The 51940-nt window shown below is 47.0% G+C and overlaps 1 protein-coding gene and 1 non-coding gene across 5 annotated transcripts; one reads left to right on the top strand and one right to left on the bottom strand.

Moving 5' to 3' along the window:
- Positions 1 to 15219: 15219 nt before the first annotated feature.
- Positions 15220 to 33395, bottom strand: TOR4A (torsin family 4 member A). Of its 4 annotated transcripts, none has more exons than XM_035112848.2 (2): positions 33147 to 33395; positions 15220 to 18514 (listed from the first exon to the last, which is right to left on the bottom strand). In XM_035112848.2, exons 1-2 carry the CDS (start codon positions 33151 to 33153, stop codon positions 17232 to 17234), a joined length of 1290 nt encoding a protein of 429 aa, XP_034968739.1. In that variant the 5' UTR covers positions 33154 to 33395; the 3' UTR covers positions 15220 to 17231. The 4 variants fall into 4 exon arrangements, with proteins under 4 accessions (XP_034968739.1, XP_060126171.1, XP_034968741.1 ...); XM_060270188.1 differs by lacking the exon at positions 33147 to 33395 and adding an exon at positions 22731 to 25913 and having other exon boundaries at positions 15220 to 18509; XM_035112850.2 differs by lacking the exon at positions 33147 to 33395 and adding an exon at positions 22731 to 22795.
- TRNAA-CGC (transfer RNA alanine (anticodon CGC)) lies at positions 30515 to 30589 on the top strand. The gene has a single exon. It is a non-coding gene; the product is annotated as a tRNA-Ala (tRNA).
- Positions 33396 to 51940: the final 18545 nt, after the last annotated feature.

Genomic DNA, 51940 nt, shown 5'->3' with positions numbered 1-51940 from the left:
AAAATTCTTATAACATTCTGGAAAGGCAACCTTGCCTGGTGGCGTGTCCTCCCCAAGCAAATAGGATTAACCAGGAGGGACAGCCCAGCAGCCTTCAGCCTTGCTGGGAACAGCATGTACAACAGTGTGAAACCTCACACCCCTCAGGGCTTGAGGCCTCTGAGCTGCAAAGCAAATGCAGAGAGGAGGAGCACTGGGTGGGGGGGCTTGCAGGCCAGGCACCCTCCACGCAGATCAGGAGACAATGAAACCTCCATGGTGAGGGGCAGTCTGCCTCTGAATACCAGTTGCTGGGTCAGGTGTCAGGTCCTGTTTGCAAGATTCCAAGAGGCCTCTTGTTGGCTACTGTGCTGTATGCTGGACTGGACGGGCCTTTTTCCTGACCCAGCAAGGCCCTTCTTACGTTCATAAGAGGGTTAAGGGAAGGACCATAGCTAAGTGGTAGAGCATTTGCTTTGCATGCATAAGTCCCAGGTTCATTTTTGGGTAGCGCTATGACTCCCTCTCCAAAATCCCAGAGAGCTGTCCCAGCCACTGCAGGCAGTACTGAGCTAGATGGGCTTTCTCTATTCCTCTGCCTAAGGGAGGAGCTGTAGTAGCTCAGCGTTAAGAGCATCTGCTTTGCATGTAGAAGGTGCCAAGTTCAATCTACCCCTCCTGCTGCATAGACAACCCCAGGTATAGCTAGGGTGCACTGAGATGGGTGGACCAATGGCCTGGCTCAGTATAAGCATAGCTTCCTGGGCTAGCTGAAAATGTTGGAAAACAGGTAAAAAGAAGCTGAACAGAGGTGGACCCCAGCACCCCAAAGTTCTCATCCCTTCTTTCTGCGCAGTCCCTCCATAGCTACACATCAATGACTAGACAAAGAAAAGAAGGGGCATTCTCTAACCAGGAAGCTGGCAGCCTTTGGTGCATCATTAGCTGGGTAACTTTTGTCTCTAGGCCTCAAATTAGGCTCATTAGGTGGCTAATTTGGGGAGGCAGAAATAGCTCTTGCTAAAGAGCTCTTTGGAGGAAACACCTGGAGACAGAGTCCGTGCGTGCAAAGAAAGTTCCCTTCCCACGCAGGCACGGGCAAAGCCTTCCACCCTGGCGGGACAGGGACTTTATGAGAGGTTGCTCAAACTCTGGTTGGCCAGCACTTGGCACACAGCCACAGAAGAAGGGGGGGCTGCTCATAACATCCCCAATTACAGGGAACATAGGGATCTGCTCTCTTCTTCCAAGTCAGACTACTGGGTCCATCAAGTTCATTGTTGTCTACTCCAGGGACTGAGCAGAAAGCAGGGGCGTAGGAAGATGGGGCCGTGGGGGCGGTCCGCCGCGAGCGCTGCGATCCCAGGGGCGCCATCGCCGCTGCCCGCCCCACTCCCAAAATGTGTGGCACGCCACTGCACGTGGCGCGTCCTGCCCCCAAAACGCGCAGCGTGCCTCACCCCCAAAACGTGCGCCACGTCACTGGGGGCAGCGCATGAAGCTCTGCCACTGGCAGAAAGTAGATCTGGATTTACTGGGAGACAGGAGTAGAGGGAGGTGATTTATACTGAAACAGACCATTGGTCCATCTGGCTCAGTATTACCTACTCTGACTGGCAGCGTCTTTCCGAGACTTTCTCAGCCCTACCTGTAGGTGCTGGAGATTGAATCTAGGACTGAGCTATAGCCCTTCAGAATATTTCAGATTAGCTACTTTGAGCTGCACCGGGGGGGGGGGAGACACACATCATATCATAGCTGCCAAGTTTTCCCTTTTCTCGCGAGGAAGCCTATTCAGCATAAGGGAAAATCCCTTTAAAAAGGGGATAACTTGGCAGCTATGCATCATATATTCACACACAAAATATTTAGAAGGTGTGTGTTCTTTTTAAAGTTTTGCTTACAAAATATTAGACAAACATGTCTAAACCAGATACCAACTGATTTAGAGCATCAGATCTCCACACTAGCCAAAATGTGTTTTGATTAACGATTTCCAGAAGACCAACATCACTGGCTGTCAACCCATAGAAAGGTTACCCAGAGGCCCAGACCATTGCTCAGAAGTACAAAGCCCTCAGAGCACTGTGTACCTACTGGACAACTGCTTAGGCCTGATGGAGGAGGTTGCTTTTGCAAGTACAGATTCACACTGCATCCATGGAGTTTCAGGCAGTGCTGGGTGTAATCTCTGGCACTTTTTAAAGACCCACCACCCACCCCCAAAATTGAGATTATTCAACTGGTCTTAATATTTAACCAATTTAAGGCTCTTTGGGCATTCACCAATAGAACACAATGTCCTCTGTTCATTAAAGGTAAAGGGACCCCTGACCGTTAGGTCCAGTTGCGGACGACTCTGGGGTTGCAGCCGATGAGTTTACTGGCCGATGGAGCTGGTGTTTGTCTGTAGACAGCTTCCAGGTCATGTGGCCAGCATGACTAAGTCGTTTATCTACTCGCACTTTGAAGTGCTTTCGAACTGCTAGGTTGGCGGGAGCAGGGACCGAGCAACAGGAGCTCACTCGTCACAGGGATTCAAACCGCCAACCTTCTGATCGGCAAGTCCTAGGCTCTGTAGTTTAGACCACAGCGTCACCCGCATCTCCCTCTTTTTTTGCTTTACTAAAGAAATTAACCAGCATTTTAAGTGCACATTACATGCTTTTTGGTAGGCATTTTTGCCTAACATGCACATTTTCACAAAGTTTTCTTTAATGTAATTTTTTCTGTATTGTTTTAACAAATGCATGCATTTTTATGCACACTTTATTGTGGCACATGTTCACTTGGTTGGAGAGCTGTATAGCAAAACCCAGAGAAGCATGGATTTCAAAGGATAGCTGCATTTCATTTTGGGAGCTGTTTTGAGATGTGTAGATTGATCAGGGCTTTTTTTTATAGAAAAGGAGGTGTCAGAGGTTGTTGAGCTATTGAGCTTTTTTTAAAGGAACACCCACCTTCTCTTCTTTGCACTAACACCACTTTTGGCACTAATCGTCGCACCTACATACATGCTTGCCGCATGATCACTGAAGAAGTGCCAGAATTCAGAACAAATTCATCCCCCATCCCTACTGTCCGTTGACATGGGTATTGATGACGATGCCCACTGGGTGTGGAACCTGCATGTACCACAAAGGATCTGGGTCACGTTTCATACATATTCTGTGAGTTCCATAGGACTGGGAGCTTGTCAAAGACTGCATTCCCTCAAAGCCAATCTATATGGAGCTACATGCCAGGAGTGGATAAGGCAAGGTCTAAAAGGGTTGGGTGCCCTTTTCTCTCTGCCACCTGCTTTTCTCTCTTTCTCTTTTGGTGCCCTGTTTCCCCCCCCTCTGCTACCCCCTTTATCTCTCTCTCTCTCTCTCCACCCCATTTTATATTTTTCTCTTTTGACACTCCCGTACTTTCTCTCTCCCTCTCTCTCCCTCTGCAGTGCCAACCACTTTTGTCCCCATTTTTTCCACCCTTAAGGGGCACAGGTGGTGCTGTGGTCTAAACCACTGATTTAGGGCTTGCTGATCGGAAGTCCGATGGTTCAAAACTCTTGCCACGGGGTGAGCTCCCGTTGTTCTGTCCCAGCTTATGCCAACCTAGCAGTTCAAAAGCACACCACTGCAAGTAGATAAATAGGTACCGCTGTAGCAAGAAGGTAAACAGCGTTTCCATGCATTCTGGCTTCCGTCACAGTGTTCCATTGCACCAAAAGGAGTTTAGACATGCTGGCCACACATGACCCGGAACGCTGTCTTTGGACAAACGCTGGCTCCTCGGCCTGAAAGTGAGATGAGCACCACACCCCATAGTCACCATTGACTGAACTTAACCACCCAGGGGTCCTTTACATTTTATACATTTACCATCTTTACCACCTATCCAGATCCACATATAGCAACAGGGCTGCATGTTGCCTACTCCTGGCACAAGTCATTAGCAGTGGTGAGAGAACAATGATGTGTGGTGGACTGGTGTGAGGTTTTGAAGTGCTGCAAACATACCTCTACAAACTTTAGGATTATCCCTCTAAAACTGAACTGCAATGTCAGAAACTGCCTAGGAATCCTATGGCTGTATTCAGTGCTTTTTTCCTTTAAAAATGTTTAGGGCTACTCTCATTTTTCTCAAGAAAATCACCATTTTATAGTTCAAATCGGGGGGGGGGGGGAATAAAAACAGCAAATGGACAAAAGTACAAAGATTCACAAAATGTTTAGGGGTATGCGTACCCATGCATACCCCCAGAAAAAAAGCACTGGCTGTATTTATATGTTGTGTTTTCAGTCCTCCAAATCCTACTACTACTCCTGTGTCCCCCACTTCTTATTTATTTATATTTATAAAAGTATTTCTATACCGCTTTATTGTCAAATATCAGGGTGATGTACAGCTTAATTCTGTACAGCTTGATGGGATTGTTCTAAGTAAAATAAAAAAATTCCTTCAGTAGCACCTTAAAGACCAACTAAGTTTTTATTTTGGTATGAGCTTTCGTGTGCATGCACACTTCTTCAGATAAAAACTTAGTTGGTCTTTAAGGTGCTACTGAAGGAATTTTTTTATTTTACTTCGATCCAGACCAACACGGCTACCTACCTGTAACCGGGATTGTTCTGGTTTGATCAGACCATAGTATGCTGCTACGTCCAAACTGGCAAACTGTGTGATTTGAGTGTACCCTGCTAACCAGGATTGCTAAGCAGGACTGCAAACTATGGGTTTTTTTAATAAAAAAAGATGTCAAGAGCATCCAGTAATATTTGTTAGGCTTTATTAAGCACCTAAACTACTCAGTACTGTCCTGCCAATCAACAACTTCAGACTTCCCCAGCCTGGTGCCCTCAATACGTTTTGGGTCACAACTCTCAGGAGTCCCAGCCAGCATTGTCCAAAACACCTGGAGGGCACCAGGTTGGGAAAAGCTGAAATACAATAATGCATAACTTTGGCTACCGCATTACAATTGGAAGGAGAAGCCAGGAAAAGACAAGAGACTTCCGAAGTTGCTCAGGTAATACCAAAGTATTTATTTATTTATTTTAAAAAACTTAACGTTCTGTTCATAAAGATATCCAAGACTCTTCACAGAAGCAAATACAAAGTTTTTTTTTTTAAATTACCAGTGCATAATTTTGTGAAAGTATATTCCAACTATGGATAGGTGTGTGTGTGTGTGTGTGTGTGTGTGTGTGTGTGTGTGTGTAGAAGAGAGGCTGTCCCTTGAAACGCAGGCAACACAGGTGGTAGTAGAAGATGCCACTGTTCACTCAGCTTGGCACCATCACTGCAGGACTTTGAGACACATGCCCAGGGTCCATTCAGCAGAATGAGCAGGAGGGTCTCAAAAAAAAACCAGCAGAGCTGGCTTATCACATTTTGAAATGAAACCATGTGTATTACCATCTAAAGAGGAGGTTATAAGATCATTAAGTGTCTGGAATGGCTAGGGGATGGATGACTGTCAATTTCACTTTCTCACATTTCCAATCTTAGCTTAGTTCAGTTTGCAACATTTCTGCACAGGTTGCTTTTTTTTTTTTAAGTCATTGTGAAAATTCATCATAAAGCAAATTTCTTCTAGTATACACATTTTGGTATGCAATTTCCCCTGATATACACATTTTTCCAAAGCATTTTTTTCCTAGTAGAATGCATTTTTGTATGTTATTTTTGTGAGTATAAGCATCTTAATGCACAATTTCCCCCCCAATATACACATTTTGCAGATGTGACGTGGTCTGTAAACTGCGTTGCAAAATCCAAAGAAATGTGCATGTCAAAGGATAGACACGTTTTGCACATTATTCTGGGAACTGTGAATTAGAGAGTTGCTCTTTAAACTGTGAAACAAACTGAATTTTTCTCCCATCCCAAGACTGCACCACTGCAGCCCTAAAACAAGTATAGATTCCACCCTGACGTACTTAAAAGCTTGGTCTATCCGGCTCAGTACTGTCTGCACTGACTGGGAGCAGCTCCTACTGTCTTTCCCAGCCCTACCTGAAGACTTTTGGGGATTGAACCTGGGATCTTAAGAATCATAGAACTGTAGAGTTAGAAGGAACCATGAAGATCATCTAGCCAAACCTCTGCAATTAAGGTATATTTTTTGCCCAATGTGGGGTTCGAGACCACAAGCCTGAGACTAAGAGCCTCAGGCTCTACCCACTGAACTACCCCTCCTGCATGCAAAGCGGTGCTCTACCAGTGAGCTACCGTAGGTGGAATTGGTTTGTACCCTGTTTCTCCTAAAATAAGATATAAAATAAGCCGTAGCAGGATTTCTAAGCATTTGCGCAATATAAACCATACCCCGAAAATAAGACCTAGTGATAGGCGCAGTTCTGGAGGGCCCCAAGGAAGAGGCTAGGCTGGACATGTAGTAAAAAGTAAGACATCCCCTGAAAATAAGCCACAGTGTCTTATTTTTGGAGAAACACGGCACTATTCCACCGGAGCTTTTTTGTTGCAGCTCTGGAGAAACCCATTACTGTATGAGTTAGTGATCCAATAAAAAAGCATGGGACTGAGTGTTTTTCCTCTTGCCTCATTTTTCCCCAAGGGAAAACCGTCTCTTTAGCAATACACCAGAACAAATGGCAGTCTTAGAAAACCCAATTTGCCATTTGCTCTGACTGAGCACTAAAGAGCAGCTTTCCCTGGGGGAAGGCACTGGGACAAGAGGGATTGCGGATACATCCAAAGACACGCAGCGCTCCCCTTGGGCATTTGCTAGGCTTTCTCCACATAACACCAGGTACAGAACCGTGAGCATTGGCATCTACTTGTGTGGTGGTGAATTTTGAAGTTCAGGAGCTCCTTGTGGCAATCCCTATAACCCTGCCCCTCAGGAGAATCCAAAAAATGCAACAAGAGCTATTGATTCTATATTGTAGATCATTAGAGAGACACATATACAAAGAACAATTATACAAAGTATATACAAAGTATATACAAAGAGTAATTTCGTTGTTCCCGCAAGGGGACAATGACAATAAAGATATCTTATCTTACAGCGTACTGCCCAACTTACAAGTATCAGACAGCAATCCTACACATACTTTTCTAGGAGTAAGCTCCATTAAAAGCAGTGCTGACTGCATAAGTTCACCTTGCAAAGCACTTCTAACCAAAGATCTTCAGCCTTTTAATTAGAAGTGCAGTGGGTTCCTATTTAAACTGCCAGTGAGAAGAACTCTATCTGAGAAAAGGGGGGGAAAGTGTCCAAGCCTCTGCCTGAATGTTGGCTTCATTTGCTGACTTCCTCAGATTTGTCACAAACTCGAAAGACTCGTTATCACCTTCATTCACCTGCCAGAGGAAGAAGAGTTCATCAGTTCCCCTGGTGCACCAACAGATGGTTTCATCACTCTTGCTCTGGGATGGGGGGTGGGGGAGTTCTGAAGCTGAGTTCGCAATGTGTCCCCCGTTCACTACACCATTGTCAACATCTCTTCCTGTTCCCTGGATTTCTTCCAGGCCAGCTCTGTGAGCGTGAATGGTCTAGGACCCTCTTCCCCTCCAGAGTCCAGGGGCCACCCAGCACATTTGCTGGCACTGTCCTGTCTCTCAAGCTGGGCTCTCCCTTGAGGTCTGGTGCGAAGGTCACTGGGTGTGCTGTCCCTCTCTGCACACCTTCACCTCCTGAGGAATTTGACAGAATCTTGAAGTGATGGGTGCCTGAAGACGCACCAAGCAGCAAGTCCTCAGTGAGGCCCTCCCTCTCGTGAGCAGGCTCCTCCATCAGAACTTGCAGGAGAACAAATCCAACAAAAAACAGAAGCCACCTTTTGGCAGGGTCCGTCTTCTCCCGCAGGCTGCGTCTTCTCACAAGAGGTGGGTACAGTATTCGGCTAGGCTTTCTTCCCCTCCGGGCTGGGTGGCCAGGAGACCTCTCTGATGATAATGCTGGAGAGCTCACCAAAGTACCAACTGCCGAAAGCTCTCCAGCAACAGGTGCGCCTGCAGCAATGGGCATTGTCTGACTGGCCAACATGGTTCCTGTAAAAAAAAAAACCACCTCCCAGGAACAGAACAGATACGGCCGCACCTGCTCTCGGTTCAAAAGTGTGGTGTTTAGGGTAGTAAATCCCTACCCGGTCTCCCTTCCCAGCTTGTCAAGGCACAAACTGCAGAGGTGGGTGGGGTGAGGTTCTTGCTGTGATTTTTAGCCTCTCCAAGGCCTCCTTATCTGCTTTTTATTTGCCCTTTTTTGCCAACCCTTCTTAGGCTATAAATACTTTATTTGCCAGGGAGGAGCCATTCTGACTCATAGGTGACTCTGCCCCAAACCACACCCATAGGTGGGGATGGCTAGTGAGGCCAAGGGGTTCCTACCTCTCTGAGATAACTCAACCTCAGAGAGCTCTGTTGGAGATGATGGGTGGACTTGGTCCCAAGCTGGAAAAACAACAGAAACTCTTACCTAGGGACAGCCAAATCAGTCAGTTTTATTTTCTCTCTCGTTTTGCCAGTCTTAAATTCAGTTCTACATGTCAGCTTGCATAAAAAATAAAGAATCCTTGTGAAAATTCACCAAGTTTCTCTTAATGCAAATAATTTTTGCAAAGCAATTTCCCCTAATATAATGCATATCTGTACATAATTTCCACTAATATATATGCATTTCAATGCACACCTTACTCTATTATATGTCTTTTTAAATACATTTATTAGGCTGAAGACCTGTAAATGAATCTAGAGAAGCATGAATTTCTGAAGGATAGCTGTGTTTCACTTCACATGTTGTTTCCGAAAGCGAAAATTTGCAGATTCATCTTTAAATGCAAATTAAATTGCATCCCCCATCGGCAGCCCTACCCACATATATCCTGCATCGTTTTATTGCAAGGGCAGTGGTACCACTGCTGCTGCTCCCCCTTGGAAACTGATACCTGGGGTATTACAAGGTTCCTTTGTGGCCCCAGTTCTCTTTAACATCTATATACCTTCTCCGAGGAGACTGCCTGTTTCCGTCAGTGTGTGGCACCACCAAACTGTGATACTATACTATCATTCAGTAGTGGTAAAATCTGAATACAGTGGAACCTCGGTTTATGAACACCTCGGTTTATGAACGCCACAGACCCATCTGGAACGGATTAATTCACTTTCCATTACTTTTAATGGGAAAGTTCGCTTCAGTTTATGAACGCTTCAGTTTATGAACAGACTTCCGGAACCAATTACACCCATGTTTCAGTTTATGAACGCTTCAGTTTAAGTACTTTGCGGACCTGTCTGGAACGGATTAATCCACTTTCCATTACTTTCAATGGAAAAGTTCACTTCAGTTTATGAACGGTTACTCCGCGGACCGTCTGGAACGGATTAATCCACTTTCCATTACTTTCAATGGGAAAGTTCGCTTCAGTTTATGAACGCTTCAGTTTATGAACAGACTTCCGGAACCAATTGTGTTCATAAACCGAGGTACCACTGTATTTTAAACATACCAGCATGGTACACAATTTGGATGTTAGCAGTAACAAAGAAAACTACACATGAAATCTGGGATATGCAAAGAAAAGAAAACCTGTACTGTAATCATTTTACACCACCTGGCAGAATTCGATCACCTATAATTCCAGCAAAGACTTACACAAACACACAGCGATGGCAGTCATGGACATTTGACAACTTTAATAAATGCATCAAGAACTCTGTAACCTTTTATTCCTTGAGGAGTGGTAACCCTTCAAGTATTTGAAGGCCATTACTATCACATAAGGGACGCGGTGGCGCTGTGGTCTAAACCACAGAGCCTAGGGCTTGCCGATCTGAAGGTCGGCGGTTCGAATCCCCGCGACAGGGTGAGCTCCCTTGCTTGGTCCCTGCTCCTGCCAACCTAGCAGTTTGAAAGCACCTCAAAGTGCAAGTAGATAAATAGATACTGCTGCAGCGGGAAGGTAAACAGTGTTTCCGTGCTCTGCTCTGGTTCGCCAGAAGTGGCTTAGTCATGCTGGCCACATGACCTGGAAAAACTGTCTGCGGACAAACACTGGCTCCCTTGGCCTATAGAGCAAGATGAGCGCACAACCCCAGAGTCTGTGACTGGACTTATCTGTCAGGGGTCCTTTACCTTTACTATCACGTCATTTGAGTCTTCCAAAGCTAGGCAAGTGCAACCGTTTTATGCATTCCTCTCCTCACAGAACTTGTGGTGGTGCATAAAGTTCATGTGTTCATCAGGAGCATCCATTGCTCAATGAAAGAGCACATGTTTTGCATGCAAAAATGTCCCAGTGCCAGTCTTCAGCATGTCCAGTTAAAACCTTATCTGATAGGTGAGGGGAAACATTATTTCCTGTCTAAGATCCTAGAGAACTGCTGTGATGCAGTGGTGACTGGTGACTTGGACTGGTAGGATGGAAGGCAGGGAGACCAACAGTAGATGGCGCCAGAGAGACAACAACAGGCAGGTCCAGAGCACATAACATGCAGCGTCAACTTATTCTAGTTTTGTCCCCATTCTCCGCCCCCCCTGCTGAGTTCTACAAAGGCAACACTGAGGCTAAGGAGAAGGAGGAAGCTGACAGTTTGTGCCACCCCCAGACTGTTGTAATTAAGAAGGCAGGCAGGTGGGGGCTGTCTAGGGGCAGAATGAGTTTGGTAGAGCAGCACCCCATTTGCCAGCCTCCAGTGCCTGTGCTTTTATATATGCTGCTTTTCATTTGTCTAAATAAAATTCTGTGTTTTCTTAACATAATGTGAATTATTGTTGCGAAGATTTGCATAAAAGTTGCTGGGTTTCACATCTCTCAAACAAGCCAATAAGTCAATAAATAAACAATCAGCCATTTGGTTTTTTAAAAAACAAAACAAAACAAAACCAACCACCCCACGTTGTCAAAAGGCACAGGAGCCCTGCTGGAGAAAAGGATTTGGCAACCTGAGTCGTACAACAGTGCTCCAGCATTCCCACAGGCTCCTCTTTATTATCCAATTATTCTTCAACGTGCTAGTTATGCCTATATATGTATATTCTAACAGGGACTTGATTTTGTTGGGTATCTATGTTTTTTCCTGTTTTGTCTTGTTATCATTTTTGCCGAGCCTCAGGGGCGGGGGTGGGTTTTCAGTTTTGGAATAAATAAGAGCAACAGCTATCTCTCAGGCCTGCGGCCAAGGTGGGGGCGCGGTAGAGCAGATGTGAAGGACTCAGATGTTGTTGCTAACAACGCTTGTGTGTTAACAACGCTGCTAGTGTGGGTCGCGGGAGGAGGGAGAGCATGTTCGGCCTGCTATGACCTGCTGAGGCCCCAGGGCGTTTTGAGGCACTCCACCCGTCCCATTCCAAGCTCCAGCAAGGTCTCAGTGGTGAAATTTAATTTAGCAGAACACCTCTGAGCCATTAAACCATTAAACAGATCTCTTTCTTCTCTTTTGTCTGATGCCAGCTATTATCAAACAGGGGCAGACCGGGTGATTCCCCAACTGTGACTGATACATACCAACAGGTGTCTGGCTTTTGTTGACAACCCTTCATTGCAGCCGCTCACTTGGGTTCCCCTTCCTCTCAGCCCAATCCCAAACAAGGATGGGGGAGAAATCTGATTCACTGCATAATTTAAGGAAGATTCTACCAAAATGATTGAGGGGATAGAGCAACACCTTTATGGAGAAAGTTTGCAACATTTTCAGTTTAGAGAAAAGGCAAAGAGGAGGTACAATAAAAGTTTATAAAATAATGAAAGTGGGTAGAAAAAAGTTTATCTCCCTCTCTCATTAACATTAAAACTTTGGGGCATCCAGTGTTGGAAGGCTCAGGACAGATAAAAGATACTTGCATGCATTTGTGAAAATAAGAGACATAAATGCTCTATATTAGGAGAAATTGCTTTGCAAAAATGTGCACGTTAGACAAAACTGCATGCAATAATGTGTATATTAGGAGAAATGTGCGCAAAGATGTTCATGAATTTTAGGAGGAATCTATCATCTATCTATCTATTAAAAGTAAAGTGATTTGGGACTGAATTCAAGATCAGTGGGGGGTGGGTCCAAAACCCATTTAAAGAGAATAAAATTACATTGTTATCTAGTAATACAGGGAGTCAGACCATTGTTCCATAAAGCTCAGTATTATACACTGACTGGCAGTGGCTCTTCAGGGTTTCAGACAAGCACGTTTCCCAGTTCTACCTGGAGAAGCTGCTGGAGATTGAACCTGTGACCTGCAGGCAAGGCAGATGCTGTACCACTGAGTTAGGGCATGCACCTTAAGACACAGGAAGTTGAGTTATAGTCAGACCATTGGTCCATCTAACTCAGTGACTTCAATACTGGCTCTGCAGTGTTTTAGACAAGGGTCTCTTCCAGTCCTATGTTGCCAGGGATTAAACTTGGGACATTCTACAGGCAAGACCAGGGGTCGGCAAGGCTTACCGGGCATGGGTTGAATCACTCCCGCGGAAATCGCTTCTGCACATGCCCAGATGCCAAAAATCGCACCTGTGCAGAAGCGATTTTCAGCATCTAGGCATGCACAGAAGTGATTTCCGGCACCGTGGACATGTGCAGGCACAATTTCCAGCATCCGGGCATGTGCAGAAGCGATTTCCAGAGCCGTGGAAGAGAACCCCCACACTGCACTGTGCTGGTTTAGCAGTGTGTGGGGACTCGCAGAGCAGGTGGCTTGGTTTGGGGCTGGCTCATGGGCCAGTTAAGCGACCCTCATGGGCCACTTCTGGCCCATGGGCCTTAGGTTGCCAACCTCTGGGCATGACAGATACTCTACCAGTGAGCTACAGCCCTATCCCATGAAGACCACCACCACCTTGCACAAGACCAGAATATAAAATTACTTAACTGTATCACAGATTCCTGTTTTAAAAGAAAGGTGGGAGGAGTATTTACTCCAGGTCCAGCCAATCATAGGCCTCCCATTGCTGATGGGCAGAGTGAGCAGTGACCAACCTGGCAGCTATCATGTGACACTGTGGGCCAAATCATGTTCGGCCTTATTGATGGCCTGGCTTTTTCATCTACAGTAAATGACAAGCCTAAGCTGATCCAACCCCATTGCCTTATCTCCAAGCCATCCGCCAAGGCTGCTAGATTGCATGAGGTCCCCATCATTTTTTTCCTTGCCATGAAGCCGGAAATTATTTGTAAGGTGAGTTAACAGTAAGAAAAATCAACACACACACACATACACACACACACACAAACACACTGCTTGGCAAAATCCCTTTGCCTCTTCTGACTCATTTGTTTGATAATTATTGCCATTAATTGCAAAAGATGGATGCCCTCCCGTAGGATATAAACTGTTGTGCTTGACCAGACAAATACCTTGTGCATGTTCTTAAAACACACGCATTGCTATTTTTAGGGAGAAGTTATTAATAGACCACTGCTGGTTGAGCAGAAAACTCAGCACATTAGAAATTATATATATATGTGAATGAAATGAATGAGTCAACACCACACCTGCTCTATCATGCCAACTGTCCCAGTGCCCAAGATTATTTTTGTATGTATGTGTAGGTTTGAAATAAGGTAGGGGGGGTAGGCTGTGTATGTGAGATCTTTCTAACCCCTGGATCCAGCAACTGTTAAAATATAAGGCAGGCTAGCTTCCTGTGTGAAGGTGATTGCCTGTGTGATGGGCCATTAAGAGAACGAAGGAAAGGGGCGGAGAGATGGCAAATGGGTGAGGCTCCCCCAGCTCGTGGTTAGAAGGAAAAGGCAGAGATGAGTAAGAGTGATGTGACCTAGAGCAAGCTGGAGAGAGTCAGAACAATGTTTGAATCCAAGGCGAAAGCTATGAGGGAAACAAGACCCTTTTGGGGTGTTGATGCTGTCGATCCTTCCATCATAGGCTCCGGTTGTTATATATGTGTGTAAATATCATAAAGACACCACTGTCTCCACTGTGCCTCATTCCAAAAGGAAACACAGACCTTGGGTAAGCGCCTGGAACCCCTGGAATATTGGCCTGCCCAGAGATTGGGGTGGCGGGAAACATTTCTTTAAAATTGCAATGCTATGGGGCAAAGCCTGAAGCTGCTTCCTTATGCAGGGCACAGGGACAGAAATAGAAAAAGCTGACAATGTGAGATCTTGAGAACACCTGGAGAAGTGGTGGGAACTTCTTTACCCGATGCCAATTACCTGTTTTGTTCCCAGGGCTGAATTCCCACCCAGTGAAGTCGTGTGCTGTTATCTGCACATGTGCAGCAGTTGTCTGAAATGAGCACAACTCAGCTTAACCGTGGCTTCCATGGACCCTGAGTTTCAGACAGGGTTCTCTCCCTGCCCTGCTTGAAGATAATGGGGATTGAACCTAGGACCATCTGCATGCAAAGCAGCTGCTTTATTACTGAGCTATGGCACTTCCCCTAGAAATAAAGTAAGATTCTAGTCCTCATGGTTCTGAATGAACAGCCAACTTACACAGGAAGCTGCCTTATACTAAGTCAGACCATTATTCCATCAAGCTCAGTATTCACTGACTGGCAGTGGCTCTTCAGGGTTTCAGACAAGCAAGTTTCCCAGTTCTACCTGGAGAAGCTGCTGGAGATTTAACCTGTGACCTGCAGGCAAGGCAGATGCTGTACCACTGAGTTATGGCATGCACCTTAAGACACAGGAAGTTGAGTTATAGTCAGACCATTGGTCCATCTAACTCAGTGACTTCAATACTGGCTCTGCAGTGTTTTAGACAAGATCCCGTCCTACCTAGAGATGTTGCCAGGGATTAAACTTGGGACATTCTACAGGCAAGACCAGGGGTCGGCAAGGCTTACCGGGCATGGGTTGAATCACTCCTAGCTCAGTTTTGTCATCTGCTGTAAGCAGCAATGTGTACACTGCCTTAGGGCTCGTCCCACTTGTCCCATACCTAGAAAGGTTGGGTCCAAGCAGTTTTCCAGTTGACATTTACTCTGGTTCAGTGGTAAATCATAGAATCATAGAGTTGGAAGAGACCACAAGGGCCATCCAGTCCAACCCCCTGCCAAGCAGGAAACACAATCAAAGCATTCTTGACATATGCCTGTCAAGCCTATGCTTAAAGAGCTCCAAAGAAGGAGACTCCACCACACTCCTTGGTAGCAAATTCCACTGCCAAACAGCTCTTACAGTCAGGAAGTTCTCCCTAATGTTTAGGTGGAATCTTATTTCTTGTAGTTTGAATCCATTGCTCCATGTCCGCTTCTCTGGAGCAGCAGAAAACAACCTTTCTCCCTCCTCTATATGACATCCTTTGATATATTTGAACATGGCTATCATATCACCCCTTAACCTTCTCTTCTCCAGGCTAAACATACCCAGCTCCCTAAGCCGTTCCTCATAAGGCATCGTTTCCAGGCCTTTGATCATTTTGGTTGCCCTCTTCTGGACACATTCAAGCTTGTCAGTATCATTCTTGAACTGTGGTGCCCAGAACTGGACACAGTACTCCAGGTGAGGTCTGACCAGAGCAGAATACAGTGGTACCGGTACTATTACTTCCCTTGATCTAGATGCTATACTCCTATTGATGCAGCCCAGAATTGCATTGGCTTTTTTTGCTGCTGCATCAAACTGTTGGCTCATGTCAAGTTTGTGGTCTACCAAGACTCCTAGATCCTTTTCATATGTACTGCTCTCAAGCCAGGTGTCTCCCATCCTGTATTTGTGCCTTTCAATTTTTTTGCCCAAGTGTAGTACTTTACATTTCTCTTTGTTAAAATTCATCTTGTTTGCTTTGGCCCAGTTGTCTAATCTGTTAAGGTCGTTTTGAAGTGTGATCCTGTCCTCTGGGGTATTAGCCACCCCTCCCAATTTGGTGTCAATTTGGTAAAGAGTGGGTTTTCCCAGGGGAAGAGCTGGGACAAGCAGAAGTGTTAACGGGTCACATTCATGCATTTCAATGTGTCTGCTCCAAATAGCCTTGACTACAACCCATTTTTGCTGCTTCTTTATCAAAGAATACTAATAAACCAAAATAAATACAGTACTGATAATATGATTAGATTGACATTTTTTCCAACTTTTTAATTTAATTTTTGACCGTGTTTTCGAGAAAACGTCGCTGCTTTATAAATTGACAATGTTACGGAACAGCAAAGAACTTGGGGGCTTCCAGATAGGATCGGTGCTCCTCATCCATTCTGGCTTTATCTAGCATCCACATGACAACATCCGCAACAAAATGCCAGCTTGTATCCTGCCATCCCATTTAATCCAGATTTAGAGGCTGCAAATCCAGTAAGTCTTTTAAAAAAAAAATGCCGACAACTTACGGTATTCGCAATATCTGAATGACCTGTTTACAATATGAAACCTCCATCTGGAGGCAACTTTTATTTAAAACCATCAGGATTAAATGCAGTTATATTCTAATCTTTGTTTCTCCTCGTAATTGTGTAAGATTTTCTCTTTTAACCATCACTCAAAGAGGCTTTCTTCTGTTTCAACCCTTGGGAGCCACCAGTTCAAGACTGGAAACTTGCTGGTGCCCCTTCAAGGGAAAAAGCATGATTCAAAAGCATTTATAGCAGGGATGGTGAACCTCAGGGCCTGAGGACCAAATGTGGCCCTCATGTCCTCTCTACCTGGCCCTCAGAACTCTCCCCTGGCCACACCTCTCACTGGCCTTGCTTCACATTAACACCCTGAGAGTTATGCCTTTCCTTTAACTCCAGTAATGCCTCAGGCTCCATCCACATTATACACTTCAAGCAGTATCATATCACTTTAAACAGTCATGGCTTCCCCCAAAAAGTCCTGGGAGTGTCATTTGATAAGACTGTTTAAAGTGGTTGAAAAATCATCCCTCTCCCCAAAGACATATTTATTTATACATGGCATCCACACCCCACCTTTTAGAGAAAGAAAGAAAGAAAGAAAGAAAGAAAGAAAGAAAGAAAGAAAGAAAGAAAGAAAGAAAGAAAGAAAGAGGTCTCAGAGCAGTTCACAATATCAGTACTAAAGCAGTCCTTTGCTGTCAGGCTCACAATCTAAAAAGACACGACACGTGAGGTTAAAAAAAAGAAATGGGAGGGAAGAGGAAAAAAGCAAGCTCAAGTGTAAGTCCTTCGCTTCCTAGATTCCTAGTTGTACATTCTGGCGACCAAAAGCCGTGTTGCTCTCATCCCTATTCATTTGCAAACAAGTCTAGACATTGGTCAACCCAGTACATGTGAGGGATAATGGAGCCTGGAAGGCTGCTTTTGGCCCATGGGCTGAAAGTTCTCGACCCCTGCAGTTCACCCTTCCATAATGAGGCAGCACTTTTGTCAGAGGTTCCCACTTCTCCTTTACAGTAGATTCACCTTGGCTACAACTTGCTTACAACCGGTGATGGCATACTGTTGGCCCCCTTGAGTGTAATAGTTGAGCTGGCTGGCTAAGCTCTCCACGTGGCTCGGATCGGGATAAAGGCCTTCGCTCATCATCTCCTCATAGAAGCAACTCAAGATGTGGCTCTTCTCCAGCAAGACGAAGGGAACGATCTCCGCCAACATCCAAAGAGGGTGGACTTGGTCAAGGACAGGACGGAGAGCAGCCTGCAGCAACTCCACCTTCCTCTGGGGCTGCAGGAGTAGGTCGCTAGAGGCATTCTGAAGGAGAACATTGACAACCTCGTTACCCCCCAGGTTGCTTATCAGGATGTACACAGCATTGAGGAACTCGTTGGTTTGGTTTGTCTGAAAGAACCCACCCAGTGTTTCCAGCAAGGCCGTAGTCATGAACTCCACCTCGTCCAGGATAAACACGGGGATCTTCTCTTCAATTTCGGCTTGGGTGACCATCTCGCTGATCGTCTTAGATAAATCTTGCTGGCAGGCTGATGTGGAAGCGCTGTCCGGGCAGTGGTACATGGCAAAGTAATGGAGCACAGAGCTCTGCCCCATGACTGACCTGAAATGTTTGGCTAGCAGCCAACCGACGTGGCTCTTCCCAACCCCGCTTGGGCCATTGAAGGAGATGACCAGTGGTTTGTTGTGTATGTGGGTGGCCAGGTAGTCCTTGAGCAATGCCACAATGCTCTCGATGGCTAAGGCCTGCCCAAAAACCTCCCGGTGCATTGTCTTCTCCAGACCATCCAGGTCATATTTCAGGAGGTTATCGTCCAAATTCTCAATGGCATTCAGGATCTGGAAGCAGACAATTCCGACGAGCAACAGGAGGCACCTCTTGGCTTTGCTCTTGTGCTCGGCAGGGAGGTATTTCCTGGAGTTTCCTGGGTACAATACTCTGGGGTTCTTGCACCTCTTCTTCCGCTTGCTGGATCTTGTTGAGGGCTCCTGCACCGAGGTATCAAAAGTGAAGTACTGAGAACTCTCAAAGCTCGCTTGGCTCAAGAGGGAGGCGGAGGCACTGCCCAGCCTGGCCCTCCCCAAGGAGACCTGCCTCTGGAGAAGCTTCGCTTTGGAGTCCCCAGGCAGGAAGTTCTTCTTAAAGGCATGAGCTGTCCTCCGCAGGCGAATGGCAGCCCGCACTGGGGACGAGAGCAGAGAGAGCTTCTGGGGGCTTTTCAAAGCCTGCTTCCGGCCCTCCATTGTGAGCTCTTGCAGTGGGTCTCGCTTTCCTATCTTCTCTACAGGAGAAGAAAAAGAAGCATAAGAACACAGCAGGAAAGGCAGCATGGTACAGTGTTTTACTTCCCGTATCAAAATGCCACAGGGTTCTTGTGAGAGGAGAGGGAGCTGAGTCGGACACATTTGTAGAAGAGAAATCTCCTATCAGCAGAAATCTTATCTATTTTATTAGATTTCTTACTCGACCTGTACCATAAGGTCCCAGGGCACATTGTAACATTAGAATATACAGTGGTGCCTCGCAAGACAAATTTAATTCGTTCTGTGAGTCAATTCGTTTTGCGAAGAATTCGTCTAGCAAATCCCATAGGAATGCATTGATTTTTCATTTATTTATTTTTGCCCATAGGAACGCATTAATTGAATTTCAATGCATTCCTATGGGAAACCTCGATTCGCTAGACGAATTTTTCACAAAATGAATTCATCTAGCGAGGCAACCTCCGCTCGAAAAATCTCTTCGTTAAGCGAAAAATTCGTCTTACAGGGCATTCGTCTAGCGAGGCGCCACTGTACAATTATAAAACAAATACAGCAATAAGACAAGAAAACAGCTCCACGTATAAATCCAGTAAAAACAATTCCATATTTAAAAACAACACTTAGACACAATTCTACATATATAAATATAACTTAACTATACTGGCAGGCCTGGTGCCAGCCGTCGGTCTAGTTGGGCACTAGTCAAGGGCTCCAGGGGCTTGGAAGAGCTCCTAACCAGCCCAATCCAGCTGCACCATCATTCACTGGGCCCCAAATTCTTTTCATTAGTGAGCAAAGAAAAAGGCATGTGGTGGCCCTCTTAAGCAACACTGTGTCCTGCCTGTGGGTGGGTCCAGGTGGCACTGTGCCAAGCCCCCTTCCCCAAAAGAGTGTGGCACTGACCCTGCGTGACAGTAATTGGAACCTCCAGGTCCAGGGACAGTCTACTTCCAAATGTCAGGTGGGGGAGGGGCACGACTTGTTGGTTTACCAGAGGAATTTGAGAAAATGCATGGAAGAGATAACCAACAGAAGAGTTCGTTACCATCAGCACCACACTTTGTGTGTCTCTTAACCCCCTTTTAAAAGTACGTACTCCCCACGTAAGTATCTGTTTCACAAAACCAGACTAGATAAACCAGTATGTAAGTTTTTTGGGCTTGTGTTTTTTTTTAAGTCAAAAGCAATCCCCTTTTCTTGGACAGCAGTGCCATCTAGAGGCTACTGCCTTTCAAAACACATACTCCTGTCGGCTTTTAACAGCAGACTGCAAAATAGGATTCATTAATTTTTTAAAAATAATAATAATATTGCAATGTAAAAGCATGGATCCGCTGAACCACAAAACCTTTCATATTCAGCCTGACTCTGAAGCATTAACATGTAGCAGACAGGAAGATAAAGGACATTCAGTAGATGGCCCAACTCACTGTTTTTAAATGACTAACAAATAACAATGTATGTGTGTGTGTGTGTGTGTGTGTGTGTGTGTGTGTGTGTATATATTGTCCAGTAGCACCTTAGAGACCAACTAAGTTTGTTCTCAGTATAAGCTTTCATGTGCATGCACACTTCTTCAGTTAGAAAATAACAATGCCATTAATTTTAACAACTTCATGAAGTAGTTACAGATAGGTAGCCGAGTTGGTCTCTAAGGTGCTACTGGAAGGAATTTTTTTATTTTATTTCAACTTCATGAAGTTCAGTGATGAATCACTTCAATAACCATTGATTTGTTGATGGGTAGCGCAATTGTGGGTGGCACTGTGGGTTAATCCACAGAGCCTAGGGCTTGCCGATCAGAAGGTCGGCAGTTTGAATCCCTGCGACAGGGTGAGCTCCTATTGTTCAGTTCTAGCTCCTGCCAACCTAGCAGTTCGAAAGCATGTCAAAGTGCAAGTAGATAAATAGGGACCGCTCCAGGGGGAAGGTAAACGGCGTTTCCGTGCACTGCACTGCACTGGTTCACCAGAAGCGGCTTAGTCATGCTGGCCACCTGACCCGGAAGCTGTACGCCAGCTCCCTCGGCCAGGAAAGCGAGATGAGCGCCACAACCCCAGAGTCAACCGCGACTGGGGTCCCTTTACCTTTACCTTTTAGAGCAATCCAAACTAAAGGAAGCCAACTTAATCTATGCTGGGGTAAATCATGCCAGTGTATCTAACCCTGATTCAAAACTCCATTAAGAAGCAGGGCTAGGGACACCTGAACCCTCCAGGGGTGGAGGGAACGTCTTTAAAATACACTTTGACTTACACCCCTTTGTACCAGGGAACTCCCACTGGGTTACCAGGTCACATGACCAATCTGAGCATGTTTGGAACAGGGCTATGTCTCCTCCTGCACCAACCTACAACACACCCCATCACACCCGTAGAACACCCCTTTTTCGAGACTTATCCTGGCCTCAGCTCAGTTGGCTGACCTGGGATGGGCAACTTCATCCAGCTAGGCCAGGATCAGCTGGCTCCATGGGCGTACCCAGCGAGGGGCAGGGGGGCAGCTGCCCCCCTAGAAGCAAAAAATATATATTAAATGGTTATAAAGTGATGAAACAAAACAAAATTAGGTAGGGCGATGGTGAATAATCAGTTGTTTACCACACTGAAATGGTGTAAAAATCGAGAAGTATCAAGAGCCACCTACTGACTGGTAGAGGAATCTATGTCAGCCAGCCATTGGGATTCAAGGGAGGGAGAGGTCTCTAGCGGGCTCTAGCAGAGAGAAGAGGGAATCTTCTAGAAGGGTCTAGTGAGTTCCGCGTCACTAAACTGAGCCGCCCGCTATTAGTTTACCTTCTTATTTACATTTAGAAGACATCGAGGCTGCCTAAATGGATATAAGAAACTGGTTCCAAAAAGGTAAGTTAAGTAATTTCTGTAGAATATTAAATTTTAAAGGGTAAAGACCTGGCTCAGAAGTATAATGGGAGAGGACAGACTGACTGGGTTGTGTTTGATGAGCGTCCATCAGAATTTCTTCAAGGAAAATCAGGACTGGATTGAAACGAAAGTTTTGAACAAATTTTCTTCGAACCCAAGAAAAATGATATTAGTATAAGACATGTAACTAGAATAAAAATTAAAAATTTTCAAGCAAATAATTGTAATAACTACTGTAACAAAGCACTGCTATAATGATATATAAGTTTCTTAAAATTTTGGTTTCATTCACCTTTTCCGTGCTGAAATGTCACAACCTGAACGACCATCGCTTGCCCCCCTAGTTTTGATCCTGGGTACACCCCTGGCTGGCTCAGTCAGAAACCCACCACCTATTCAAAATGCCACTCATCCCCAAAGTTATTAGGTTCAGTTTGTCCCCAAAGTGTTATTTATTTATCTCCCCCCACTTCTTTCTCTTTATTAGATCCAGTAGAGTAAATAAAGACAGCTATGGATATAAGCAGGAAGGATTGCATTTTATGCACATTTAACTTGTGCAATTTCAACTATATATGCAGTCGAAATCCTGCAATTTTATAGGGGGGGGGAGTAAAGAAATCCTGCATGTTAAATGCAGAGCTGTTCCATGAAGAAGACTTTGTGGAGTGGGTGGGGAAAAAATAGTACGAATGATAATTAGAATAAACTAGTTAGATGGACGAATTTCCCGAGTATGCATAACCCAGCCTTCATTCCTAGTTTTAGAACTGTGTGCATATATATAATGGACAGTTTGGATTGTGGAATGTTATAAATTCCATTGGCACTTTTGAACTTGAGAAGCAGGATGGGAATATGAAAACAAGCCTCTATAGACAATAGGGAGAAGCTCTGCCAGACCCAGGGAGAAGCTATCAGGAGGGTAGCAGGCAGGCCCATCCCACCACCAGGCCGCATTCATTCACTCATCAGCACGGATTTCAGTGCCAAGAGGCCAATTGTTCTTTGGGTTAAACTTCTACTAGAAAAATACATTTGACCCAGCAGTGACAGCAGGATGCAAAACAGCAGGATGGGCGCTGCCTAGATCAAGCATGCAGCAAAGGAGAGGCATCCATTTTCCAATCTCTGTAATTAACTTCTAGAGACCAGCAAGTCACCGAGTTGGTGGAAGGGACCTTAGAAATCACCCAATCCAACCAGCTACTAGGTACAAGATCTGAAATGCAGGAGGCGACTGCAGGATCCCTGACAGGTGAGGCACCCAAGAAGCTGTTTCAAACACCTACAGCAAAGAGGAAACCACCACCTCCTGAGGGAGGCTGTTCTATCGTCAAACAGCTCTTACCGTCAGGACAGTTCTCTTAACGTTCACCTGAGCTCTGCTTCCCTGCCATTTCCAGTCACTTGCAATCTCCCGAGGAAATAGCAGTGGTGGCTGGTACACATAGGGGCTGGAAGGGCAGGAGGAAGGGGGGGCAACAGTAGGTGGAGCCAGATCCCATGATAGGTGGAGGCACAGCCAATGACAGGCAGAGCCAAGCCACTTTATCTTAGGCCCCATCCTCCTCCTCCCTGCTGAGTTCTACAAGGGCAATGATGACAATAAGGAAGAGGAAGGTGACAGGCAGGACCAACCCTCTGGACTGGCTGTAAGAAGGCTGCCGAGTGAATGCTGACTGAGGTTGGTGGGGCAGTTACCCATTCACCCTAATAGACCAGCCTCCGCTGTAGGGCAGGAGGCAGGGAGATGAACATTAGGTGGAGAAAGAGCCAATGACAGGCAGCACCACCACCTGATTGGTTATAAGAAAGAAGGCAAGCAGGTGGGCCAGCCTTATATATAGGTAACATAGAAAGCTGCCTTTGCCAAGTCAGACCATCGCTCTACCTAGCTCAGCATTGTCTACGGTGAATGGCAATGGCTCTCCAGAATTTTAAGACAAGGGGTCTTTTCCTGTTAACTGAAAATTTCAGGAACTGAACCTGGGATCTTTTGTACAAACTCATTACAGGCCGCATTGAAGCTAATGGACAAAGGGTTTACTCTGAATATAACTCATTCCAGGAGTGGGGAACTTTTGGCCCACCAGATGTTGTTGAACTACAACTCTCTTAAGTCCCATCAAACATGGCCAGTAGCAAACAATGGTGGGAGTTGTAGTTCAGCAACATTTGGAGGGCCAAGGGTTCCCCATACCTGGCTTGAAGCATAAGAACATAAGCAGAGCTGTATAAAAACATTAAGATAATCATCATCATCATCATTCCATTCTCATGTTGGCCAACCAGATGTCCCAGTGTATCAGGAACCAGAGTTAAGCGTAGGTCAGATGGTCTCAGTAAAGTTAACTCTTTATTCAAAGCAACCAAAACAGTGCAGGCCAGTAATCCTACCAACTCTTCCCCGTATGTGTTGCCCCAATGAGGCAGCTGTCAGGACTGAAGGTCCCTGCCTTCCCACAGCTGCCTAAGTTCCATCCTCTCCAGGGCAGAGACTGCCTCTGAGCACAACCAATCTCTCTGCGTGTTCTGGGAGACCGGGTCGGTTTGGGGGAGCTGCTTGCAGCAGGAGGGGGAGACTCCCTGGATTCTTCAATGGCCTTCCTCATCGCTGCCTCTTGTCCATCCCCCCCCCTCCTCTTCTGCCTCTGAGCCTGGAATGCTCTCTGTCCCTCTTCTCCTTCTGACCACACATCACCATCCCACCATCAACCCCCTGGCTCTGAGCCTTCTTCCCCTGGGGGGTACCCCTTGCTGATGCCCCCCACCTCTCATTTGCATCCAGCCAGTTCATGACACAATGGGAATCCTGCAAGCAGGACCTAAGTGCAACACTCTCCCATCCTGCGGCTTCAAACAACTGGTATTTAGAAGCATTACGACTTCTGGTTATGGAGGCAGAACATAGCCATCATGACTAATAGCAACTGATAGTCTGGTGCTCCATGATTTTGCCTCTCTTAAAGCCTTCCAAGTTAGTGGCTACCAGTGCCTCCTTTGGGAGGGAGTTCCAGACTTTAGCAATGCACTGCAATGTGACAGTGTATTGGTAGAGGGTTTATACTGGACGGGTCATCATTCTGTTTCATTTCACGTTCTGTGATATGCCCCCTAAATGGTACCACATTATTGCTACCAGGAGGGGTGGGCACTCTTGTTCTACAGGGGGAACAGAAGCAGGACGCTTATAAAATTAAACCAGAACAATTGTGGTATGAAAAGTTACAGAATTTCAGCAGAAAGTTATGGAACATGCAGGAAACGAAGCAGGATGTCTGCCCCAAAACTTTTGCAGGCTCAGACAGGATCAAAAGCGGGGTAGCTGATAACAACATGAGCACAAATCATTATAAATGTACAATACGAAGGATGCTGGGAGGGGACCCGGGTAATAACAACCGGGGACCATATCTCTTACCATGCCTGGTTTGAGGAAACAGGATACTTTTACTCAATGGACCTTTCAGTTCAGTGCTACAGAGTTCTTCCTCTGTTCTTAAAGTTTAACCCCCTTTAATCTTTTTCTTCCTGCTACACACTGCACAGGAAGGAACTAAAGGGGCTTCTAGTGTTTTTGGTAGTTATATTTTGAGGAAGCCAGCAAGGGCTCTGTTCTTACCACATAAACCCAAACCATGAGTCAGACGCTACAGAATCAACGATGCACTTTCTGTACGTTTGGTCCGTCATGGCAGCCAAGAGGAGGAGTTCCAGCCAGCGGCAAACAGGAAATAAACCAGTTCTCTCTCAGATTACTAGAAAGCCCAGGCTGTGGTGGCTGCTGCCCAATGGCAGAAGTCAGGGAGCCAATGACAGGCACAGCCATCTAAATCTAGTTTTGTCCCCATCCGGCGGAGTTTTACATGAGCGAAGATGTGGGTGAACCTGTCAGTTCTGATTTCTCTCAGGTAGGATCCACACCATGCTTTTAAAGCACTCTTATACCACTTTAACAGCAGTTGCCTGGTGGCAAATTCAGAAGCAAAGGGTCCCTTCATGACAGTCACATCCATAGCTGCCAAGTTTTCCCTTTTCTCGCGAGGAAGCCTATTCAGCATAAGGGAAAATCCCTTTAAAAAAGGGATAACTTGCCAGCTATGGTCACATCACCACTCCTTCTAAGATTATACAATAAAAATGAGCTTTCAGGTCTCTTTGTTCTGCTGAGGATGACAGCGTAGTCACATTCTTAAAGGTAAAGGTAAAGGGACCCCTGACCATTAGGTCCAGTCGTGACCGACTCTGGGGTTGCGGCACTCATCTTGCGTTATTGGCCGAGGGAGCCGGCGTACAGCTTCCAGGTCATGTGGCCAGCATGACAAAGCCGCTTCTGGCAAACCAGAGCAGCACATGGAAATGCCGTTTACCTTCCTGCTGTAGCGGTTCCTATTTATCTACTTGCATTTTGACGTGCTAGCCCAGGCATCCCCAAACTTCGGCCCTCCGGATGTTTTGGACTACAATTCCCATCATCCCTGACCACTGGTCCTGTTAGCTAGGGATCATGGGAGTTGTAGGCCAAAACATCTGGAGGGCCGCAGTTTGGGGAAGCCTGTGCTAGCATGACTAAGCCGCTGGCAGCACACGGAAACGCCGTTTACCTTCCCGCCAGAGCGGTACCTATTTATCTACTTGCACTTTGACATGCTTTCGCACTGCTAGGTTGGCAGGAGCTGGGACTGAGCAACGGGAGCTCACCCCGTTGCGGAGATTCGAACCGCCAACCTTCTGATCAGCAAGCCCTAGGCTCAGGGGTTTAACCCACAGCGCCACCTGCATCCCGGTCACATTCTTACCATATATTTAATAAACTATGATACCACTTTAAACAGTTATGGCTTCCCTGAAGAATTCTGGGAAATGTAGTACAGTATGTTAAGACTGATGTTAGAAGAACCCCTAATCCCCTCACGGAGCTACAGTTCACAGAGTGGTTCTATGTTCAATCCCTTTTCACAGGGAACTCTGGGAATCGTAAGTCTCTGAGGGGAATTAGGGTCTTCTAACAAATCTTAGCACCTTTTTTTAAAAAACACACACCAAACAAACCACAGCTCCCACAATTCTTAGTGGGAAGCCATCACTGCTTAATGTGGTATGATGCTGCTTTAAATGTATGGTGTGAATGTGGCCTATGTCCTTTTGAGATCCAGCAAGGAGAAGATGAAGACAGAGAAAGCAAATGGTTGTTTTTTTCACAGAGTAAATTACAGCTCACAGAGAGCAAACCAAGCACACACTTAGAAAATGGGTTTCTTTTTTTTCCCCAGAGCAAAGTAAAACAGCTTTAAAAAGTTTCAATAATGGGATAAATAGTTTATAATTGGCTATGTAATAGGGTAACCCGGATCGAAATAGGACTGTAAAAGGGGACTTGTGATTAGAAGGGTTGATAATAGAAATATGGTTCTGACTGAGATGGGGAGTTCTTAGTAGAGAGGTGTGGGTATAAGGAAGAGAATTTTTAGTTTAGTATAGTGTAAAAGCAGATTAAGAATTTTATAATGTGAATTAAATGAAGAAGTATGTTTAAGGCAGAAATATAATATGTAAGGAAAGAGGAGTATTATGTTGTCATAGATGATAAATATGTAACATATAATGAAAATGATAATTATAGAATTTTGGTGTAAAATTTAAAAGGTATAAACATGTTTAAGATAGAAAGAAACAATGTTAAGGTGATGATTATGAAATTGCCAAAGAGAGTATAAGATGAACCACAGTAAGGGGGGCTGAGGAGGTCAACCTACAATGTCAGAAAAGATGAATGGTTTTTGATCTATATATGTATGTTTTTGGTTTTTTATTATTATGTTTAGATATGTTAATGTTTTTATTTGTGTTTCTTGTTTTTTATTTTAGGTAATGCCAGGGTTGGTGTGTTGGTGATGTATGTTTTGTTGTTATATGTCAAAAAATCAATAAAATTTATTTTAATAATAATAATAAAAAGTTTCAATAATGCAGCCCACAGGATACATATTTAAAAATAATAATAATAATAATTACAGCATAGAGACATAAATGCACAGAAATGAAATGAAAATCCCCCAGTTTCAAAATGCCTGGTCCCTTACCAAAGTAACAGCAATTTGCCTTCAAATGAAACCCGTTTCAAGCACTTCTCTGAAGAATGGAGCAGGGCAGGTGGGTGGGAGGAAGAAGAAGAAAGCAGAGACCTCATGTATCCCAGAACATCCTTGGCAATGCCCCTTGCAATGGACGTTCTGGCGCAAAACTGCCTGAGCAAAAAATATTTAGTGCTGCAAATAGTGGACTCATTCATTAGCTGCTTAGACCCAATTAACACCAGAACTTTGCAGCATCAAGGCATAAGTCAGCGCAAATCAGTTTGCAGGAGCTTGGTGTGTAGGATGTTGACAAAGGAACCCTGCTCCCAAAAAAGGAAAGGGTCTACAATCCCCATGACCCTGTAGAACCCCCATTCACCCCGTCATCAGAATTGTAGTCTGTTAAGAGTGCTGAAAGTTGTTAGGAGACATTCAACAAACTGCAATTCCTAGGACACTTTGTGGGAAGCCACGTGTCTTAAAGTGGAATAAGACTGCTTTAAATGTATGGTGTTGATGTGACTCTCATTGTCTACATCAGTTTGCACCCCTAGAAATGAAATGAAATGAGAAGAGAAGACATTTTTGCAAATCAACTTCCCATAATACAATGCCTTTCATATGTTATTTTCACTGATATATGCATTTCTATGCATACCTTACCCTAGTATATGCATTCTTATACACACTACTTGGCCAGAAAATTGCACTGCAAAATTCAGAGAAGTGCAAATTTCGAAGGAGGGCTGCGTTTCATTTTGCATATTGTTCCATGAGAGCATGAATTAGGTTAAGGTTGCCAATAGATATGAACGAAGGAGGGCTGCGTTTCATTTTGCATATTGTTCCATGAGAGCATGAATTAGGTTAAGGTTGCCAATAGATGTGAAAACACTGGCACTCAGGGGAAGGAAGCTGACAGCCTTACCACCACACCCTGGAAGGGATGCCAATAAGATGGCAGTCAGGAAGGGGGAACATCTCATGCACTCTAATGGAACAGCTTCCACTGAGCCTAGGTCATCCAATGACTGTTGGCATGTTCCAGAGAAAGCAAAAGGGAATTATTCCTCCTTGCAACCTATACTTAACAGGAGGAACTCAGGATCTTGTTCCCAGATGTTGGCACTCCCTCCTGACCTGAAAGAAGTTAGGCTGGCTCCCTCATTATTGTCCTTCTGCCAGCAGGTGAAGAAGACCTTTTTCCAACAGGCTTTTGGGAACAGGGTGCTTTTAATGAAAGGACTGGTGCTGTACTGTTTTTTGTTGTGATTGCTTGTATGTTTTTAATAGATCGGGTAGGTAGGTAGGTAGGTAGTTGATAGAAACTTTTAATTTTATTAACGTTTAATAGTTTTAAAATTATTTTTCCTCTATGTTTTTAGCTGTTCTTAGGGATTACCCAGACTTAGAAGAAGAGTTTAGATTTGATATCCCGCTTTATTACTACCGGTACCCTAAGGAGTCTCAAAGCAGCTAACATTCTCCTTTCCCTTCCTCCCCCCACAACAAACACTCTGCGAGGTGAGTGGGGCTGAGAGACTTCAAAGAAGTGTGACTAGCCCAAGGTCACCCAGCAGCTGCATGTGGAGGAGCGGAGACACGAACCCGGTTCCCCAGATTACGAGTCTGCCGCTCTTAATCACTACACCACACTGGCTCTCTACTTACTTTTCTAGGAATAGTCCGCACTTTAAAGCTCCATGTCTGAGGGCTCTACCTCTGCTCTGGAGCTTTCCCCATGAAAACCCACTCTTTAAAGCTGAATTTGTGGAAAACCTGAATCGCCGTTTGTTGCGCTTCAGCTTTGCGGGCAAACCTCTGGGGCAAGAGAGAGAGAGAACTCAGCTGCAGAGCTTTAAAGCACAGATCTGTGCCTGGAAAGAGCAGACGAAAAGGTAAGTGTGGATAAGCCCCTATTTTATCTGTGTCACCTTGAACAGCAGCTGCTATGCAATTCACCAAGGAAAGATCTCTTATCGGTTACTGTTAGCAATAAGGGCTAACAGTGGATCTTTTATGTTCAAGGTAGCATACGGTGGCTAATTGGCTAGACCTGGACCTTGTCTGGCTTCCCAAGAGGTCAGCTTCCCAGAAGCATCTGGCTGACCCACCATTTCATGTGGTTTAGCAACAGATGCACAGCAATTTTTTCTCAGTATCCCAAGCTCAGATATTCAAGGGTTTTGCTCTGAAACTTACCTAAGTTCTCTGGGACAGACAACCCCAGTGAGGAAAGGTTTCAGCAATTGGGGCTTTCTTCGCTTAGAAAAAAATGGGGCACTCAGAGGTGACATTATTATAGAAATGTTTAAAATTATGCATGGCACAGAGAAAGTGGATAGATAGAAGTGCTCCTCCCTTTCTCATAATCCTAGAAGTCATGGACACCCGATGAGCTTGAACATTGGAGGATTTAAGACGTGCAAAAGGAATAACTTCTTTATACAGCGCAATTAAACTATGGAACTACCTCCCACAGGAGGGCAGTGATGACCAGCGGTAGAGCAAGCCGATCAGCCACCCTACAGCTGGGTTAGGGAGGCAGCAGGCAGACCGTTTGGGGCCCCGCGGAGAGTGCCTCCTGGCATTTTGTCACCCCCCTCAGTGGTGACACCCGGGCAGCCCACCACTACCACAGATACTCTTCCTCTGCCCCTGGTGGTGACCTTCAGCTTGGATCACTTTAAAAGAGGATTCGTGGAGGAGAAGGCCATCTATGGATACTAGCCATGGTGGCTATGTTCTGCCTCCATTGTCGAAGGCAGTGTGTTTCTGAATGCCAGTGGCTGAAAACTGCAGGGCTCTTGCGCTTGGGACCTGCTTGCAGTCTTTCCATGGGGCATAGTTGGCCACTGTGAGAACAGAATTCTGGAGTAGATGGGCTATTGGTCTGATCCAACAGGTCTCCTCTGTATGCCCTTCAAGGGACTTAGCTCAGAGGTATACTCCTTGTGTCAGAACCCTTGAAAGTCACTTCCAGTCAGGGCATGCAGCCCTGAGCTAGATGGACCAATAGTTTGACTCCATAAAAGGCAGCTTCCTAAGTTTAAAGGGAAAGACCATAGCTCAGTGGTAGAGCGTCTGCTTCGCACACAGAAGGTCCCAGGTTCAAACCCTGGCATCTCCAGGCAAAGCGGGGAAGGATCCTGTGTCTGAAAACCTGGAGAGCTGCTGCCAGTCAGCATTGACAGTACAGTACTGAGCTAGATAGACCAACAGTCTGAATGGCATGAGAGGGGGGGGGGCTTAAGACCTTTAGAAGGCATCTCAAGGCAGCCCTGTTTAGGGAAGCTTTTAATGTTTGATGGATTTCTGTATTTTAGAATTTCTGTTTTTTTTTGGAAGCCGCCCAGAGTGGCTGGGGGAACCCGGCCAGATGGGCGGGGTATAAATAATAAATTATTATTATTATTATTATTAATCCCTGTAACTGAAGCTTTACAGTTTTAATTTTATTGGTATCCACCATCACCCTAAGCCATCAGTGTGGGGATTGGAGGGGATGAAACAAACAGCTCAGGAAATTGGTTTAGCAGCTCTCAAGTAGCTGCTTTTGAACACTGGCATTCCAAGGACCCAGGAAGAGCAGGCAAAACTTGTTGGGCCTCATACTTGAGCAGAAACACTTCACGCCCCTACTGATGGAAGGTGCTCACCCCCCTGCCTGCTGCTGTAAATCTCCAGCAAGGCTGGCAACAGGAAGGGAGCAAAAGTATTTGCAGGCTCCTGGTTAGTGTTTCCTGGGACTAATAGGGCAGAATGCTTCAGAATTTCCTCATGTAAGGAGGATCACAAGCATTTTTCAGGATGTGGAAACATCTGGTCTTTGCAATCAACTTGCAACCACACTAGTCAGGGAATGCTTTGCAGAACATTATCTCACCACCATGTTCTCCACTGATATCTGGGCAAACAGCGACCAGCAGTCTTCATATGGTTTGTGGATGTCGGATGTGTTGAGTCACCTCATCTGACACACACAAACTCTGGAAGTAAGGCTACCAACTTGTTTTACTGGTGTGCTTTTAACTGCAGCAACCGCAGGGGAACCTTTTCAGCCCAAGGGCCACATTCCCTCTAAACAACCTTCAGAGGGCCACATACCAGTTGGTAGGCAGGGCCAGGAGCAAAGGTGGGTGGAGCAATGGATTTTACCTTTGCACTGTCAGCTAATTCTCTCTCTCTCTCTCTCTCTCTCTCTCTCTCTCTCTCTCTCTCTCTCTCACACACACACACACACACACACACACACACACACACACCTCTATCTTCCATCCTGGACAAGCAAGAGGCATTATCAGAGTTTAAGGGTACTGGCCACCCAGGCAAGGTGTGAAGCAGGGTCAATGTGAAGCATTGCCTAGGGAGAGGGTGTGTGGTCTTGGAATAGTTTTGAGGGCCACATAGAGAGGTCTGGAGGCCCCACTCCTGCTTTGTAGGCACAAATTGAGCAACTGAAGCTTTTCCTAGCATGGAGCTGAAGCAATGGGGGAAACTTCAGTTGCTCAATTTATCGCATTGCAGGCATCTGTTAAAGGCATAGGAATAGGCAGAAAGGTGGCAACACTAGCTGGAAGCCCTCTAATTGGAGAAACGGTTCGTCAGATGGGTGACCAATTCATCGCCAACGTGGTCATGCTGTGTGCACTGCCGGAGAATTTTCAATAATCTGTTTTGACATGTGCATTTCCCTTGAAGTTCCAAAGCAGGAAGTGCATCTTCTTACGTTTGAGCGCTGCGCAACATGCTAGAGAACTCATTTCCAGAGATTCATGACTTGCCATTGAAGTTGCAAACTTCTTCCAAGGAAAGATGTCCTGATAAGCCACAAGATCACTCCCAGGCACAGTACAGTACATGCAAGGGAAAGTCAGCCCAAATGCACTTCCCACACCAGGAAAAAGCTTCACTTAGACCTTCCCTGCTTTTCATATGACTAAAGTGCAGGAGCCCAACTCGGAAAAAACTAATGGCAGCCTTAGAGTTGCCAGCTTTTAGGCTAACCTTGCTCATCTGCCTTTAGCTGCACCTCAACTGGCATACATTAGCAGGTGGCAAAGCTGTTTTGAAAGGCTTTGCTAGCAGACAGATCAAGTGACTTGTGAAATGCAGGCCAGGTCTGTTTCTTTCTGGTCAGCTGGGCAAACCCAGTCCCACATCCCTCACACTTTCTCTGGCCGTTACAGAAGAAAAAGATGATATCAACCCAAAGCAGCCTCATACAACCCCTAACAGTTGAAAGCATTTTTCAGTTGCAGAAATTCAGCAAGGGCCATTTCACTGCCACCCTTTTCAGCTCTGTACCAGTAAAAACTTAATTCTCTTAAACTCCATGCCAGCCAGTTACTCACAGCATAGAAGTATGCTCAGAGCATTGATTTCTCTGCATGGTTGCAAACGGCACTTTATACACAAGACTTTTGTTCCTCTACAACTTGATCTGAAGACCACTACCTGGTGATTATAATCCCCCACCCCCAACACTGAAAAGACAAGTTGTTGCTGCTTCTGCAGACTGAGATACTCTTAAAAGCCACAGTGACACACAAGGTTGTTTCTTTCCTTCTGGAGCAGCCGGCAGCTTTACAACCCTGTACTGTCCCCATCAAAAATAAAATAAAATGCTGGACTCTCCTCTCCACCCATCCAACCCAGCCCCACCACAGACCGACACAGAGCATTACCAAGCATTGGGCCTTCTTCGGAGCTGCACCAGCAGAGAACTTGCTTCCCTCCTCTGAAGAAGCCGGGACAGTCCCAAGGAGCCAGCTTTAGCCATGTGGCATTTTTTTGGAAGCCTTGTCAGCAGGGTTGAGAGTGCAACCACTTGTGCAAAGCTGATGTGGCCTTGCCCCCCCCCCCTCTGTGTGTGTGCGTGCATGTGCGTGTGTGTCAGAGAGAGAGAGAGAGAGAGAGAGAGAGAGAGAGAGAGAGAGAGAGAGAGAGAGAGAGAGAAGAGCAAGAGATGGGAGCAGGGCCCTCCTCCCTCCTGAGCTTCCTCCTCACACCCTCGTGAGGCCTTATCGCTAAAGCACTGTGCAGCTGTGTTTGGCTGCTGGCCTGTCTGTGTTGCAAGAGTTCAGACACACACACACAGAGAGAGAAACATAAACACCACAGAGAGAGAGAGAGAGAGAGAGAAGGGGAAAAAAACCCATTCATTGGCTGTGTCTGGGTTGCGACAGGAAACCTGACTCTGGTTTTGTGAGGCAGATCAGGCCACTGTCGCCACCCATTCCGCTATGGGCCTCTTGAGTCAAAGAGAGGTGAAGGGGCGGTAGGCCAGGCGGCCTGCACCACAGGATAGTCTGAAGCTTCTCGCTTGGCCTCCAATTAAGGTGGAGGAGTTCGGACAGGCTGCCCTGCTCCACTTGGGCCATGTGCTCCAGCTGCAACACCTGAGGCCTTCATTACATGAGCCACATGACCAACTTTTACAGAGAGGACAATCCTCTATTTCAGGCATCCCCAAACTGCGGCCCTCCAGATGTTTTGGCCTACAACTCCCATGATCCCTAGCTAAGAGGACCAGTGGTCAGGGATGATGGGAATTGTAGTCCAAAACATCTGGAGGGCCGAAGTTTGGGGATGCCTGCTCTATTTGAAGGGATTTGGACCACATGGCCACATTCATACCATAAAAAGCACCATGATACCACTGTGGACAGTCAATGGTTTTAGTTTACAGTAAGGTTACCAGATTCTTTCCAAAGAACCCAGAGACACTTTTTATTTGGAAAAGAGAAAACAAAGTTATTTTAAAAAGTTATTTAAAAATAAAAAACAAGAAGAAATATCTTCTGTGGTCTCCTCTGTCACGCGGCCTTCCTCTGGGCCCCGGCCTGCTCTCTTGGAGCACTAGCTGCCGTGGAATAGGCTCAGGTCAGGTCTGGGCTCGGCCACATGGCCTTGCCCTCCCAGTGCTCTCCTACCTCTCCTCCTCAGCAGCAGCAGTGGCAGCTGCGCAGCAAGGTCGGGCCTCCCCTCTTTTTTCTCCTTCCTCTTTCTCTCTCTTCCTTCTCCTTCTCCTCTCCTCCTTCTTTCTGCATCAGCTCCGGGGCCAAGTGGCCGGGCACTCTCACTCCCTGCTTGATTTGGGTCATGGGGGTGGTGGTCAGCTTTTCCCCCAGTTGACACGCCAGGTGTCCCTGGTTCCCTCTTGGCAATGGTGGCAGCAGCGGCACTCTCAGCAGCCCGAAGCCAACCTAGTAGTACAATTGGCTCTGGCTGGCTTCAGGAGCTGCCCGCTGTGGTGGCGCCCCGCCATTTAGCCTTGCTGGAAGTCCCCATATGATGTGTCTTGTGCTGTTGAACCAATCAGGCAACATTCATTCCCTTCTAATAAATCTACAACACTTAAAATATAAATCCAGGGACATTAAATGAAATCCGGGGACATTCCGATGGATTTTGTCTGGGGACAGATTAGTAAATCCGGGGAGTGTCCCCGGGAAATGGGGACGTCTGGCAACTATAGTTTGCAGGAACTTAAGAGCTGTTAGGAGACCTCTCGTGAATCTACAGCTCTCAAGAGTGGTATAATAATTGATCCCTTTTCTCAGGGAACTCTGGGAATTGTAGCTCTGGGAGGGGAACGAGGGTCTCCCAACAACTCTCAGCACCCAGAGCAAACGACAGTTCCCAGGATTCTTTGGGCAAAGCCATAACCTGTTATCAGAGTGCTTTAAATGTGTGGTATGAATGTGGCCTACCCCTGGTCTAGCCACCACACCAACTCTCATGCAAGAAACATCCAAGCCCCAGAACATAGGTTGTTGCTGGCACTTGTCTGTCTTGAGAGACAATGGAAGAGGATGCCTTGGGGGGTAAAGTCAAGTTGTTGGAGAGTTACAGCGCCTGCTGCGGCCTCCCACATTTCCTCCAAAAGGCTCAAGGTAGTTGTACAGTGTTCTCTCTCTCTTTGCCCAGTTTTATCCTCACAGCAACCCTGTGAGGTAGGATAGGCTGAGAGACAGCAACTGGCCCAAGGTCACCCAAGTGAACTTCATAGCAACTAGTGGTGTAGAATGTCTGTCAGACGAGGACCTGGGAGGCCAGGCCTCAAGTCCCCACTCGGCCATGAAGCTCACTGGGTGACCTTGGGGTTGGCAAAAGGCCTGGCAAGATAGGAAGAGGATATGAATATAATAAAATAAAAAAATAAGCCACAGACCTTCCCCATCCCAGCTTTTTGTCTGCTGAAGCAGCCACCCAGTAGAACAATAAAATCAAACCAGGCAAATAATTACAGGGTTGCCAGTTTGTTGTTGTTGTTGTTGTTTTAAAGGCTGCTGTAGGTATGCCTTGAACAGCTCTTCTCCCCTCCTTTACGGTTCCTAAGACCACAGTCACTCACCACTGGAAGGGTCTCTTGCTGCATCAGCTGAAAACAGTCCCAAGTCATTGCCCCTTTCAGGCTCTGGCTTCCTCGACCAAACTTCCCAATGTTCAATGAACGGTTTATGCAGGGAAATGAGCCCTAGAGTTAGAAGTATGCAAATCCCTTTGAAAGACCCAACAATGGGCAGGTGTATCCTGTCATTTGCATAATTATCATACAGACCTCTCTTTCTCTCTCTCTCTCTCTCTCTCTCTCTGTGTGTGTGTGTGTGTGTGTGTGTGGTGGGGGAATACAGTTGTAAAACAATGCTAAATAAAATACCGGTATGTGCAAATCAATACAAAATGGCGAAAGATGTGCTATAATTATTATTTATTTATTTATACCCCGCCCATCTGGCTGAGTCTCCCCAGCCACTCTGGGCAGCTCCCAATCGAATATCAAAACAATACAGCATTAAATATTAAAAGCTTCCCTATACAGGGCTGCTTTCAGATGTCTTTTAAAATTAAGATAGCTGCTTATTTGCAGTTTGAGAACCCCCCCCCCCACGAGAAATAAAGACACAGTGAAACATGGTATTTGAGTTAATGGGTAGAATAAGGCCACAACTTTATTGGTTAGAGCAAGTGAGAGGTATTGGCTTAGGCATTGGACTCCCTAGCAAGCGTGACTCCACCCCGCTCAGCCGGGGGTCATATCAGGTTAACACCCCAAGGAAGGAGCCTGTTGATGCAAATACAACTGAAAGCTCCCCCTGGTGCCACCGGGGGTCGTGCCATGGCCCTAGCTACCAGCAGGGCGTAGGACGGGATCCACGACCGCCAGATCCCTTAAGGGGATACCCCTATAAGAGGAGGGTTGGATGATGGCCACAACCAGTCCTCGAACACACCAGACAACTCCATATTCCAATGCCTACCACCGGAGCAGCAGCGAAAAGGGGCAATCTGGAGGCTGCCGCGCTCATTTGAAGCAGGTAACCCTGCCCACAAGCTGGTCCTATTGGCCAGCCAGGGCTCTGAGCGCGGCAGCAGGATAAGTAGAGCAGGGGGCCGAACACGCCCCCCTGCTCCATGCGTAGAGCGGGTCCCTGAAGAGGAGGGATCTTCCTTGACATCTGATGGAAGGGCGTTCCACAGGGCGGGTGCTGCTACCGAGAAGGTGCTGCTATATGTGTGCATGCATCCTGCTAGGGCTCACTCCACTTGTCAACCCTGCGTATCTGCCAGGTCCTTTGCCAATCTCATTTCCCCCACACCTGGCTGACTTCTAATTCCTTTACACCTGACTAAAAAAACAAACAAACCATCTCTTTATACCTCAGCCCACCCCCTTACAGCTCAGCCTAACCACCAGCTGCAACATGGTGATAGCCATGGGCTTAGACAGGATTTATGTTTGTTAGTGCTGAGCTATCTGCGACTCGATTGGTCAGTTAGTTAAGTATTTCTATTTATTTACTTTATTTTTTAAAATGCATATTAGGAAGATACTACACTTTGATGCTAATAGCAAGCTCTGTAAGCATGGGTCCTGATGTGATCAAAAGTGTGAGCGTGTTCACACGTTACTTTCAATGAGTGTACAATTTGTGTGCCTGCGTAGACAAACAGTTGAACTGTAAGCTTGTACAGTTACTCACCTGTAACATTCCATGAGAATGCAGTCTGTGTACCGGTGTGGAATACCGTGTTTCCCCTTTTTTAAGACACCGTCTTATAACTTTTTTCCCTCAAAAAAACACACGGTGTCTTATTTTCAGGGGATGTCTTGTTTTTATTATATTTTTATGGTACCTATGGTTCCGGGCAGTGGGGCGGCAGGCCTCCCTGGCCAGGCCAGGAAGAGGTGATGCCTTTGTCTTGGTTTTTAAAAATCTTTCTCCCATCCCCCCCCCTCAACCGCTCCAAGGTTCCTGCTGCTTTATTTGGGAGGGGGGTGTTTCGCGAAATACCGTAAATGCATAAAGATGAGCAGGGCTGAGGGATCCCGCCCGGCCTTAGACAGGCCACCCGCGCGCCTTCCACCCACCGCATGAGGCCGGCCGAGCTTGGCGAGGCGGAAGGCCTCCGGGGAATGCGGGGCCCGGGCAAGGCAGCACCGAGAGCCCCCACGGCCACCAGGAGACGTGACGCGGCCACCGCCCGCGCAGCCATCACCCTCGTCGCTGCGTCCATTTCATGCCTCTTGCTCAAAGCTAGGCGCGGCGTTCACTGTGCTTGGAAGGAGCCGCGTGCCCATGGCTCATGCAGCAAGGGCCCTCCCGACTCCTTCCCAGGTGCCCCTTTCCCCTCTTCCTTGCTGGTTCCGGGCGGTGGGGTGGCAGGCAGGAAGAGGCCAGGCCGCTGGCTCGGCGCTCCGCCCAGCGCTGCTGGGCGCTCTGAGGGCTCGGCGCTGCGGCGCGCTCTGCTCCGCAGCCGCCGGTTCCGGGCGCTGGGGCGGCAGGCCTCCTCGCCGTGCGGTCCGGTGGCGCAGAAGGGGCCAGCAGCGCTCCCGCCGCCACCTGTCGCCCCGGTGGCGCGGAAGGGGCCGCGGGCCTCCCGCCGCAGCTCTGCCTTGGGCCATGCGGCCCCAGAACGTTTCGGCGGCGCGGCTCCTGCCGCCGCCTGTCACCCGCCGCCGCTCTGCCTTGGGCCATGCGGCCCCACGTTTCGGCGGCGCGGCTCCTGCCGCCGCTTGTCACCCGCCGCTGCTCTGCTTCGGGCCATGCGGCCCCACAACATTCCGGCAGCGCGGAAGGGGCCCGCAGGGCTCCCGACACCGAGGGGTTTCCCCGTCCGGGCGCTCGAGTGTAAAAAAGTTCTGGGAAGAGTGGGGAGGCTCCCAGCGCGGCTCGCCTGGCGACGCCGAAAGAGGGCCGAGCGCGCGGTGCTTGTGCCTCCTCCTGCTTCTCCCCCCCCCCTGCCCGTGTGTGAGGGAGAAATTAGCAGTTGAGGGCGAGGACGGATAGAGAGCTGCACGGCGCTTCAGCAGCAGCAACAGCAGCAACCAGTTCCAGGTGGCTCGGGGTATGGCTTATTTTCGGGGTATGGCTTAATTCCGCAAAAGTGTAAAAATCCTGCTACGTCTTATAAAATGACTACGTCTTAAAATAGGGGAAACACGGTACCTTGGATGTGTGTAGGCTAAGCTTGTACCGGCGTTCAGTGGAAAGTGTGGACAAGGCCCAGTACAGGGGTAGGCAACCTAAGGCCCGTGGGCTGGATGTGGCCCAATCGCCTTCTCAATCTGGCCCACGGACAGTCCGGGAATCAGCGTGTTTTTACATGAGTAGAATGTGTCCTTTTATTTAAGTGCATCTCTGGGTTATTTGTGGGGCATAGGAATTCGTTCATTCCCTCCCCCCAAAAAAATATAGTCCGACCCACCACATGGTCTGAGGGACGGTGGACCGGCCCATGGCTGGAAAAGGTTGCTGACCCCTGGCGTAGTACCAGCCATGCACGAAGGAGGAATAGGCAGGGTTTGGGGAACTCCCAGGTTTGCAGAAGTACAAATAACATTAGCCAATGGGATGCTAAGGGGAGAAACTTATAAACCAGGGGTCCCCAGACTGCAGCCCGGGGGCCACATACGGCCCCCAAAGCTCTTTTATGCGGCCCCCAGGGACCCCCGCTGCCACTGCCCGCTCTTAATGGCGTGGTGCGGCGCAGCTGCCGACTTCCAACCCGGAAAAGCGACAGAAATAGCTTGTGCGCATGCGCTAGCGTCATTTCCGGTGTACTTCCGGGTCGGAGGAGGCTTCTGCACATGCGCACAAGCTATTTCCGTCTCTTTCCAGGTCGGGAGTGTGACAGAAATAGTGTTTGCGCATGGGCGTGCACAGCCACATGCTCCCGTGCCCCCTCCCCACCCTCCGGCCCACCACACAATCGGCGCAGCGGGCACCTGGCCCAAAGCCGGGTAAGTTTGGGAACCCCTGTTCTAAACTGACCAGTGAAGACTGGCCCTACTCACTGGCCCAGAATGTGGACTGTTAGAAGGCAGAGAATAAAAACAGGGGAAGGAGATGTAATGGTATCCCCTGGAAAAGGGCATAGCTCAGCTGGCTGGCTGTCATCTTGAAGGAGAAAACTCCATGCTGTTACTTTCTCACCTTTAAAAATCTCATTTAAAATATATATTTTTAAAAATTAAAAAAATCAAAATATTTTGTAAAAAATAAAAAATTGCAGTTTTAAAAATTAAATATCCCTGAAAACTCAGTGAAATGTAAGGTATATGCAGGGCCTTTTTAAAGAGGGGGTGGTATGGGGGTTTCACACACTGAGGCATTTCACACACTGAGGCGCTTGCTATATCTATCCATCCATCCATCCATTTGGAAACGGCCTTAGACTCCGGCTGTAGAAGAAAGGCAACATACAGTAATCTCCAAAACAATACCTGGAGGGCATGTCCCCCATACCTGCTGTCGAGTCTGGAGCAAGCCATATTGCATATTGCAGCATCTTCAGCTAAACTCACCCGGGGGAGAAATCTCTGGCACAAAGTACAAGGAAAGAGGTGCTTTCCCCAAGCTACGTGCTAACATAAGCTTTGCATGTTTTCCCTACAGCCTGCTGGGTGGGGCCAACCTTCAGATGCTGAACGAGATAGAGTTGCACCCAAGAGCAAAAAGATGCTTGAGCTTTGCCCAACCTGTCCAGCTGGATCCGGCATTGAGTTCAGTGGTGCAAATGGAAGGGGAAGGGAATTATAGATTTTCCTTGTTCCAGCAACTGAATTAGGTGATAAGGTGGCTTTCAAGTTTGTTGGTGGCTGATTAGCACATAGAGAATGTCAAAGAACCAAGCAGAGGCTGGATACTTTTTTTCCTTTGACAGGGTTCCTACTGCAGGCACTAGCACTAGTAATGCTTCTTTGCAAGGTGGGCCACATTTCTAAATAAAAGCTGGAAGTTGCATTTTGGCTAGCTGAAGGTAATATTGTTAAAGCCCCTAAATAGGGGGTGGAGAACCTCGGACCTGAAGGTTAAATGGAACCCTCCAAGGCTCTCCCGCAGGGTTTTCCCACACCTTCATGCCTCCCACTGGTGCTTGCAGACTTTGTGGGTGCTGTTACCTGACTATAGTGTGTCCTTGAACTCTGTTAATGTATCTTGCATACCTGGATGGAGGATGGAGAGGGGTGTGTGGATGAATGTGCAGAAACTAGCTTATTTTACAAAGCGTAAAATTTGCATTCATTGCTCGGCCCACTTTCACCTCTGGCTCTTTCAACGACCTGCTATGTGCCCCTGCTACCCTCCAAGGTTGCCCAGAATGGAATATACAGTAGCCCTCAAGGCTGAAAGGTGCTCCCCCCGCCTGCCCTAGACAGCCTAGGAATGAGGCAGCATCTGAAGAACCTCTAAGTCCCATTCATATCTGTCTGATCGTTGAGATAATCATCGGAGTTCCCAGTCTGAATCCCTCCACCTTCAGAGGTGAGGTGGATGGGTAGCAGCAACAGGGCCTTTGGGTGGTGGCCCCTTATGTGCTGGACATATTTCTGCTACCAAGGCAGATAGCCAGGGTGCAGAAGGGGTAAAGTGAGAGGATGTGGAGCTGAGGAACTGAACAAAGACAGACCCTACGAAATGAATACAAATAGAAGGAAGCAATTATTGCCCTCCCTTCCACACAGGTGGGCGGGGTTTGTGGCACCGAGCAGGGCTTACCTGGGCAGGCCACCCCTTGGCTTAGGTAGGCCTTTGGCCCACCCTCAGCCAGGTGGACAATGGACGGACGCACGGGGGCAGGGTTAAGGCCAGGCCTCACTTTGGCCAGGCCTCACTTGGACTTTCATCCTTCCAGGAAGAAAAACTGAATTTTTGCCTTTCCACCTGTACTGCTTAAAATTTTAACTAGCTGCTTTCAAGCCAGAATTGTTTGGATGGTCTGCAGTGGCAGCAGGCACCTTACAGCATATACAGTATAAAAAATTGTAGCACACCAGACATTAAAAATTTCCCGATACTGCCTTCCAATGTCTTCTTTTATAGTCAAGATGGTTGTTTATTTCCTTGACATTTGATGGGAGGGCTTTCCACAGTTTCTTCAGTTTCATATTAACCTGCTGCAGATTCTTGTTTTATAACAGAGTTGGGGGAACCTTTATTCAGGCTGGGGGCCACACTCCCTTGTGGGGAGCTTCTTGGGGTCTGCAAGGCAGTGGTGGGCAGGGCTACAGGCAAAAACGGACAATCAGTGTGACTTTTGTACAGTAGGTTTCTAACACATTCCTCTTTCTGTCTCCTTCCAGACACTCAAGAGGCACCATCAGAGCAGTAAGGAATGTGGCCTGGGGAGGGGGCATGGCTTATGGAGGTCCCAAGGGCTGGAAAGATGCCTCGAAGGTGTCATTTCACCCATGGGCCAGAAGTTCCATAGCCCAGTATGCAGGTGTGTCAGCTCCTGGGGACCTTCGGGGGCCCCTCAGTATCTTTTGCAGGGGGCCAGTTGCCCTCCCAAGATTGAGGAGTCTTGAGTGCGGAGTCAAGCATGGAGCTGAGTTCCTGGCGATTGAAGGCACACGACCAATGTGTTCAGCTCCACCCATGACTCCTCCCAGCAGCCTGGGGAGGGTTGTAGGTGAACACTTGACCATGAAAATCTCAGGATGCTGAATTCCGCACCTGCTGTTGGTTTCTGTGTTTTTGCACCATGATGTAATGGACAAGACATGATGGCTACCCATCTCCCAGGCCATATCCCCTGTTGCTTCACTCCAGCCTGTGCTCCGAACACTATTGTTTGTGGTGTCAGTGCTGCTGGGCTCATCTGGAGTTCTGTGTGAAGCCGAAGGGTTATGAGGGGCAGCTTAAGAGGCTTCCTCCTTCGTCAGCACTTTGGCTAGATCTTTTGCAAATTGCTGCCATAAACTGCAGAGCACAGTCCTGCTCCCTGTCATGACTCTGGAAAAAATGGTGTCATTAGCTCTTGCCTCTTGCAGGGGAACTCCTTTTCAGCTCATCATTCTTCAGAGAGGGAGTCTCCATCTCTTTTTCACTGAGGATCATCTCACTATCTGCAATAAGAAAACAAGCCATGATTCAGCTCCTGTCCCTGTTCTGAAAACAAAGGAGTAATGATCACAGAGAGGGTGGAAAGCAATGCCTGTGTTTGAAGGTGGTGGGTTAAATACAAAATGTGAGTTATTGGTTTTTATAAGAATTCTAAGGTCTCAAATATAAAATAAATGTTCATTAATGTACAAGGCAAACACATACATAAGTATATAATCCACTGAAATAGGACAGGAGAACAATCCTGAAGCCATTTTGACTCTGCCAAATTGACCTAAAATATTTCTTTGCAAGGAGGAAGGAAATGCAAAAAGCTTTCCAATTGTCTTTTGACTGTAGGGCACGGGTGTCAAACACAAGGCCCGGGGGCCTAATCCGGCCCGCCAGACCTCGTCATGTGGCCCGCATAGCCGCCGCCGACACTAACCGCTGACACTAGTTCTGGAGCCTGCGATTGGCCGAGGGTCAAAACCGGGGGCGGGGCTGCAGGCGGAGGCCGGGGCGCTGGAGCCGCGCTGACGGCCTTGGCCAGGGAATTTCAATTTCGAGTGAGGCTGAGGGAGGTGGTGGCACAGCGGCCAGACGGGGAAGTGAGATGCAGGAGGAGGAGAAGGAAGCCCGCCGAGGAGGTAGGAAAGCCCTACAGGCGCCGCCGGCAAAGTTGGTGCCGGGACGGAGCAGCGCTGGAATTTTTTTTGGCGGGCTTTGCTGTTGTCTCCGAGAGCGAGTGAGGCGGCACTGGGGAGCTGCCACCCGCCGCTTCCCTTCCTCTCCTTGGCTGCATCCGGGAGGTGGGGCGAGCGAGCGGGCGAAAGGGACGCGGAGTGAGCCTGAGGGGGAAGTAGGCGAAGCGCAACAGCCGCTCTCTTGATTCCCTCTTCCCCTGTTTTCTCCTCATAGACACTCGGGAGGGTGCCTGGCTTTTGCTCTGCCCCCCACCCCCGAGCCGCCCTTTGGCTTCTCAGTTCCGGCGGAGCTGCTCCCCGGGGGGCGGCCGGGAGGGAGGCGGCGACGACGGCACGGGTTCCTGCTCTTCCCGCTCTGCCGCCGCCTCCTCTCAGCCCCTCGTGATGTAGGGCTCCAGATGGAGTCGCCTCGCGGTTTGAGTAGGTGGGAGGGGAATTTTTTTTGGGGGGGGAGGTTTTCAAGCCTTCTCTGCCTGCAGTCCCGGTAGGGAGAGGCGGCGGCAAAGACAACAACAGCGCGGGTGGGGGGAAGAGCAGCTCTGAGGCGAAGATGCACGTCCGCTGGGGCTGCCGCCGCCTTCCTCCTCAGGAAATCCGTTGCCCTCCCTCAGCGCGAGGGGAAGGGACTCTGGCGCTGAGGAGGGAGGATGCAAAAGCAAAGCAGGGAGTTGGCGCTGCACCACATGTTCCTGCCCCTCTCCAAAGCATGGGGTGGGTTGCAGCGTGTGGCATCCTGCCTAGCGGGGTTTGGGTGTGCGCAGGGCGGGAGAGGGAAGCCCTCTTTCCATCTGCAGGTTTTTAATCCCAGCAGTGGCTTTCTCCTTCCTGCCGAAGGTTTAGTTGAGCCCCCCCCCCCGGAAGCCGTCGATCCCCACCTTTTGTTCAAATTTCCCTCGTTTACATCCCCTCCCACACACGCGCCACGATGCAGGAATGTGATCCGTGTGGGAGCGGGAATGAGCTTACGTTATTACAAAAAACAGTAATAATTGAATGCAGTGACAATAATTTATGATAATAAAGAGTGGACACATAGTCCTACAGACACAACCGGCCCTTTGAGGGTGACCAAACTGCTGATGCGGCCCCCGATGAATTTGAGTTTGACACCCCTGCTGTAGGGGCTTACACCTCCCTTTTCAAATACAGTCTGGCAAGGATCTGTTAATCTGAGCACACTATCAATATGCGTAAGAGATTCAGGAACTAAGTATTTACCATCTCAAAGAAATGGCCAGGCTACCCAGAAAATTCAATCAAGCATGTCCAACAGGTAGATCACTCGTAGCTGAGTAAGACTGTCTTCCATAAACACGGTTTTAACAATGAGTCCGTAAGTGACTGTGGAGGCCAGTTCTGGATCCACACGTCCTTCCACAGTGGGAACATAGGTTTCCAGGTGGGAGTTGATCACTGTGTGGATTTGCCAAGTGTGCCTTCCTCTTAGCACTTTTCTCCCTTGCGTCCTGAGTTTGAGTGTCTTCAAAGCCCATGACACCTTTGGTAAAGGCTGTTCTCCAACTGGAGCATTCACAGGCCAGTGTTTCCCAGTTGTCAGTGTTTATACTACATTTTTAAAGATTTGCCTTGAGACAGTCTTTAAACCTCTTTTGTTGACCACCAGCATTACGCTTTCCATTTTAAAGTTCGGAATAGAGTACCGGTAGTAGCTTTGGAAGACGATCATCAGGCATCCACACAACATGACCAGTCCAACGAAGTTGATGCTGAAGAATCATTGCTTCAACACTGGTCAGCGAGTGGGATTAAAAATCATTATAAGCCATCTATCAACCATTATAGATTTTTATAAAAAAATAAAGCATTAATATTTAAGTATTCAGTACTAAAGGTTGTAGCCAATGTTAGTCCCACTCAGTGTAGGCCTATTGAAAAATTGAATATGACTAGGCAAGGTGGGTCTTTTCTGAGTAAAACTTGGTTGGAGACAATCCAGAATATCATAACCCCATTTGGGAGTAAACCCCACTGAATTCAATACAGAGCTGGCCCACTCATGAGGCAAGGTAGGGTGACCACCTCAGGCAGTAGGATCCACAGGGGCAGCAGATCTAATCTCCAAGGAATGCATCATCCACTGTATTCAATAGCACTTAAAGGTAAAGTGACCCCTGACCATTAGGTCCAGTCATGACCGACTCTGGGGTTGCGGCGCTCATCTTGCATTATTGGCCGAGGGAGCCGGCATACAGCTTCCAGGTCATGTGGCCAGCATGACAAAGCCGCTTCTGGCGAACCAGAGCAGCACACGGAAACGCCGTTTACCTTCCCGCCGGAGCGGTACCTATTTATCTACTTGCACTTTGATGTGCTTTCGAACTGCTAGGTTGGCAGGAGCTGGGACTGAGCAATGGGAGTTCACCCCGTCATGGGGATTCGAACCACCGACCTTCTGATCGGCAAGCCCTAGGCTCTGTGGTTTAACCCACAGCACCACCCGCGTCCCTCAATAGCACTTAGTTCTGAATAAATACAATCAGGCCTGCAGGTTAATACAATTGATTACCAATGCTCAATGCCATTGCATGTCAGATACTGAATACTGTCATATCAAATATCAACAGCTAAATATCAAATGGCTGGAATGAAATATCAAGCTTGCAAAAGATTTTGAAGGGAAAATTCATTTCAGCTGAATTCTGGGCTGTTTCTGTGGATGGTTTATCTTGATGGAAGCTGGAGATTGGTACTTCCTTCCCACCGGATGTAAAGATTATCTGAGTCTGCATTCCTAGCATTTCAGAAACCAGGGAGACAAGGAAATCTAAGCTGAAGCCAGCCCAGAAAAGTTACCACTCCCTAACTCCAGAACCTAGATCTCTCCGTACCCTGCAAATTCTGGTACAAATCACTGTTCCAAATCATTCCCTCTTCCTGAGAGTCAAAACTCTCTGGCAAATTCACAGCCAGCTCCCAGAATAGAACAGAGTGCTGCGTCTAGGAGGGCTGAGTGACCCTGCAGCAGCCACCAATACAAAATTTGGATCTGGGCCATAAGTTTAGCACTGTCTCCCACGCAGGCTTCCCAATGTGACCTCCATCGCACTCCAAACTGCTATGAGCTACAGTGTGAACTGTATCATGGAATCATTGTGGGAGGGAAAGGGTTAAACCAGGCACAGATCCATCCAGATTAAATCCTAAAACACTCCATCTAGTCCATTTTAAAAGGCTGCAGACTGGAGCTACACCAACTATTATTTTATTTTATTTTTTAAAATCGTGTTCTTAAAGTGCTTGCAAGGCCAAAATTGGGTTTCCCCCACACACATCTCCTCTCGCCTTCCATTCTGCTCAATTCACTACATCATACTTGTGAATCCCTTACCAGCAGCTAGTATTAAGAAGCATTGCTGCCTCCAGCTGTGCAGGCAAAATGTAGCATCATGGTTAGCGCTCTTCTCCATGAATATGTCTAATCTTCTTTCCATAGTTCCATAGTTTAACTATGTGCTGTATGAATAAGTCACTTTCTTTTATCTGTCCCAGATCTTTCAAAATGCTTCAATGCATGTCCACAAGTTTTAGTTACAGGTCGGTAGCCGTGTTGGTCTGACGGAGTCGAAACAAAATAAAAAAAATTCCTTCCAGCAGCACCTTAAAGACCAACTAAGTTTTTTATTTTGGTATGAGCTTTCGTGTGCATGCACACTTCTTCAGATACACTGAAACAGAAGTCCCCAGATGCTTATATGTGTTTTTAGAGAAGGAGAAAAGCTTTTCCCTACCCACTGTCTCCATGTCATGTGTAATTTTTTAAAACTTCTATCATGCTCCATCCCCTTTTCCTCCCCCCCCCCACTTTTGGTTTGTTTATTTGTTTGATTGTTTGTTTGATTGCTTTTTTGCTCAACATCCACTCTGTATAAGAGTTCTGCTTTACTCAAAAGGCCGCAACATTCCTTTCTGATACTTGAGAGACCCTGTAGATGACTGTGGTCTGCTGGAGGTTCTCCTGCAAGTTTCAAAGATCCCAGGAACCCAATCTGCAGCAACTTGGAGCAGGGCTTTAGTGTGGCTGCCCGTTCTGTAGAACAGCATTCCTGCTGAAATGTGACAGCAGAGATGGACTTTAGTAATATGATAAGGTTACCAGATTCCCCCACCCCCCCCAAAAAAATGAATCTGGGGACACTTTTTAATTTCAATGGATTTTGTATGGGCACTGATTTGTAAATCCGGGAACTGTCCCCGGGAAACGGGGGTGTCTGGTAACCTTGTATGGCGCCCAGAGCGAGGACAAACTAAAATAGAAAACTGTATAAATTTGTTGTTGTTGTTACTTTGTGCCTCCTCAGATCGGCACCCTGTATGGGGGAACCACCTGTTGTTGTTGTTGTTGTTGTTGTTTAGTCATGCCCGACTCTTCATGACCCCATGGACCAGAGCACGCCAGGCACTCCTATCTTGCACTGCCTCCCACAGTTTGGGCAGACTCATGTTGGTGGCTTCGAGAACACTGTCCAACCATCTCGTCCTCTGTCGTCCCCTTCTCCTTGTGACCTCCATCTTTCCCAACATCAGGGTCTTTTCCAGGGAGTCTTCTCTTCTCATGAGGTGGCCAAAGTATTGGAGCCTCAGCTTCAGGATCTGTCCTTCTAGTGAGCATTCAGGGCTGATTACCTTAAGAATGGAGAGGTTTGATCTTCTTGCAGTCCATGGGACTCTCAAGAGTCTCCTCCAGCACCATAATTCAAAAACATCAATTCTTCGGCGATCAGCCTTCTTTATGGTCCAGCTCTCACTTCCATACTGTACATCACTACTGGGAAAACCATAGCTTTAACTATATGGACCTTTGTTGGCAAGGTGATGTCTCTGCTTTTTAAGATGCTGTCTAGGTTTGTCATTGCTTTTCTCCCAAGAAGCAGGCCTCTTCTAATTTCGTGACTGCTGTCACCATCTGCAGTGATCATGGAGCCCAAGAAAGTAAAATCTCTCACTGCCTCCATTTCTTCCCCTTCTATTTGCCAGGAGGTGATGGGACCAGTGGCCATGATATTGGTTTTTTTGATGTTGAGCTTCAGACCATATTTTGCGCTCTCCTCTTTCACCCTCATTAAAAGGTTCTTTAATTCCTCCTCACTTTCTGCCATCAAGGTTGTGTCATCTGTATATCTGAGGTTGCTGATATTTCTTCCAGCAATCTTAATTCTGGCTTGGGATTCATCTAGTCCAGCCTTTCGCATGATGAATTCTGCATATACCCAGTAGTGCTTTGCCATAGCAGATGCTTTTCCCTACATACAAGTTGGCTAAGAGAACTGCTCTGCAAAATCCAGGGAAGTGAGAGCTTTGAGAGATGGTGCATATTTTCCTTCTGGTCTTGTTTCAGAAATTGCGAGTTAGGTATAGGTTTTCCTTTAACGGAATCTGATTCCTTCCTCCCATCTCTAGTATGAACACAAGAGGGATGTGCTTCTTGTCAGGGGAAGACACGGCTCTCCTGCTAAGAAGCCAAAGCTTACAAAACAGAAATCTGTTACACAAGCCAAACGAACCACACCTAATCCTTACTCCAACTGCTGAAATCCTTGCCTAAACTGTGTGAGATAGACGATAGACTTGTGTGACTCAGCTTACATTTCTACATGGAGTTGAGGTAGTTTACTTTAGGATTATTGTTATTGTGCAAGTCAGGGGTGCCAAGTTAAATAAAATATTGGGTGTGTGTGCAGATAAGCCCCAGCCCCAATCCTATCCACCTTAGGCTTGGTTCTCTATAGTCCTCCTCAGGCGGGGATGCGATACCCAGGCATCTTTCCATAAATGATTGACATAAAGGCTGTCACTCATTGACAGTAGAATTGCACCCTCCTTTTTCTGGTAAATAGTTTTTATTGGTTTTACAATTTCAACTTCAACAATTATTTTCCATCAAAAAAAAGAATGGACCATCTGCCTGCATATCTTCAGCCAGATGGGCTGAGAGGGTTAACTGCCAAGGCCTACCGTGTTTCCCCCAAAATAAGACACTGTTTTATATTTATTTTTCCTCAAGAAGACACACTATGGCTTATTTTCAGGGGATGTCTTTTTTTTTATTACGCGTCCAGCCTTGCCTCTTCCTTGGCGCCCACCAGAACTGCACATATCACTATGTCTTATTTTGGGGGTATGGCTTATATTGCACAAATGCTTAGAAATCCTGTTATGGCTTATTTTGTGGGTATGTCTTATTTTCGGGGAAACAGGGTATGCCAAGTTTCCCACTTCTGAAGCTCAATAAAGTTGTGGCCAATTTGAACCCATGCTCTCGTCTCTTGTCTCATTATTTGAGGAAGGTGTAGGCGCCACAGACAGGGTTTAGCACATGTGTCCGCAAAATGAGAGAACTCCTAGCAATGCTGGGAGCTTGCCTTATACTGAATCAGATCACTGATCCTTCCAGCAGAGAGTTTCCATGGTTTCAATCGCCTGGGTGGGTGGGTGTTCCCAGCCCTACCTACAGATGCTGGGGATTGAACATGTCCTGGTCCTCCCCCACAGCCAAGGAAGCCACACCTCTGATAGTTAATTATTTATTGACAAGAAAATGACTCACTCCAAGGTCCACCAGATACACGTTCAAATCCCTGCTTGGTTGTGAAACTCACCGAGTGGCCGTGGGCCAGGCACTCACACTCAGACTAACCTCTCTCACAGGGTTGCTGGGGAGGAAAAGGAACCATGTTTGCCAACTCAAGCTCCTTGGAGAAAGAGGTGGGCAAAAGTGTAAATAAGTAAAACGTGTCTGCCTAAGTAGGAGTTGGGAATGTGACCTACAACAGCGGCTTGAACAGAAACACATGGTGATTCAAACTCCCCCCCCCCCCGCACGCCTTCAGTTTAATCAGCAAACAAGGGGGACAAACTTTGAAAAGCAGTTTAAGACACTGTTCCCAGGAAGAACAAGAAAGAGGAACTAGCAAACCACTTTAGCAGCCTAGTTTCATTTAGCTGGAAGGAGCAGGAAGCCATTCCTGTCTGTTTAAAGAGGCAGAACTAGGTTGGCCCAATACATTTTGCTACCTAAGAAAGAAGAGCGGTATAGCAATTAATCCTTCTTCCTAGAGGTCTCCGGGGACTATCTATTTGGGAGAGGAATTGGGGGCCTCCAAACAAACTAGGATTCTTTGGGGGGGGGGACTCCATGACTGCTAAAGTGGTATAAGAGTGTGTTGTAAACAAAATCTGCCCTTATTCCCTTAAGGGCTATACAAGAGCCCTTATTGAGTCCTTGTTTCAGAAATTGCAAGTTAGGTATAGGTTTTCCTTTAATGGAATCTGATTCCTTCCTCCCATCTCTAGTATGAACACAAGAGGGATGTGCTTCTTGTCAGGGAAAGACACGGCTCTCCTGCTAAGAAGCCAAATCTTACAAAACAGAAATCTCCATCCAAACAATGACTATCTCATCAGTGCACATAAAAAAAAAAATAATTTTAACTTTTATAATCTACAATACTGGCTTATTTATTTTATAGCACAGTACATTTTATGGATCAATGGTCTCACTAGTTAGGAAAATTCATGTTAAATTGCTGTTTTAGAGGTAGAGGTGGTGCACCTGGGGGCAGGGGGGCTAGCTGCCCGCAGTGCCGGGCTAGCAGCCTATGGGGGGTTGCCACCCCCAGCAAGCATCCCAGGGGGGTGCTGCCCGCGGCGATGTCACACACCCCTTCAGGGATGAGACCTGGGGCGAACTGCCCCCACCGCACCCCCCCTTCCTCCACCTCTGTTTAGGAGTTGTTTTTAAATGCCTGGAATGGATTAATCCATTTTGCAATACTTTCTATGGGAAAGCATGCCTTAGTTTTTGAATACTTTGGTTTTGGAACAGACTTCCAGAATGGATTAAGTTTGGGAACCAAGGTACCACTGTCCTTGAATCCTTTGACCTGAAATTGTTTTCCTATGACCCTGTGGTTGTAATGAAAACCCTGTCAACTATTAATCTATTTTTCTGACATAACACTTGTATGAAACGGAAACAAACGTATAAAGAAATTGTAACCTTTATGAATGTCACAAATAATGTAACAAGGACAAATGACTTTGAATCAGAATAACCTTATTGGGGTACAAAGGCAAAAGTGTTGCAGGCTCTTTCCTGGGGCAGAGGCCCTTCTATTGTTCCACCCTGAGGCTACATTCCTTCTTGACCTTGGAAGTTCTGAAATTGTCAGCAACTTCTCTGTCCCAAAGGAACTTGCTTTGACTTGTAATTTATTTTCTCTTAAAGGCAAAGCCTAAATGTCAATAGGACACCTCATTGCATCTGAATGCCTTGCTTCCGACACCTGTGGTACCACTCTGATTGCAAGCCTTTTGTCTGAATCACCCAAAGTTGTCATACCTGTGTAACCCTATCAAATGTAACTGTATCTGCACCCAGCACCACAGTCTTTGTACTCATACAACTCTCACCACTGTACC

This window comes from Zootoca vivipara, chromosome Z, assembly GCF_963506605.1.
Source record: "Zootoca vivipara chromosome Z, rZooViv1.1, whole genome shotgun sequence".
In the NCBI taxonomy this organism is placed as follows: domain Eukaryota; kingdom Metazoa; phylum Chordata; class Lepidosauria; order Squamata; family Lacertidae; genus Zootoca; species Zootoca vivipara.
Note: the sequence above shows the minus strand (reverse complement) of the source record. Positions and strands in the feature narration are given on the sequence as shown.

Excerpts from the sequence above, each read along its gene's own strand:
- TOR4A (XM_060270188.1), bottom strand. The coding sequence starts at position 22,946 with ATGGGGCCTAAGATAAAGTGGCTTGGCTCTGCCTGTCATTGGCTGTGC. Across the intron at positions 18,510-22,730 it reads TTAAGAGAACTGTCCTGACG|ATAGGAAAGCGAGACCCACT; the intron begins GTAAGAGCTGTT and ends CCTGTAGAGAAG.